At 39.8% G+C, this 72,089-nt stretch overlaps 2 protein-coding genes, 1 long non-coding RNA gene, 1 other non-coding gene and 1 pseudogene across 7 annotated transcripts; 1 reads left to right on the forward strand and 4 right to left on the reverse strand.

The window, feature by feature from the left end:
* Positions 1-298: 298 nt before the first annotated feature.
* Positions 299-16,655, reverse strand: MYNN (myoneurin). 4 transcript variants are annotated; one of them, XR_006222058.1, is made up of 9 exons: positions 16,466-16,653; positions 14,718-15,014; positions 9,757-10,550; positions 8,835-8,994; positions 6,630-6,808; positions 5,675-5,758; positions 4,573-4,659; positions 2,583-2,903; positions 300-957 (listed from the first exon to the last, which is right to left on the reverse strand). XR_006222058.1 is itself a non-coding variant. In XM_042998558.1 (8 exons), exons 1-8 carry the CDS (start codon positions 16,531-16,533, stop codon positions 2,641-2,643), a joined length of 1,932 nt encoding a protein of 643 aa, XP_042854492.1. In that variant the 5' UTR covers positions 16,534-16,652; the 3' UTR covers positions 2,488-2,640. The 4 variants fall into 4 exon arrangements, 1 of the variants encoding a protein (XP_042854492.1); XR_001509717.2 differs by lacking the exon at positions 16,466-16,653 and adding an exon at positions 15,845-15,932 and having other exon boundaries at positions 301-957; XR_006222059.1 differs by lacking the exon at positions 5,675-5,758 and having other exon boundaries at positions 299-957; positions 16,466-16,655.
* An 838-nt stretch (positions 16,656-17,493) lies between these two features.
* TRNAV-AAC lies at positions 17,494-17,566 on the reverse strand. Its single transcript has one exon. It is a non-coding gene; the product is annotated as a tRNA-Val (tRNA).
* Positions 17,567-18,773: 1,207 nt separating this feature from the next.
* On the reverse strand, positions 18,774-24,642 carry LOC107179150. The gene is made up of 3 exons (XR_006207651.1): positions 24,298-24,642; positions 23,544-23,607; positions 18,774-19,407 (listed from the first exon to the last, which is right to left on the reverse strand). It is a non-coding gene; the product is annotated as an uncharacterized LOC107179150 (long non-coding RNA).
* On the forward strand, positions 19,177-21,280 carry ACTRT3 (actin related protein T3). Its single transcript, XM_007077064.2, has 2 exons — positions 19,177-19,379; positions 20,172-21,280. The coding sequence occupies exons 1-2, from the start codon at positions 19,177-19,179 to the stop codon at positions 21,088-21,090; spliced, it is 1,122 nt and encodes a 373-aa protein (XP_007077126.1). The 3' UTR covers positions 21,091-21,280.
* A 31,239-nt stretch (positions 24,643-55,881) lies between the features above and the next one.
* Positions 55,882-56,148, reverse strand: LOC102969633 (annotated as a pseudogene).
* Positions 56,149-72,089: the final 15,941 nt, after the last annotated feature.

A 72,089-nucleotide genomic window follows, 5' to 3' on the forward strand; every position in this document is an offset into this window, starting at 1 on the left:
TGTTTCTGATGTGCATTAAATGTTAGAACTATTATTCTAGGATATTTTTAAAAACAAGTATATGTACATTGTTTTTATACATGTACATTTCAACTACTCTCACTCGTACAATTTCTGTAGAACTGAAACATACAGAAGTGCTAAACTACTTTTGCAACAGAACATCAGAACCATTAAAAAAATTTTTTTTCTAAAATTTGTCTATCAAAATTATCCTATGAAATTAAACATAAAACAAGTACCATTTAAAAACAGCAAAAAATCATTTATATATAATCTATGGTTTCTTTTTAAAAAGTCTAAAATCTAACAATACAGTAGGAATAATCTAATACATACAAAATTATTTTAGAAAATAATTTCTCAGTGAGAGCTTCAACATCCTAAACACTTTCAAAAACGTAATAATATTAAGAATAGACCTTTCCCAAAACTGCATTGTAACAAATATATTTAAAACCAGACTTATTTAAACGGTAATTGAGTGTTAAAATGACACCAGATACAACTAAAATATAAGCATATTATCATAAAAAATTGTATAGCATTATGAGAAGAATGACAAGACAGGGACCTCAGCCTTCAAGATTTCTCACATGTCACTCTGGAAGAGCATCGAGACATGTCAATTTTAAAAGAAAGTATTTTAGTTATGAAGCAGATAATGTGATGGAGAAAAAACACAGTAAATCAACCTTACCCATTCTAATCCAATAATATTAAAAATAATAAATCTGAGGACTAATCTATAAAAAATGCTAATTACCATTATTAGAAGAAATTTGGTAACTACAGCTCTCATAAAATTTTGACATCACTGTAGCCATTTTGAAATTTTATTCTTTAGATGCTTGGATTAATGAAGATGTGAATTAAATATAACCTCTCCATTTCAGCAGACTTCTTAAAGAGGCTGTCTTTTAATTTTCTTTAATTTCTTCACATTCCAATAAATTCCTATTGAATTTAAGCCAGAATAGATTAGTTGAACATTTTATAACTTTATAAATTGTATTTAAACCCAGCATATTAATACACAAGCATAATTAGATTTCTTAGATAAATAATTAAATCCTAAGTTTGATGTATATTACACAAAGGGAATATTTCAAACTGTGAAGTCAGTCCCACTGGTGGCAAGCTACTGCGAAAATGGTGAGTGTGCTGCGAAACGGTGGCCTCTCTACAGTGTACAAGAATTAAGTAGTCTCATTACATCCTCTTCTAGTTGGTTCTTCTGACTAGGATGCCAGAGAAAATTCAATTAAGGAAATCAGTATCAAAAAACCCCCAAACCCCACGTTAACTTTATTACAGAAAACAAATAAGCCACAACTAATGCATGGCAGAAATAAGAAATAATGTCACCATGGTGTTTGATCAGCAGCATAGGAACTGACTCTGTGGAACGGGTAATCTAATGTCCAAAGATCAGGCAGTAATATAAATGAATTATGTGGGAAAAGTGGGATGGGGAAGTAAATATCAGAATGATACTGAATTTTTTACATTCAGTAAGAAGAAGACAGACTACTATAGGCAGTCTGACAACAACCAAATGTTGTGGTTTGATTCATAAAATTTTAAACTCAAAACTTACAGAAAAATGTAAAATATTTAGCAAACTGGCTTTCTGGTAAGTCAAATGTTCACTGATAAATGAAGCTAATTTCTTAGTTCTTTATGTAATTACAATGTGTCAACTGAGAAGCCAAGTGATTTAGCGTACGCATTAGGTTTACATTTAAAAAATTCTTTTTGGAACTTAGTATTTTAAAAAGTGCGTAACAGGTGTAGCAAGGCTTATCAAAAATCTTCAAAATTCATATTTTCCTCATCTCCAGTAATCTAGAAACCTATTAAAACATAACCTGAATCAAATTTTGAAGCTGTCTTTATTACGATAAAGATACCAAATGATCTATTTAAAACTCATTTTGCAAATAAATGTAGTCTTGGATAACTCAAAAGTACTGATCACTGCTTTTCTCCAGAATTCTGAGGCCTAAATGAACAAAAATGTATATACAGTTTTCTAGCTTTTAAGAAAAACACTTCTTTTTGTGTCATTAGAAAAGTTACCTCCAAGGGAATATATTAATAGAGAAACAGCACAATTCTTATTCAGTACCTAAATTCTCTTAAGTAGAAGAATGAAAATTCACTTTCCCCCCATAGTTTATGTACTGGTCTATGGGGCTTGGTAACAGCAACACTATTGGCCTGATACTACCATAGATTTTGCTTAAATTTTGAGGGGAAAAAACTAAAAAATCCCGCAGGTCAAAACTGACTCATATAAATGGAAAGATTCCACTTAAATAAATGAAAAGCAATTTAAAATGCAAAATAAAAATGAATTAAGGCAGCTCTAAGAAAAAAAAAACTCATCCATTCAAAATAGTGCTACTACAGTATAATTCACTCCTTAACATGTCATGTTTATAATCTAGGCATAGAAGCCAAAAATCAAAACAAGCATTGCAGTTATGATGCAGCATCAGGTGTTTACTTCAGCTGAATGGAAAATAATGGTCACAACTCAAATGAATGCTAATTTAATATGAATATATGCACCTTACCAGAGATGTTTATGTTTACTACCAAAGACGTCTTAGCAATTCCATATTCCTCACAAAGTCAGTATAATTGCTGTAAAAAAATCAACTGTGGTTCTGAATACCCATTCACAGTTGATCTCAACAACGTATCTGATGTAGGAGACTGGTTATCTGTGACAGGCAGAAGGATGTGGTGGTCCTCAGTTCCAAGCGGAAGAGATAGTGGTAAAGTCATATCAGAAGGCTTCACATCCAGTGTTTCTGATAAAGGACTTTTTTGTATAGAATCTTGTTCATTCAACGGATGATCCTCTATACTAGAATCTAGAAGTTTATCTGCACCTGAAATAGAAGAGAAAGAAATTTATGCTATCTTTGGAAACAAAACAAAAACTCTTAGATAGACTAAATCTGCTTACCATTCCCAGAACTTACATTCCAACCTCCACAGCTTTACTCATGCTGTTTCTCTTATACTGACTTACCCTCATTATTTACACAAGTCCAATATGGGCCTCAAGCTTAGGTTTAAGCACCAAGTTGAACTTAAAAGGGATTTAACTGTTCTAGACAAGGGTGAGCTGTTACCTATTTTATCACTCACTTGTCAATTTTTTGTATACTACCTTGTGCCATCTGTCTCTTATTGCTACTGAACATTCTGCTTCATACTGGTATGGCCTCTCAGACTGTAAACTCCTCAAGGGTAAATGTCAAATTATACTTCTCTGATTCCTTTAAAGTACTTAATAATAGTGCTATACACATAACAGATTTGTTTCCTGAACGTATTAATGAGTAGTTCATACTATTCTCTGAGTTCAAGTTCAGAGATACAGCACTTTTGTGTATTTTTCAGAAGTGAGAAATTCTGCTCAAGGGCATAAATTATCACACTGATTATGATACACTTTTGCCTTCAAATTTTCCATGAGCTTTACCATGCTTCTGCCACCCCAAAGTTTTTACATGATTTCAATCTGTTTCATTAGATAAAACTGCATATTTGCTTTCATAAAACTAGAATTCTGTTCTTGCCTAACTACTCTTCAGTTCAACCAGCCAATACAACCTGAACTTCCTTATCCCGGTGACTCCCTTTACAATATTCTCTCTGCCTGGGAGGAACCCTCCTTTTCCCATCTCCATTCTCTGAACCCCTCTCTCTCCTTCAAGTTCCCTAGAATTAAGTTTTTCCAATACTCACCTCAGAAGGACTTAATCTCTTCTTTAGCACTTCTGTCTCTACTATACCCTACATTTTGTCTTGTAATCACAGTTATATATTTAGATTTCTGGTCTCCTACACCAGATTGTAAACTCTTTGAGGACTAAGACTGTGCGTTTTTCAACTTCGTATTATTCTGCAGTTATGTGTACTTTGGAGGCAGAGGCATTTAACATTTGTTGAATTACTCACATTGCAGTTTTCATATGTTACTTCTTAATCCTTATGATGTCGCTGTTTACTATCAAAGACTTGTTAACATCTCTATACACTGAAGAAGCCTAGTATTTTGTTTTTAATTATGACAAACATAGTGAAACGTTTTCAAGGATTCATTTTAAGCAACAGACTTAAATTTTATAGTCTGGCTTTTCATTTTTATGTAACAGTTTGGAGCTACCCATTTCCCTACTTCCTCTTACATGTTTCTGGATTCATGTGTTCATGATGCCCTTTTTGTCGCAGAACTAGTCCCCAGGTAACCCAGACTCTAGTCTGGAGAATAGTGATACACGTTTTGTTTATATATTCTTTCTTTCTTGTAACTTCATAAATCAGGTTTTTAAAAGAGGAAATATTTCAAGTACTGTTTATTAGACGGTCAATATGGAAAGAAATTTCTAGTGAACTTATCTACAAATTATAAAGCTACCTTCCTAATACGTATTTATCTAGTTTTTAAAAATATGTATCTAATTTAAACTGTTATAATGTGCATCTCAACATTTTAGGAGTAGCACCATTATGAGAGCCCTAAATTTTTAAAAAAACACAAACATTTACCGGAATGGACTTTTGTTTTGTGCTTCTTTAAATTTTTAATATCTGTGTAAGAATTTCCACATAATTCGCAGATAAATGGCCTTTCTCCTGAAAAGCAAGTTAAAAAGTTTAAACTTAGTATTTTTGAAGCTAAGACAAAAATATCAATGTTTTCGAATGCAGTGTAAACATTACTGTACTGTTTAAGTTTAGTTTCAAATTACCATTTAGTCACGTGGTTATAATATAGTCAAACAAAAACTTCCATACACATTAGGCGTTCTGTTATACTAAGCATCCTCATTTCAGGAAAAATTGAGCCCTTTTGTTAAGAGAAATTTAACTTACTCTTATTACTATTAGACATTTAGTGAGTGCCAGTTATATGCCAGATACTAAGAGGAACAGCTGGGGGAAAATGTTAAGTATTTCTGCTTTCTGGCAGCCTACAAATTAGAAAATCCTGTACAAACAGTGACAGAATAAAATGCTACAAAATTATAATTCCTTTGAATAAGAAGTGTTCAATGCTTTACAAACTATGAAGCCTAAGAGTAGAGAAGCCGCCAATAAATTCATTAAATGTCTACTAGGGGCTCATAGTATTCTAGATAGGAATAGCGAGAAATAATTTTTAAAATGACAAAGAAAATGAAAAGAGTCCATCTTCAAAGTGGCATTTTCCCTTGTTTTAATTTTTTTTTGTTCCATATTTTCTTCATATTATACAATACTCTTACAAGAAACATGTCAATTCTAACATTCATTCTAAAAACTTGCTTACTGAACACTACTTGATAAGAAAATCTAGTATTATCTTGGTATTATATATTCCTTTTCATTTCTTGGTACATCTTTGCAATTTAATCTAAGTCATCTAAAAACTATTATTATCTGGCATATTTTTTAGAAAATCTATACAATTCTAGACCCAACTTAATTAACACTACTCCAAATAACTAAAGAAACAAAGCAAATAGAAAGTTGATAGTTATACATTAAAATATTGCTATAGGTAGAGTACGACTAGAAACCATATAGTCCATAATGGTTTAAAAGTCAAGGTTTACATAAAAAGAAATTAGAGAGAACAAAAAATAATACGTTCTCCCTAAACACAGACCTGTATGGGATCGAAAGTGTTTGTTGAGCTCTCCTGAGGAAATAAAACTTTTCCCACAAATACCACATATGTATGGTTTTTCACCTAGATGGAAAATAAAAGATAGCGAAGTGGTGTACTATACCAATATAATATTTTATCAATTACAATAATCTAAAGTAACCTGTTCTAAAATACTGAATTAAAACCTCTTTATATTGTATTTTAGAGGTATCTTCAGTGTGATCCAACTTAGAAGATTAGTAATTACACTGTTCATGTAACCTGATGCTTTTCATATAATAAAACTTTCTGCAAACATCCTTCTAGTAGACTAGAGTTGGGCAAGAAGTTCAATTTTTATGATTACAAACGTGATTAAAAATTCATCAATCCAGGACTTTAGTTCTTGCTATCTACTATATTATTAAGAGGAATGAAATTATTTAGGAAAGATCTTTTTTAAGAGGTACTCTATCAAAACTGAAAATCTTTGAGTACAACGTGCTTCAAAACTGGTATTTTGCACTTGAAGTAGCTGTTTAATTTGTGAATCTCAGAATGTCTGCATAGGAAAAGTCCTAAAAAGTCATAAAAATCAATGTTCTACCTAAACCCACCTTCACCCCTTAATTTCACTCTACTGTTTTATCCAAGGGAAGTGAAACAAGAGGCTAAGGGGGTTTCTCTAAGGTCATAAAATACATTTCAACTCAAGTTTATATACCATCAAAATTACCTGATTTTTAATGTATATAGTTACATAATTAAAAAATTCCATCCACTGTGTACTATCTTAGAAAATAAGTCTGCTTTTATAGCTAATATTTATGTGAAAACCACAAACACAAAAGGCTTCAAGAAGCACACACACAACAGATATACAACAAAATCTATAATCTACTTTCTGTAAGGACTCAATTTCCCTTTCTTTTTACAACTTTCCTTATTTTAAACATCTCTGTCAAATTCTTACCTGTATGTTTTCGAGAATGAGTGATAAGAGAACTAGAGACAGCAAATGCCTTCCCACAAGTATCACACACATACGGCTTTTCTCCAGTATGCCTACGGACATGATAGGTCAATGTGCTGGCTTGAGCAAATCTCTGTCCACACCTATCACAGACATATGGCTTCTCTCCACTATGCTTCCTATTAGTAAATAAATAAAGTTATATAGTGGTAAGTAAAACAATTTGGATCCAATCTATATAATAAGCATTTTTTATACAATTTTTCATGTAGTATTTTATTTCATATTAACAGACCAAGAATATATATTTAAAATCAACAGTTTCAATGTATACAAATCAAAAATAAATGTTTTGGCATAATGTTACCAAAACATTAGTTCTAAGGTAAGTTAAAAAAATTTTGCCGTCATCTTTATATGGTTGTCAAGTGTGTCCCTAATACCGCAGGCAATTATTTTCACTTGTCCATTCACTCACTCTTTAAAACTCTTTCCTTAAACCTCCAGCAACTCCTCATCCATCCTTATCTTTAGCTGATGTCCTTGCTTCCTGTTTTACTGAGGAAAATTTAAGCAATCAGAAGAAAATTTCTACCATCCCAACCTTCCACCTATAGGCATCTGTACCTATGTATCTGTTATTCTTCTCATTAACTCTAACATGAGGGTGACAATTCATCTGAATCCAAACACTCCCATTTGCATACTTAAGATATTATCTCTTTCCTACTCATTGGTAACACTCCTATAATTTCCTCCACAGTTCCTTTTTCCCATACAAATATACTGCTGTCTCTGATCTTTAAAAAAAGACCCTTTGGGGCACCTAAGTGGCTCAGTCAGTCAAGCATCGGACTTTGGCTCAGGTCATGATCTAGTGGTTAGCGGGTTCAAGCCCTGCGTCGGGCTCTGTGCTGACAGCTCAGAGCCTGGAGCCAGCTTTCGATTCTGTGTCTCCCTCTCTCCCTGCCCGTCCCCTGCTCACACTCTGGCTCTCTCTCTGGCGCTCTCTCTCTCTCTTTCTCAAAAATAAACATAAAAACAAAACAAAACAAAAAAACCTTGACCTATCTTGCTCCTCCATTTCTTGGCTCCTCTTTATCAAAAATTTGAGTCTCCAATTGTTCTACTTTAATTTTTCTCTACTAGTCACAACTAAGATTGCTTTTGTTGAGAGCACTGCTGACCTCTCACTTTGGTAAATCCAACAGTTAAGTCTCAATCTTCACCTCTCTATCACCAAATTTGACAAAACTGATTGTTCTCTTCTGGAATAATTTCCTTCACTTGGATTCCAGGGCAGTCTACTGTTGGTTTTCCTCCTATATATTGGCTAGTCACCTCTGCTGGTTCTTGACTATCTCCCAGAATTTTTTAAGATTAGAGTGCCTCATGATTCAGTCCTTTTGATTGCTTCTCTATCCACATTCATTTTCTTGGTGACCTCATTCAGTATTATAGCTTTAAATATTATCTATATGCTGAAGACTCCCAAATTTGTATCTTCAGCTCAAACCAGCCCCCTGAATTACAGACTTACATAACCAACTGTCTATTGGTACATCTCCATTCAGATGACTAATAGGTCAAATTTAACATATTCAGATCTCTGCTCAAAATGTCTACACGCCCTCTTAAACTGCTCTATCCACAACTCTCTTCCATTTCAGTTCATGGTAATTCCATCTTTTCATGTGCTCAGGCTATAAATCTCAGAATCTTTGATTCTACCCTCTTTTCTATCATACCCCACATCCAATCTGCGGCAAATTCTTTAAAAATATGTCCAGAATCTGACCACTACTTATCTCTTCCATTGCCATCACTGTGGCCTAAATCATCACCACTCTCACTTGGATTTTATCTATAGCTTCCTGTTAATTCTGCTTCCATTCTTGCAATGTTACAATTGTTTTCCAATATAGCAGCCAGAGCCACCCCTTAAAATGTAAGCAAGATAAAAAAAAAAAAATGCAAGCAAGATCATATCACCTATTTCTCATTCTGATCTTACTTCTCTCCTTCACTTACTCCCCTCCAGCCACCATGGCTTCCTCTAGTTCCTTCACTATGCTAAGAAAATTTAATGGTAGAACCACAATTAGAACTCTACTGTCTTGAATACTAACACAGTAGTCTATTCATAAGACTAAGGTGAATGCCAGACTCAAAGATCAAACAACTTTTTTTTTTTTTTTTTTTTACCTTGCATGAATCTTGAGATTGCTAGAAGTTGCAAATTGTAAATTGCATACATCACATTTATAGGGTTTTTCCTCACCATGATGCATACGACTATGGAAGACTAGCTGGCATTTCTGAGCAAATCCTTTATCACACAATTCACATTTGTATGGCTTCTCACCTAAAAGAACAAGCAAATAAAATTTATATTTAAAAGGAGATATTGTTTTAGTTGCTTAAGCCACATAGGCTTTCAAAAGAGTTCATCAACAGTACTATTTTCAGTATTCGGAAATTGTTAACTGCTAGAAGTAATAAAGCAAACAGAACCTTTCTTCCAGATCAACTATCAAAACCTTGATAGAATTAAAAGAAATCAATGTTTCTCAATTCATAATAGTGAAAAGGTGGTCAATGAAAGAAATACATACTGCATCTTAAAAGGTACATATCTAAGTGTACCAAACGAAAGTAAATGCAGAGGCTGAAGAATGAAATGTGTATGTAATGCTAAGAAATGTGTTCAGAAGTTGACAAAGATTAGGAAGCAGGAGGTGAGATGTATTGGCAAAATCTGAGAACTGTACTGAGTTGTAATTACTTTTCCCCTTTATCAGTTCTCTTAATCTCTGTCTCTGTTAAATACTTAGCAAGCTAGAATCAAGTATATGTTCATTTTAACTATGACGGAAAATGGTATACACAGGTCATACATTAGGACTTCAGAGTATCAGCTGCAATAAAACAAAATAGCCATTAAATACTTGGTCACAATTACAAAGAAATTTTCAACAGTCTTAACATGCTAAACAAATATTTTTGTGAATACAAGTATATACCAAATGTTGGTCACAGTCAACACTGTATATTAATATGTACTGTACAAAAATATTATTTCAGTCACAGTATAAAAGCAATTATATCTCCCACAAACCAGTCTTACCTGTATGAGTTCTTACATGCGTTTTCAGCTGGTTACATTGCGTAAATGCCTTTCCACACAAGTGGCAGACATAAGGTTTAACTCCTTTATGTATTCTCATGTGCCTTCTCAAGCTGCTGGCTTCTGAAAACACTTTCCCACATGTGTTACACATTGGCTTGGCCTTGGAATACCTCTGATCCAGCTCTTCCCCAGAGCTCTCCAGCTCATAAGAATTCTTGACACTGGCTATATTAGACATAGAATGTTCTTTCAGAGCACAGTTTGGCTGTGATTTTCCACGTTTCCGTTTCACTGTAACAGTTTGCACAATATCTTGTGCTGGAAAAGTATTTTCCACAACTGATGTCAACTCGAGTTCTGAATTATCATTTCTTTGTGCAACTTGTTCAATTACAGGACTGGACAATTTATTTGCATCTAAGAATAATTCAACAGATGCATTCTCTAAAATGTCACTGGGATATTGCACTGTTTTATTCTGTCCTGTTTTCTGGGAGTTGAAGGCCTTCTTCTTCTTTTTCGTTTGAGATGACTTCTTTGCTAAAGCCCCTTGTTTAGGATTTGCCTGAACTAAATCTGTAGACACTTCTGATTTTTCCCGACTGTTATAATCCCGTAGAGTAAGGAGACAAGTCTGTTGATTCAATTCAATGTTTCCAGTAATACTAGATATCTCTGTAGAAGAGGGATTAGCAATAAAAGCAAAATCTTCCATCTTTATTTTACATTTAGTGACCACCTCTTCCACTTTGAGATAGTCAGCAGCCTGATGAATTTCTTTAACATTCCAACTGTAAGGAAACAAGGCTAAATGACAATATTCTGAACAAATAAAAACTATTTGTGAAACAGAGCTGCACATATATTTCAATGTCTTTTAAAGACCTAACGAAGCAGAATGATGAAAAAGGCATAACTAAAAGAGTAAATTTACAAAAATTCATTCACTCATTCAGAATAATCTTTAGGCAAAAATCTCCAGTTTTACAGAACTTCAAAAGATGAAAAATAATGGTTACTCATAACTACAAATGTACCACTATAAGAAAATGTTAAAATTTCTGTGTGTTTTAAGAAACACTTGGAACACAAAAGTAGCTGTTGGCAACTTATTGCCTCCTCCCATTCATTCTGAGGCCTATTCAGATAGCAACTACCTTTTCTGGGATTGGCAACAGCAAGAGTCTAAAAAATTGTTTCCTACCTTCCTCTGCTCCCCTGTGAGGGACTTTAACGGTGCTTCTCAAACTTTCCCGTGCATGTGAGTCACCCAGGTATCTTGTTAAATGAGGATTCAGGTTCAGTAGATCTGTGACGGGACCCAAGTGTCTGCATTTCTAACACAGTTGCTGGTGATGCCAGTGCTGCTGGTTTACTGATTACACTTCAATGGAACAAGGTTTCAGAAAGCTCTAACAACCCTCCCACCTGTGTGTGATACTCAACCCATGTTAGTTGGAGAGTCTGTCATTATTAGAACTATATAGAAAGACTTAAGTTCACCCTGTTCAACATTCTAGTCAGTATTTACTGAGCATATACCATGTGTGGTACACTAAGAGGGGTATTAAGAAATAAGAAATAGTCCCTGCACTCCAAAAGTTTACAATGTGGTGAAAAATTGTTTGATTACTCTAGCACTGGCTCTGGCATTACTAGGTGAGCTAATTAGGGTAAGTCAGCACCTGTTGGCACTCTGCTTTTCTTAGCTATAAAATCTGAGAGTTGAGTTGGTATTAACATGAAAATAGGACCCTTTTATAATTATCTGAGGATGGATGGATGGATGGATGGATGGATACATACATACATACATACATACACACACACACACACACACACACCCTTCAAGTAATCTTCCTGCTCTTTTCCCCAAATATTATTTAACTCTTCAGAAAAAATTTTAAAAAATCTTTTCCTTTTTCCCACATGATTATATGAGCCAGAAAAAAGTTTTAGTCATAGCTGATAATACAATTATAGTGCTATTAATATATCTTTATTTTTTTTAAGAAGAGTAAAATTTGAAATGAAATTAAACATTAACTAGCTCATGAACCACTCAGGTCTTTGAAGGTATACTACAGTATTTACAGATCTCTATCCATTTTCTCATCAACTGATGAAAACTTCTTTACCTCAAGTGGCACCTGAATGTTTCCTCTTTTTAAATTTAGTTTTCCACTGGCTTTTAAAAAATTGCCTTTTATTATACACAGAGTTATTTTCTCAGCTCATTATAAACAGACTTATAGGCCCGTTTGGAAACCTAATCACAAGTTTAGGGAACATTTTATTCTCTAGGAAAATATACCTAAAGTTCCTAAATATAGTATAAATAAACTCTAAGAATATAATCTATTTGCAAATGGAGTCTTTCACCTAAATAAGAAAATATTAAAGATTTCTTATGTCCCTTAGCTATAATTTTGGAATACATAACGGATGATCTTTGTAATGAAGTTAATTCTATATTTGCAAAGATATAACACAAATAGCCCAAATATAAACACAATCTTGTTCATCTTTTATACAAAATATTTTTAGCATGCATACGGTAACACTGTCACTTTCTAAAAACGTTACCTTTGTCCTTAAGCATTTTTATTAATTTTGTTACATAGTCTATTATTATTACAATAAATGAGAGACAGCACTAGAATGAAACCAAATTTATCACTCATTATACTTAGGTCTCAAATTATAATTGTGCTTAGTGATCCATACAGTGAACTACCAAACATATAACAAGGTCTGGTAGCCTTTAAGACCAATATAAACTAGCACTGAGATGCACACTAATTGTTCGGTACTGACACAGTATTTCATACCAATTATCCATCTATTTCATAAACAAACTATAATCTCAGTTACAGTTAAGAGAACCAATCAGCAGTTGCTTACACCAATGACTAATCTGCTTTTGTTTACAAGCATGAAGTTACAGTGCTTGCAAACCTGCTTTCATCTTTTGAACAGTCACTGAAAGTCATTTAATTACACACTACAAGGTATGTGGCTAAATGCTTTACATGAATGGTTTATTTAATCCTCAAGACAGGTCTCTGCAATCTGTAATAATCCCATTTTACGTACAAATGCTCAGATGTACAAAGACATTAAGTAATTCATCCAAGATCACAGAGGTTAGAATAAGATTTGACCAAGGTAATCTGGCTCCTGAGTCCACTTAATTCTCTATTATTTTGCTTTCTTCACTAAGTGTAATCAGTAAATTATACACTTTCTACTTTTGATGTAAGTCTTCTCACATTTGTGGTGGGGCTCAAACAACTAGTTCCCAGGAAAGGTATGTATCAAAAAAGACTGAACAAAAATCTGGCTCTTTTTCACACTGGTGCTTTGCAGGAAGGCTCAAAGTAAGCTGCTCTTCAGTGTGTTCGAATCAATTCAAGATTATTTGGAAAAGTTAATTGAGAAAGGGAAACTATTAAATTGAAGATCAAGCAAAATTCACTGGTTTTGTGGTTATTTTACATAATGTGCTCTAAATATTTAGATGAGGCACCTGTAGAGTCAACTATTCAGTAAATTTAAATAATTTGTCATGTAGATTAATCTGACACTCGTGTGTTCCTTTAATCAACCCACAGAGAACTGACTTGAAGATCTCATTAGGTTAAAATTTAAAAATAATTCAAAAATAGTGTGTCTCCTTTTCAAAAGAATTAAGGAACATTTTGATTCTAGCTTTTTAAAGAAGTATATTTCCACAATAAGTTGCAATGTAAAACAGAGAGAAGGATTCTGCTTAATATCTATGTGTATATATAGAGATCATCTGGAAAATCAAAGATTTTTATCAAAGTGTTAATAGTGATTATCAGTGGACGGCAAAATTTCAGGTGTTTCCTTTTTGTTTCTTTCCTATTTTTCTCCAAAAATTGTGGAGTTAAAGGGAGAGAGGAGAGTAGAAGAGAGAAAATAAATGAAACTAATGTTCAATGGGAAGCGGGCCTTCAAGTAAATCCTTGATCTTCACACTAATACCAAGGGAGTTACTACAATCTCATTTTTACAGATGGGGAAACTGAGGCCCTCAGAGGTTGCATGTTGCTCAAAGACATACAGTGACTGACCGGCTAGATCTAATTCTAAAGAGCATACCTGTTTATGTCAGATTATGACTTCCATAAGAGATGGAGGAAAGAAGACAAGAGTAATTTGATTGGTTTCTCTTTCCTTTTTTCCTCTCTACGTTTCCCTCCACAACTAGTAAATTCATCAGGATTAAATTAATTATACAGTCCACTATGCATGGGAGACACAAGTGACTGCATTATTAAATTCCTCAGAACCTACTTCCCGTTAGTGGAGTGACAGCATTAAGCATTTCAGAGAAGCATTCTAGCACCTTGGATCTGGTGTAAGCATTAGTACTAATAGCTTTACAGAGGTAACAGGAGTCACTGCCATTTACACTCCAAGGAAATTATTTTCTTGAATCAAGATCAGGAAGAGGTCCTGCACATTGCTATCTATGGTTAGAAATGGGAATACATGAAATGAACACAGAGGATCATCCTTCTTCATCCACACCCCCCTACTACCTCAAGCACGTTAAGAGGTAGGGGACAGAGTGAGGAAGAGAGAAGATCAGAGGAATATAAAGACCAAGGAAACTGGAATTCACTTAGAATTCATTATGTATGATCTTCAAGTTTCCATAACTGAAATTGCAGGTTTTGCTTCAGCATGTAAATCAAATGTGTCAGAAAAAAAGGCTTTAATCTAATTAGCATCTGTGCTTTTTGCGCTTAAGAAATGTAGTCTGTTCATCCCAAATCAGTAATACTGACATCTTTATTAAAAACAACAATAGCATTGTGCACAGCAATATATGAAGTTAAGGGACTGAATGGAAAAGCTACAAATATACTTTAGCTCTAAAGACCGTTGACTAGCTTTTAAAAATGAAAACGAAATGTGTACTTTACCTGTCAAGATTTAAAGTTCCTGTGTATATAAACTCCAACAGTTTCTGAAATCCATCAGCCTTCACTTGACTCTGATCAAGGAAGACATTGTTCTCAGAAGTGCTTCTGTAGATCGCACCAAAATACTCACTAAATGAGGCAAGGACATTTCTATGAGCTTTAAACTGGAATTCCCCAATCACTACGGTGCAGTCACAAAGAAAACCTGCTTCCCGCTGTTTGTTCAGTCTCTCTAAAAGGTGCTCACAGTGGTGCGAATACTGCATTTTGAGATCAGAATGGAATTTTACCCTTGTTCTAAAAGACAAAAAGAGACAGTAAGTCAGTAACCCTAAGTTTTCATCAAACGTTTCACCCAAGCAACTGGTAAGGGGAGAAGGGACATAGAACATGAACAAGAATAAAGTCAGTCCTCATTTGCCCCCACAGAAAATTCTTATCAAACAGATTAGTTAAAAATGCTGAAGGTTAAGTGCCTATCTTTGGCCAACTAACACAATCGTTTGGACACATCAATATACGGCGATGCGTGAAAACACTTCCACGAGCTGAAAAAAAAGCACCGCAAGATTTCACGCTTTGCAGCAGTTGAACCTCCAGACTTCCAAGCTCAGTACGCATGCATGTGTTGGGGAAAAAATTAACAAACCACTAAGAAATGACTCCTTTGGACAGATGAGGGAAAAAACACAGTATGAGTTCTTTAAAACCGCTCTCAAATCCCCACAACCTGTTAGTTTTCCGTGGTGCACACAGTTGCTTCAAAACGCGGGGCGGGTGCCCAGGAGGCGGAGAAGGAGCAGAGAGCCAGAGTTGTCAAGGTTCCGTCACTCGCCCGGAGGAGGCCACACCCCCTCTCATCCCCCTCCCGACGGCAACGGAGAGTGACAACCAAAGCCAGTCTCTCCCGGCTTCTGCCGCACTGCCCTTCGGCCAGCTCCCACGACTACCTCGGGTTCCCACAGCAGAGGTTGTGGCCAAAGCCAACACCGGGGCTGCCTCGCCCAAGCTTTCCATGTTAATATCTTCGCCTCGACCTGAATTCAAACTCCATGAAGCCTGCTCACTCCTGACGCCGCGTCCGGAGAAAGCAGGATTGACAAGCTGGGGCGTGAAGAAAGACTCACCTAGAGCAAATCAAGGGGCAACAGTTTCTTCACGCTCTCTCCGCCATCTTGGAAGAACGTCACCGCTCCCCGCTCCGCCTCTTCCTTCTTCCTCTACGGAGACATCATATCCGGCCCGGGCGTCCAGAGGAAACGCTGGAGGCTCTGGGACCGTGGAGGTCTGGTACCAGCGAGGACGGACCGGGCTAGCCCGCAGAGATTTCGCTCTCCTGCATACCAGGGTCTCCAGCGAGACTGCGAACGTCATGGATACGGGACTTAAGGGTTCATTCGCAGCGACCCGCTTGTCTTCCTCATTCTAAACATTCTGGTCTGCCGATAGTCAGCATCTCGCGTTCAGGGCCGAGGTCGGGCAGCACCGCCCGAAAGTCCTCTTTCCGGGAGCCAGATTGCACACTGCATGCTGGGGCTTGTAGTTTCTTGGTTTCTCCCATCATCCTCTCCTTCCTCGGGACCCCCGAGAGTGGGAACAGCTGCTTTGTGTACTTAGGCTCCTGGCCATAGAGGATTTTTGAACTGAGACTGGTCACTCCTTTTCAGTTTATGTACCCGAAAGCTCTTGAGAACCCTGAATTGTGTTTGCATCAGCCAACTGTAGCTTAGGCTTCAGGATATCCTTACCTGGTGTTAAAAGTCTGAGATGCAAGAAAGCGGGGCAAACCAGTAGGGCACCTGGGCACACGCAACATTGCAGGAAGGTGGGCTTTATACCGCAAAAGGTTCTGCGTCTGGGCCAGGAATATTTTAACGTAATAATTTACATCGAATTCAGATTTTGTACAGTGAAGGAAAAGGATGCCAGTTATCTGTGTAACATACAAGAGGCATAGAAACAGTAGGATAAGTCGTGTTGATATTTTAGGGTGAATTTTCCCCTAGTACTTACGGATATCATAGTTCTAAGAAAACCAGAACATTTATTCTTGTTAAAGATGTGTCAGGACCATAGACTATTTACTCATGACTTCATTTTAAAAGACAGTCTCAACTGGAATTTACCCAGTTCTTCTGAGATTTTTTTCAAGGACACTGTTTGCTCTTTAACTTCTTTTCTCTAGGCGGTGAGAAACATATTTGTGAATAAAGCCACTACCATAAAGTTTATAAGGGGAAAAGTTGAGGCTGGCTCTAGATTACACCTTTCTGATTCCACTTTTATATTTTGTTGAAACCCTTTTCGGTAGTTCATTCAGAAATGAGTCTCTACCAGGTGTTAAGCACGACACTAAGTATGTATAAAATAAGACTAAAACATGGTCTCCCGGCAATGAGGAATTTGCAGTCTGAAAGGGAAAACTAATGGAAAACCACATGACTTGTAACACAAAAGGTGCTTAGGAAGCAACAAGGCTAACAGTTTTACCGCTGTGTTTGAGCTCCTCTCTAGGCTGTATGTTACATTATTTTTAAGTAGTAGGTTGTGATTTGAATTTTTTTTTTTTTTGAAGCACTTCCACATGGCAAGCTGTCAATAAAAACATTTGCTGAATAACATAACCAGGGTGAAAGTTTAAATTCTCACTGTTCAGTAAGTTGCTATTAAGAATGCGTTTTAAAAGTCTGGAATAATTGGTGAGAACCACATGGCTCCGTTTCGGGGGAACCCTGTAGAGAAAGAAAAAAGAAAAAAAAAAAAAAAAAAAGCAAGCTGTTTCCGCCCGGTTTCGAACCGGGGACCTTTCGCGTGTTAGGCGAACGTGATAACCACTACACTACGGAAACTCAGCTAGGTGTTGAGGTCCAGAAAGTCCTTCATATGGAAGTAGTAATTTGGCGTTCACAGGCACGTAATATTGAGATAGCTTTTAACAGGAAAAATAAAACAAAACAATCAGAAAAGGAAAATAACAAAATGTTTAATTGTATAGTGCTGAAACTATTCTGAAAGTTGGAATTTGCATGCACTTTTTTTCAGACTCTTAGGTACCGCTGCAGAAACCAGGCACTCACTCCTTGCCCTTCCTTTGGGTAACACTTCTGTGGGAAAGAAATGTTTTATTTCGTATCCTTTCCTGGAGAGCCGTTGCTCAGAAGGCAGGGTGTAGTGCGGGGCTTCAGTGGCCTCCCTCCTCTTGCAGAGGCTTGCAGCACCAAGTGCCACCGCTGTTACTTAGGTGACCCTTTCAACCTCTGGTGGAGAGACAAGTAAATAGCTTTTGAATTTCCTCCCCTGCTTTCAGAGACCAGAGGTTCGAACTTGCTGAGGTGTTTTTAAATCCTCTACATAGTGTGTAAAATTGAGGGGGTAAAAAATCAGACACCAAAGATGCACTTTTTGGCACACAATGTACTTAAATTTTTCTAAACCTAAACTTCATAGGACCTAAGGAATATCACTTTTCTTGCAAAGAGGCAGACACGTCCTTATGCCTAAAAATCAAGTCTTTTTTTTTTTTTTAAGTTTTTATGTATTTTGAGAGAGAGACAGCAGAGTGGCGGAGAGGCAAGAGGCAGAGAGAGAAAGAGAGAGAGAGAGAATCCCAAGTAGACTGCACAGTCAGTGCAGAGCCGGATGCGGGGCTCCAACTCAGGAAACTGTGAGACCATTACCTGTATTTTTTAGGAAATAGGAATGACCTTCATATTACATGGGGGATAACCAGATGAGATTGCTAAAAATCAATCAATCCAAAAAAGTGAGCTTCTACCATTTTGGTTTTGACTACATTTTGCTTAGAAACTGCAGGAAAGAAGCTCAACAAAGTATTTGCCTGGTGTATAGAAACAATAATAAAAGTATATAAAGCCAACTTTAAATCCTAGCATTGTTTCCTTTGTGTTTTCAAAAGTTGACAAGGGTTTCCAGAAGCACAAACCAGGCGTCTTCTGTGGCAACTTTCTCTAGTCAAATCTCCCCACCTTTTCCTAGGTTCAAGGCCACATTCTAGAACTTTCAACATGCCCATGGACAGACACTTATTAACCAGAATTCAAAGGCTTTGGAAAAGAAAACTTTTTATGACTCATCGAGGTATTGGGGAAGGCCCCTTGTGAAGGGTTAGATTTATATCATTAGGGAAGAAAGTTGGGTTTTCCTGATATTGGTATCCCGGGATTCCAAGGGGTGGCAAGTGACCCAGCCCCTGTGAGATGCAGTGTGTGTGGGGGGGGGGGCAGTACTCTGGAGGGTCAATGGGCCTGGGCTCTCCAGGGCACGCTTGCCAGGCCCAGGCCCCGTGGTCAGGCCAGCGCTTCTGTGACGCGAGGTTCCAGGCCGTAGGCCTTCTGGTGCTGCCCAAGGGCCCGCGCTACGCACTTTCGCTCCCTAGCGCAGCCCGCAGTCAGGGCAGCCGGAGCAGCCAGGCGATAGGAGGCTAGGAGGCGGAGGCGGCATGAGCTACTACTACCAGCTACCAGTGGTGATCGACAACGGCTCAGGAGTGATTAAGGCGGGCCTGGCTGGGTCGCGGGAGCCCCAGTTCGTCTACCCCAACATTATCGGCCGGGCCAAAGGACAGGGCTGGGTAGCGGAGGGCGCGCTGGAAACGTGTGTAGGTGACCAAGCGCAGGAGCGGAGAAACTCGTTGTCCATCAGGTACCGTCTTCTCACAGCGGGCAGGACCCTAGTGGAGGGGAAAGAGGGAGGGTCTAGATGAGGGGCATAAGGGTGAGAGGACAAGGAAGACAGGAACAGGAAGTTTCAACCCGCTGGTGCAGGCCACAAATCTCTGAGGGTACCAGACATCTAAAGGGTTAGCATTACTTGCTCTTTGTATGTAAACAGATCTGTTCAAATGTATAAATGAAGTCACCGTTCATAATGTACAAGTTTATTTAAGGATGTCACTTTCTCCCTGTGGGTTATTTTCTTCAATTAATTGATATTAAAACTGTACTATTATGTAAAGATTTCCCAATTTTTAAACTTCGTTTAAAGTTTATTTATTTTGAGAGAGAGGGAGCAGGGGAGGGGCAGAAAGAGAGAGGGAGAAAGGGAATCCCAAGCAGGCTCTGCCTAGAGCTTGGGACTTGATCCCACCGACTGGGAATTCCTGACCTGAGCAAAGATCAAGAGTCAGATGCTTAACTGACTTAAGCCAGCCAGGTGCTCCAAAGGCTTCCCAATTTTTTTTTTTTTTTTTAAAGATTCTTTGTCTTCCAACGCGGGGACAAATGGAAAGCAACAAAAATTGCAGAGGAAGTCAGCTATGCAGACTTTTGCTGGCAGTTACCTTCTCTAACTGGCTGTGACAGTCACTGCCAACAAAGGGTACTGGTAATAAGTATAGGGATTAACCCAGGTTTGAAGAGAGTAGATGCTGAAAAAATTAAAAGCTGCCACTAAAAAAAAAAAAAGCTGTCACTTATCTTACTGCTTTTCCTACAGCTACCCAGTGGAACGTGGTCTCATTACTTCCTGGGGGGACATGGAGGTCATGTGGAAGCATATCTATGATCATAACCTGAAACTAAAGGCCTGTGATGGCCCAGTCTTGATTACGGAGCCAGCACTGAACCCACTGGCGAAACGGCAACAAATCACTGAAGTGTTTTTTGAGCATCTGGAGGTGCCTGCCTTTTATATGTCCATTCAGGGGGTGCTGGCTCTCTTTGCTGCTGGCTTCACAACTGGTTTTGTGCTGAACTCAGGTGCTGGGGTTACCCAGTGTGTGCCCATCTTTGAGGGTTACTGTCTGCCTCATGGTGTCCAGCAGCTAAATCTGGGAGGCCTTGACCTCACCAACTACCTCATGACACTGTTGAGGGAGCAGGGCATCATGCTGCTTAGTGCTGCAGACAGAAAGATTGTCGCAGACATTAAGGAAACTTCTTGTTATGTGGTAATGAACTACGAAGAGGAAATGGCCAAGAAACGTGATTCTATAGAGAAAGTTTACCAGCTACCTGATGGGACGATGATCAAGCTCTATGACCAACTCTTTCATTGTCCAGAGGCCCTCTTCTCTCCACGTCTTAGGAACCTTCAGACCCCTGGCATCGATAAGTTGTGTTTCAACAGCATAATGAAATGTGATACAGATCTGAGGAATTCGTTTTTCTCCAATATTATCCTTGCTGGGGGATCAACCTCTTTCCCCGGTTTAGACAAGCGGCTAGTTAAAGGTGTAGCAAATATGGTACCTGCCAATACACCTGTGCAAGTTACAGTTCCCCCAGAAAGGAAACTATCAGTGTGGATGGGAGGCTCTATTCTTGCATCCCTGTCTGCTTTCCAGGACATGTGGATCACTAAGGCAGAATTTAAAGAAGTTGGACCCAACATAGTACATCAAAGATGCTTCTGAATACAGATAAAATGGTTAGAAAAAAATGCTTTGAGTATATGTGACAGAAAACTTTGGATATTATATGTGTCTGAGAGAACAGAAAGTATTTCAGATGTTGGAATGTCCATGTCTCTTCCATTTCTGTGATGGGTGAAGCAAACAACCTGTTTCTGGAGTAGAACCAAATTAAATGCTAGAGGAAACATTATTCTTGACCTTGAAGTTCTCATCTTTCCCTTGGAAAAATTTGTAGTGCAACATGTGTGCCAACTGGGTGATACAGATTTAAGTTTGTTGAGGTTTACATAATGAACAAAGCATATTCAAGGCATGCTTAATAGACTGGTTTTATTGAAATAAAGAGCTCACATTGAGCAGACTAAGAGCAATGACTAGGAAAGTAAATGAAGGCCAAGGACTGGAAAGGGAGGCTTTGTGTTACACGTCCTATAGGCAAAGGAGAACAATTAAAGAATGAAAAGCAGGAAACCTAGGAAATTAAGATGAATGTGGCAGTGGTTTGGAGAATAAATTGGGCTGGGAAGGCCCTGGAGAGTTGGTGATCAGTTAACCAGTTATTATTCTAGATATAAAGTAGTCAAGTCATAAGACTCAAGATTATAGACAATAGGAATTCAGAAGAAGTAATTACAAAAAAACCTGACAAGTCTTGGTATCTAGTTAGATATGATGCGGGAAGAGTCTGAAATGACCTGGGTTCTTGATAATGATGGCAGTATTCATGTAACTCAAAGTATTTCATATCTGCTCTGTGCAAAGCACTATGTTAAGCACAATGACTGCTAAAGCAGGAGTGAGATCCTGTCCTTAAGAAGCCAGCAGTCTAGTATAAGAGGTGAGATTTATGCCTTAATTATAATAATACTAGGTAGAAAGTGATTTGGTGTCCTAAGAGAAGCATAAAATGGTCTGGGGGTTCATAAGGAGGAAAATACCTTGAGGTCTCGTGGAAGACTTTCTGGTAGATTTGGCTCTGGGGCTAGATTTGAAAGACAGCTGAAATTTAAACCTAATGTAATGCCCTTTCCTCAGAATTCAGGGGCAGCACATGTGGATTTAGGTCTAGGCTCTACCACCTACCAGCTGCACGAACATTTTGAAGATAAATTTTTCTTATCCATAAAGTGGGGCTGCTAATCCCTGTCTGTCTCACAGGGTCATTGTAAATTTCAAATAGGATAAACTCTGTAAAGGTACCTTTTAATTTTATTCTTTTTTGTTTAGTACATAAAACTATGTACTAAAATATAAAGAAAAGAGAGAGAGACAGAGTGCGAGTGGGAGAGGGGCAGAGGGAGAGAGGGAGACACAGAATTAGAATCAGGCTCCAAGCTGTCAGCACAGAGACTGATGCAGCTCGAACACACGAACTGGGAGATCATGACCTGAGCCAAAGTCAGACGCCCAACCCAACTGACTGAGCCATCCAGGCGCCCCTAGATACTTTTAGAATACAATGAAATCTGTTATCTTCTGTTGTAGAATTAGATGCTACTTCCTCCATGCAGTCAAAATTCATTGTGTCCTCCAACGCATTATTTGTTCTCCTATTGACCACTTAATTTATGCAGCCTTATCTTTTAGTTTGCTTGTCTTTCTCCCGCAATAGATATATTCTTAGAAGAAAGGGATTGTGGGATTTCCCTTTTCATCTCTATCCCCTTCCCTGATGCTCTCTATGGTGCACTCCCAGTAGGTATGTAGATATGGAGAATTGACCAAAAGAAAATTCTGGCCAGAGGTAACATTAGGGCAAAGATTCCAAGGTGTAATAATGATGGGCACATTGTACAAGGAGAAGTGGGCCTGAGTCAAGCATTTGTGAAGAGGTGCATTTCATTCCTAGGTACTTCTCTCCCACGTCAGTGATTATAAGGAAAACTAGATTGGATACCGTGTAAAAAATGATTATCTGAGAGCACTGTGAACAGTTGATGCTGCACTCACCAGATTCACAAGCACTGTAGAGAGCATGAACTTATTCTTCAGAATTCTGAAACGGTTTTCTAAAAGAAAATAGGGCTATCTACACATTTATCTAATTTAAACTTCAACATCTCAGGGGGGCCTGGGTGGCTCAGTGGGTTAAGCATCAGATTCTTGCCTTCAGCTCAGGTCATCAGCTCGTGGTTGATAGGTTCAAGCCCAGGATTGGGCTCCATGCTGACAGTGTAGAGTCTGCTTCGGATTCTGTCTCTCCCTCTCTGCCCCTCCTCCTCTTGCTCTCTCTGCCTCTCTCTCAGAAATAAACTTAAAACACAAAGCAAAACTTCAACATCCCAGAGAGATGAGCAAGACAAGCTTTACTCCCATTTTACAAATTAAAAAAATTGATATTTAAACAGGTTAAGAGATTTAAGTTTAAAGCGATCCCAAAGTAAATTGCTTGCTACATTAGTCAGGCAAACAATTCTGAACCATGGTCTCAGGTAGTTAACTCAACAACCTACCTGGAATATTCTGTACTGACTCCAGCCTCTAACATGGGCTCATAGATGATCCTTTTCAAGTAATCTAGGGATAGGGAATAAAATGGAATCACGTTTATATTTTCCCTGCCCTTAAAATCATTGGAAACCAACCCCTCTAATATTTTATCTTTCTTTCAGACAGAGGTGTCAATAGCGACAACTCCACAGAATTCACCCAACTGAACATGAATTCTACAATTAGGATCAGCCAGTTATATGTAAAACAATATTATTGTTATGCCCAGAATTCGTGATCCCCAAATACCGCCAGGGAGCCGAGTCCGATGTAAAAGCAAAAGAGCCTTTATTCGAGCTAGCTCGAGCTCAATCCCCTACCTGCACCGATGCAGCGGTGAGATACCAGGGAGAGAGAGCGAGTTTCAAAAGGACAAAGGTTTTATTGGGGCCTAGGGGCAGTTGGTGAGGTAATGGCTATGGCCTCAGCCGATTGGCTGGGGAAGGGTCCGAGTCCTGTTAGGCAGGTGAGGGGGGGGGGGTTACTCAAGGGGAGGAGGTGTGGTCAAGGTGAAGGACACAGAACAAGATGGAGTCGGAGGGAGTAGGCCCGCCCTTTCAATTATACCATTACAGAAACTTGGTACAATTTACGGTGGATTTTTAACCTAATCATGACACAACATTAAAGCAAAGTTAATGACTGAAAAGCTTTCATTTCCTAATAAAAGGTAAATTCAAATCTTGAATGTTAAGATTAAGAATGAAGTAGTTATACTTAATAAAACCCATCCTATGTTCAAGAAGACGTTGCAAAGAGGCCTTCTAAGGAGAAGGGAGCAGGGCAGGAACTCCAAGGCAATCCAACGAGTCCAGCCAACCTTCTGGTTTAGCCAAGGCTATCCGGGAATCTATTTTCTTAAAGATCTCTAACAAATGTGACTAGAGTTGAGAATCACTGTCATATTTCCCAGGCCCTAAAATTTTTCTGTGAACTTCATTTTCTTAAGGTGGTCAAGCGCCCCGAGGCCGGTCCTTAAGGCAGGTGCACCCGGTCCTTAAGGCATGGAAAACGGAGCCGTGCAGTAGGACAAGATCGTTTTTACTTTCCAAGTACGTCGGAAAATACCTAACGCTTTTCCCAGGAAATGTGGGGGGAGGGGCGCAACTGTCCTCACGGCCGGAAATAGAGCATTCCAAAAAAAAAAAGGGGGGGTGGGTGGGTGGGTGGGGACGGATCTCGCGAGAACCGCGATGGGAGGGCTTTAGCCAATCGGCGCGTACGGCGGCCGCTGTCTTTATAGGGAGCCGCGGCGTTGTGCACCTCGGGTTGTGGAGGGTGGGCCGGGGAGGGGAAGCGGTCAGTTTTTGTCTAACCCTAACTCAGAAGGGCGTAGGCGCCGCGCTTTTGTTTCCCGCACGCTGTTTTTTTCGCTGACTTTCAGCGGGCGGAAAAGCCTCGGCCTACCGCCGTCCACCGTACAGTTTGGAGCAAACAAAAAATGTCAGCTGCTGACTTGCTCGCCCCTCCCAGCACCCTGCGGTGGCTCGCCTCCTTAGCCCCCGCGTCCCGCCTAGAGGCCGCGGTCGGCCCGGGGCTTCTCCGGAGGCACCCATTGCCGTCGCGAAGAGTTGGGCTCTGTCAGCCGCGGGTCCCTTGGGGGGCCAAGGGCGAGGCTCTGACCGCAGGGAGAGAAACGGGAGCAGGTCCCCGCGCGCGGTGCGCTTCCCTGAGCTGTGGGACTTGCACCCGGGACTGGGCTCAGACACATGCCGCCTGCCGAGGTGCTGTTGGAGGCGCGCAGTCGGCTTTCCCAAGGGAAGGGGTGGGGGCGGGGGGGAACTCCTTTTGTGCGCGTCGGTCTCCCTTCGCCATCGGTGGTGGGCCTGTGGGGTCGCGATACCCGCGGATTGGACTAGGGTGCGTGCAGATTGGCAGAAGGATGCGTGGAGAGCATTTATGAAATTGGCCCAGATGAGTGGGCAGTGAGCCAAGCAGTCAGCGAGCCATTCTTTTGTAGGGTTTTTGTCCTAATCCCCTGCCTCTGGTTTTGTTGCCCATTCGTACCTCATGTATTAGCTGATCTGGGGGTTTTGTTGAGGTTTTGCCTTTACGAAAGTAGATCTGGACAGTAGATCATGCAGCCAGTCCCCTCGATGGGATTGTTAAACATTTCGTAAGTATTTGTTAACGAGAACCAGTGTGTTCTCAAAACAGTGAATATTGTTCCTTTAATGGTGCCAGCTTGTTAATTTTCTTTGCCTCTGCCGGTGGTTGCAAAGCATTAAGTGGCGACAAACGGAAAAGAAGGAAATATGTTACCACCCCCGCCCCCCATTTGGATCTGGTGGTCTTTCAGGAAAGAAAATAAACTGATGGCCTACTAGGTTAAAGGAAACAACCTACAGGCCCTTCTGCCCAGTTATCTCCAAAGACTAAATCCAAATTTACGTATGGATTCATCCCAAACGAGTGCCTTCACTTCCTTAAGACAGCTATTCAGGGAGTTGTTGCTGGGAGAGATGGTAGCCCGCGACCTGCATTTTAACATTTATTTTTTATTAAAAAAAAAATTAACATTTATTTTTGAGAGACTGGCAGAGCATGAGCAGGGGAGGGGGAGGGAGAGAGAGATACAGAATCTGAAGCAGGCTCCAGGCTCTGAGCTATCAGCACAGAGCCTGACCCGGGGCTGGAACTCACAAACGTAAGATCATGACCTGGGCCGAAGTGAGACGCCCCACCGACTGAGCCACCCAGGTGCCCCTGGGGCCTGCGTTATGAAGACAAATGACCAGGGTGATATTCTGCTCACGTCCCGACCTGACAACGGAAAGAACCAATCTGGAGGACCATGTCAGCAAATTTGTAAATGTGTAGGTCTGCAGTACCTCAGCCCATTACCTAAAATAGGTCCTTCAGTGTTGTCCAACACAATTCTTAGCCCAATTATAGACGTGTGAAAAAGCTGGAATTCGCTGTTGCTGGTAATGCTCTCTAAGAAGAAAAATAATTTTCCTCAATCAGCATGGTTTTCTGGAAAGCACACAGGGTGAGTAGGTTGAGATAACTCCGCTTCACCAAGCTTCCATGTACTCAGAAGGTGACCTTTTAAGACCTCTTGAAGACTGCCCGGGTTCCTTGAACTATAAATAAATGTCTTTTGTTCCTGCTCCACCTAGTGGTACTTTAGTTTCTCCGCATTTACAAGATTGGTGGTGGTATGGGGCCTGCGGCAAGGATGGCCATCTCCTGGGAATGTTTTTCTCTCATTTTTAAAAAGAAAATATTAATTGAATAAATACAATTTAAAAATAAGTCCACAGCTGTTTTTTAGTTCTTGTATTTGAAGTCCTCCCTCTGACTAATGTCTTATAAACATTCCAAAGGAAAGCTCTTCTTAGTATTATAAACATTTGATATATTTATTCTAGTTTGGCAAAGTAATTCTCTTAAGTGATACGGTTTTGGAGTAAAAAGGGACCATCAGGGTCATCCAGTGATATAATTTACATGGAAAGCTTTTGTGGATAATAATTATGGCAAATGTGAGTTATTGCTACAAGACTTAAATCCCTCTAGCAGATAAAGAAACATGCTTAAATGGGGTTAGATGACTTACCTAAGTTAATTACTTGCAGAGTTGGGACCAGCAACAAGGCCTCCCAACTTTAAGTTCAGTGCTCTGTTTACTATGTGGCATCTTAATGCTGCATTGGTTTATCTGGGAAGAATGACTAGCATTAATTGCACCATCATTTTCTGGTTTAAAACGAAATCGCATCCTTAATGGTTACTTGCCTGTGAGCTTAGGTTCCACCCCCAACCCCCACTCCCTCCACAGCCACCTTTGATGTGATTTTGTGCTGGAAAGTCCCATGTGTGCTTCACTATTTTACACGTACAGCTGATCCTTGTCATTTGTGGTAGTTCTATAAAGTTATAAACATTGAACTAGTGAATACTGAACCATTTCTCTTGGGGGAAATATGGAATTAGGTTTCTGTGAGCCTCTGGTCACAACATCTGCACCAACTGATTAAGGCATAATCTTGTTTTATGTGTGTTTCTGTCTAAAGAAATATATTAATATCTTAATATATGTTCAATATATGATTGACTTACTATTTTTAATACTATATTATTTAACATATAACATTGACATTTACATATATATTTAATATGCATATATCATTAATGTACTCAAGTTCATATAGCTCATGCCTGTACGAAGCATATCTAGCACGTGCATTTCCTATATGGGTCATATCGCAGCCTTCCTTTTTTTTTTTTTTTCTTTTTTTAAAAGTATTTATTTATTTATTTTGAGAGAGAGAGCGAGCAGGGGAGGGGCAGAGAGAAGGAGAGAGAGAATCCGAAGCAGGCTCTGCACTGTCAGCGTGAAGCCTGACGCGGGGCTCAAATTCACAAACCATGAGATCGTGAACTGAGCGGAAACCAAGAGTCGGACTGAGCCACCAAGATGCCCCCGTATCACAGCCTTCTTGCACTTAGGAACACCAGATAGCACTTCAACACTATGCTTGGGGGTCGTTTTAAATAACAAAATCAATAACAAAAAAGCACAAAAGTGCCAAAAAAGTGCCCCTAAATAGAACACAAAAAGGGCAGTTATTTACAGTGTTATTTTTGGAACGAGAATGTAAAGTGTCCCCTTGTTTGGCCTCTGCTGGGAACCTTCAAAATCAGTTGACTGAAATTTTTTACTGCTCTGCATGTGTTTGTGAATGACTGTAAAAACATTGCAGATATTGATTTTGGGTTTACAAATTTTAGTAGATAAATTCAAAATATGAAACCCACGAATACTGAAGATAAAACTCAAGGTCTCTGTGACACTTGTACCTAAGAGAGACTATAGGTATCCATCCACATGGCCACTGATGTACTTGGGGCTTGTTTCATGCCTCTTATATTCTTTAAACAAGTGATTTACAGAGTGGTATAGTGGGAGAAAGGGGTATGTGAATTTTGAAAATAATAGTATCTGCCCCACTTATTTTTTTCAGTTAATTATGCCGAATATCAAATAATAAAGGAGGATGTGAGAATTTTACGCTTATGAAGGAAGCTTTAAAGATAGCTTTAAAGATAGCTTTAAAGATATTGAGAAACATAGGTTTTGCTTTGTCTTTAGAATGAGAGGCTTCTTTTCTAAGGTCCTCCATTGGCTCTAGTTTTTGACTCTGAAGATGACATGAATTTTATTTCAGCTTGTCCTGGTTCTGCAGTCAAACCTTTCATATTAGCCTGGCTCAAGACCTTCTAAGAGACACCTGTACGGCACAGGCATGCGTATATGCACACATGCACCCAGACTCATATGAAGTGTAGAGGAAAAGTAGCTTGAAAGTAAGATAATGAAAGGGCAAAAGGTAATTGCCCTTCCTTCCCCACGTATTCCTTGAAGTTAATAATGTGAGATGGAGTAAAAACAGCCAAAACACCCAAGGCCTAGGCCAGGGTTTGTAAATTTAAATGTTTGCCATGGATGTGAAGGAAACAAAGGAGTGAATCACTCCAAGAGTAAGAAAGTAGAGACCAGGGAGATGGTGGGGAGACACGAGTGTCCCTTAGAAAGCAGGCAGCAGCTTTGTGGGAATGGAAGGCTAAGATTGCCAATACTTCAGGGGAGTACAAAACATTTAGATTTTTATGTGAACACAGTTTTAAATGTTGGTAGCTAATCTGAAATAACATTTAAATATCATGTGGGTGTATAAAGAATTTGGGCTGGTCTTTGTTTCTGAGTTTGGGGAAGTAGCTTCTATACCTTTGGAATTTCCCAGGTGGTAGGAGTGCCTTTCTTATTCATGGTGGGTCTCTCATACTTTGTGAGATGACTAATAGTTGATGAGATGACTCAGTATGGGGCTGGTCGTGCCAGAAAGAGCAAATGGGGGATTATCAACCCAACCTTCTGGGAAGGGGTTTGTGGGGAGGGGGGGGGGCAGAGACTGACACATGATTTACCAATCATACTGATATAATGAAGCCCTAGTAAGAACTCTGGACACACGGAAGCTTGGATGAACTTTCCTGGTTGGTAGTAATCCACCTTGTCGCATATCAGTGTATTGGGAAGATGATACATCCTTGAGGACGCAGGAGAGAACAGTGGAAGCTTCACATTTGAGACTTTCCCAGACCTTGCTCTCTGCATCTCTCCTTCCTGTCCTTTTGCTATAATAAAACTGTAATTATAAGTATTGCATTTTCCTGACTTCTGTGAGTCATTCTAGCAAATTACCAAACTTGAGGAAGCAGCAGAAACCCCTAAATTTGTAGCCAGCAGCTTAGAAGGGAGGGTGGCCTGGGACCCTTGAACCTGTGACTGGTATCTGGAGTAAGGGCAGTCTTGTGGAGGACTGTGCCGTTAGCCTGTGCAGTTTGGCCTGACTTAGGTGGTTGGTGGCAGAAGTCATTGCAGTGGGCCAACTGAAGAGCCTTTTGAGGTAAAATCTGGCTCATTATAGGCCACTAATTTATGACCTTTGGCCTAGGTAAATTCAATGATACCAGATGCCAGGAGGGCTTTCCCTAGAGATGTGGGAGTTTGGGCCATCCCACCAGTTCAAGGCCTACCCAGGATAATCATATTTGAGAAGACGCTATGCTGTTGGCATCTTTTACCGGCCCCTGGGTATATCATTGGAGGCAGGACTTTGAAAATTAAACTTTAATAATATTCTGAAATAGTAATGCCACTCCTTCTTCATAATATTTAGGGCCTAGGACATTTGTTCCTGGGGTTCTGCCTGAGGGAGGCCTATCGTTCATCAGTGTCCGTTCTGTCAGATCCTGGTGGAGCTGTGAGGAGGCTTCTACCATCACTTGGTAGAATTGAGGCCATTTTACCCCTACCTTTCCTTTGTCCTGGTTCAGATCTCCCCTCCTAGAGAGTTATCAAAGTGTACAGTGTCTTCCTTTGTGTTGCTTCAATTCTTCCTGGAGAGAAAAAGGAAAGAGGAAGGAATGGGAATGATGTTATCCTTGTGGTCAAGCATATTTAGCCTGTGTTCTGACCTAGCTGGGGGATCTAGTGTAAAGCACCCAGCTTCAAATTCCACATCTGTCGAGTGGATATAGTGAGACTTACCTGGAGAGGGGGTTCTTTAAGAGAGGAGAAGTAGGTGTTATTCTCTTACTTTGCAAAGAATGATTTTGCAGCACTCTACTGGGAGTGTTTTGGCTACTCCAGCAGGAAGAGTTTTGATTTGTGTTAGGCATATAGGTAAGAGAAGTGCGGATAAGAATGGTAGTGCTAATGGTCTGTTAGTTTTTCTAATATCATACTAATTATGAACGTGATGCACATCTGTAATAAGAAATGTCCTAGATGATGTTTCCTATCCTGTATTTTGTCTTGGGGTCTGTAGGTTTTTACTTTGGTGATATTTATGTGTGTACCATGGCTGTCTATGTAGGTCTTTCTTGACTCACGATGAGGTTATGTCCTGATAAACCCGTTGTAAGTTGAAGATCTCATAAGTCAAAAGTACACCTGGTATACCGAACATGATAGGTTTGCCTAGCCTACCACTGACATTAGCTTACCCTTGGGCAAAATCTCTAACACAAAGCTACGTTACAATAAAGTGTTGAATATCTTATGTAATTTGCTGGATATTCTTTTTTTTTTTAATTTTTTTTTTAACGTTTATTTATTTTTGAGACAGAGAGAGACAAAGCATGAACGGGGGAGGGTCAGAGAGAGGGAGACACAGAATCTGAAACAGGCTCCAGGCTCTGAGCTGTCAGCACAGAGCCCGACGCGGGGCTTGAACTCACGGACTGTGAGATCATGACCTGAGCCGAAGTCGGACGCTTAACCGACCAAGCCACCCAGGCGCCCCAATTTGCTGGATATTCTACCGAAAGTGAAAAACGGAATGGCTGGTCCGGGTACAGAAGGTTGTAAGTGTATTGGTTCACCCTCATGATGGCGTGGCTGACTGGGACCTGAGGCTCCCTGTTGTTGCCCAGCATCTCGAGAGAGCATCCCACCACATATTGCTAGCCTGGGAAAAAGTCAACATTCAACATTTCAAGTATGGCTCCTACTGAAAGCATACTTATCGCGTTTGTACTTTCCTAAAGTAAAGAAATTGTAAGTCAAACCGCTGTAAGTCAGGGACTGTCTGTGTTAGAAATGTTAAAATGTATAATTATAGCTATTAAAAGCAATTTTAGGGAAACCCATCAGAAAAAAAAAATACAACAGTGAAGAAATAAAAATACCGGATTGTTCATATCAATTTTCGAATGAGGATATTGTAGCTAAAATGAAAAACATTATTTATATCATTTGCAGAAAATAGTTGTATTCACCTCACAATCACTTTTTAGAGTGCAAGGAGCTTACTAAAGTGAACCAAATGACTTATTTTCAACCTTGGAAGAAAAACTCAATTAAAGCTGCAATTGAACTGTAATGGCACCAAGGAGCTGGACTTGACCTCACATGCCAGATGATAATCATCTTTCAAGTGTACAAACAAGGAAGCATAGTTATCAAAGAATGAGAAATACATTTGTTCAAAGACCATTTACTGCTTTAACAAGAGGTGAAAGCTTGCCAGAAATGTATAAACACCTAACACTGTGCTATTCATAGGCTTAACATGTTCAAAGACTTGGGGGGCAATTTAAAAATATCTTTGAAGTTGTGAGTATTCATCATCATATCTAATAATGCTTACTTTCTGGAGCCCCTTTCCAAGGAGGGCAAAGCAATTTATCTGACTTATTTTCATGACATCCTTGTGAGATAAAGCAACTACCATTATCTCCCTTTTGCAAATGGAGAAACTGAAACACTGGGAGGTAAAAATCACTTCAAGTAGGTCAGTGGCTGGCCCAAGAATTTAAGCACACACATTAAAGCTTTTAATTCCCATTTTAGTTTAACTACAGAAAACTAAATAAGAATTAAAAAAAAATAAGAATCTCATAGTTTTTCTTTCTCCCTTTTTTTTTTAATGTTTATTTACTTTCGAGAGACAGAGTGTGAGTGGGGGAGGGGCAGAGAGAGAGGGAGGCACAGAATCTGAAGCAGGCTCCAGGCTGTCAGCACAGAGCCTGATGCGGGGCTCGAACTCAGGAACCATGAGATCGTGACCTGAGCTGACGCTCAACCAACTGAGCCACCCAGGTGCCCCTTTCTCTTTTTTAGTTACCGGCCAATCAATGTTTTTCCTTGTCAGTCTTGGTAAGGGAAACTGTCTAAAATCGGGCTTTCCACAGCAACTAGAATCTTCTTACATTGGAATGAATGAAATATTTTCAAAGCTGTGAAGTTCGTTTAACAATTGCTCACTAAATGCCTACTCTGTCACATGTTGCACTGTTCAAGATGTTAAGATTTCAAAGGTGAAAAACGTGCTTTCCATGTTTAAAGGTCTTCCTGAAGAGAAAGATTATATACACACTCTATATGGCAGTTCGGTCTTATTTAAATTTAAAGTCTTCATCTTGTCCCCCAAATCTATTTCTTCCTGTTTTCCCCTCTCTCTCAGTGCCACTGCCACACACTCAGTTGCTCAAAGTATTAATCTGGACACCATCCTTGACTCACTTTTCCCTCACCCCACCGCATCCTCTGGTCCATATTGAAAACATACCCTGAAGTCTTCGAGTCTAATTCATTTCCATTGCTACTGCTCTAAGAAATACAATTGGCTGCAAAGATCTTCCAACTATCCTCTCTGCATCTTGTCCCCTACGCACCATCAAGTCATTTCCCACAATGCCATGAGTGATCTTATGAAGGTGCAGACGGAACCGTGTTTCTTCTCTGTACAACCCTTCAATGGCTCACATTGCATGCAGAGTAAAATCCAAAGTTCTTATCAAGGTTTTGCAAGATCTGGTCCCTGCTTACCCCTCTAACCTCATTTTAACCCCTTTTCTCCTCTTGCACTGTGCTGTAGCCATGCGGGTCTCCTGATTTCAGTCCCCCGGACTTGCCGAGCTCTTTTTCACCTTAGGCCCTCTGCTTCAATTGCCCTGCCCTGCACTTGGGGTTCTCAGCCACCTCCTCTTTCTCATTTCAACTAAGATACTACTTCCTTGGAAGCCTCTCTGACCTTTTAAAGCAGGTTCTCTCTCCTTTTATGACATTATTTGGTTACCTTCATCCCATGTTTTCCTCATTTGTAACAAATTGTTTGCTTATAGTCTGTCTTCTTCGCTAGGCTGTAAAGATAGGTACAGGGACCACGTCATTTACTCATTGATACATCCCTGGTGCATATGTAATAGTTGCTTAATAATTAGCTGTTGAATAAGTGAATGAGTGCTGTTGGGACAGAGACAGGCCACTTAAATGTGACTTCTGGGTTTTTTTTGCTTTTTGTTTTTATGTTTTATTTATTCTTGAGAGAGAGAGAGAGCACGAGCAGGGGAGGGGCAGAGCAAGAGAGGGACACAGAACCTGAAGCAGGCTCTAGACTCTGAGGTGTCAGCATAGAGCCGGATGCGGGGCTGGAATCACAAGCTGTGAGATCATGACCTGAGCCGAAGCCGGATGCTTAACCGACTGAGCCACCCGGGTGCCCCTGTTTTTTGTTTTTGTTTTTTTAAGTTATCTCTACACCCAGTGTGAGACTTGAACTCACAACGCTGAGATCAAGAGTCACACACTCCGGCCACTGAACCAGCTAGGTGCCCCTGTAATTGCTGTTTTACCAGCACAGACAGAGGCAAGCTGCTAAGTAGATATCTGCCAAGTATATTTTCTTTTTTCCAGTTACAAAATTAGTGTAACAGTGTTACAAAAAAAGCTGAGAAGTAGAAAACAATCACGTTTCAGTAAAACTCTAGTATTATTTGGTATATTTCTTTCCAGTCTCTTTCTTTAAAAAAAATTTTTTTTAATGTTTATTTATTTTTGAGAGAGAGAGAGAGAGAGAGACAGTGTGAACGGGGGTGGGGCAGAGAGAGAGGGAGACACAGAATCCAAAGCAGGCTCCAGGCTCTCAGCTGCCAGCGCAGAGCCCAATGTGGTTAGAATTCGTGAACCTCAAAATCATGACTTGAGATCGTATGTTTAACCGACTGAGCCACCCAGGTACCTTTCCCGTGACTTTCTACGTGTATATTTTACATGATTATATCTGATAAGTACATTTTACCTAATTATTTTCCAAGTTCTGCTTTTGTCAATACAGTAGTAAATCATAGGCTTTTTTTTGTGATACTACAAAAGACTTCAGATCCATTAACTAATACTGTTGCCTAATGTTCCATTCAATGGATACACCAGTTCTACATAACACTTTGCCTATTGATGGATATTTAAGTTGTGTTCAATTTTTTTCTTGCTATTGTGAATAATTATTATGTACAACATTTGCCATGTTTTTAGATTATTCTTTTACTTAGTTACTAAGCGTGCATGACTGGGGCGCCTGAATGGCTCAGTTGGTTAAGCAGTCCACTCTTGATCTCAGTCCAGGTGGTTTGTGAGATCAAGCCCTGCGTTGGGCTCTGTGTCTGCTTGGGATTCTCTCTCTCCCTCTCTCACTGTCCTTCCCCCGTGGCCCCACCCACCCACCCCCGCCCACACATGCACTCACTCTCTCTCTCAAAATAAATAAATAAACTTAAAAAAAATAAAAGAATGCATGATTAACACAAAGGTATTTGGTTTGAAGGAGAATTACTCAGACTTGTAGAGTGACTTTGGGTAATCTACCTATTTTGCTTTGTCTTCTAAAATTTTCAAAAAAAGAATTTTCCTTGATTACCATATATATCTACTTATATAGAGCATTAGATCTGGCCATAGCTGCAGGTAACTTGGGTAACTGAATATTGAATCATTGAATCTCTCCCAGAGTCTTTCTACTAAAATGGAGGATACGTTATATATTCCCTGTCTTATCTTTCCTCATTTTCTTCCTTCCTTACTTTCACTGCCAATCAATTTTAACAAAGCAGGAGTTAGAGATGACAGGGAGAACAAGAGGGGGTGGGGTACAGGAAGGGAGTGGGAGGGCAGAGAGGGGGAAGAGACAGAGCATGGTTAAAAACTCTGAGTCTATTTCTCAGCTTCATTTGTGCTTCTGTTACAGGGACGAAGGAAATCAATACATAGTCTGGATATGGACATGGTGGTGCCTCTTCTGCATTATACTTTTCCTCCTGCATTCAGTTGTAGTCATGCATTGTAGGTGGAATGGATTGATCCTTGCCTATATACAGATGGTTCTAATCCCATCTTCTTTGCCATTGTGAGCAGCTCTGGGATGGTCCAGTTGGAACAAGTTTAATGGTTGGAACAGTTTAATGGTTGAGTGAAATTAGAGTCTCTCTCCTTGAATGGCAATGAAGGAGCAAGAAATCAATGTTCTGCTATTAGAATTAGAAGGGAAGTCAGTCTGAGGACAGAGTCAACACATAAAGACAGGCAGAATCCAGAGACACACAGAGCAAGAGGGGGTGGGGCCCTTGATGCACTCTACTTAAAAGCTTGCTTTACTTCTGGACTTTCTAAATACATGAACTGATAAATTGCCTTGATTGTTTAAGCCATTTGGGAGTTGAGGTTTTTGTTGCTTTCACTCAAAAGAACCTTAACTAATGCAGAAGGACTGGCATGAAGGACTGCAATATGATTGCTGTCTTGCCAAGTAACCTTATTGTGGTCCAGTCCCAGAAGAGGGGTGACAGTGGCTTCTGTCCTAGAATGAAATGTTCTTTCCACCACAGGAGGCGTGCCTCAGGGACTTCTGGACCCCCTCTTCTCCCACTTCGTACTCCCAGGCCCTGGACACAATGATAGGTATCATTACCATTTCTAAAGACAGGACGTGAGACTTTCAGGTACTGTATTTGCAAGTAAATGTTTTCCTATTAGAAATGTTTTGTAATTACCAAGTGCCATGGATGTGGTTTGTGACTATTTATGACACATGATATTAATTTAATTTAATTTATATATATTTTATTTTATTTTTTTAATGTTTATTTTTGAGAGATAGAGACAGAGCATGACCAGAGGCAGGGGACAGAGAGAGAGGGAGACACAGAATCCAAAGCAGGCTCCAGGCTCCGAGCTGTCAGCACAGAATCTGACGTGGGGCTTGAACTCACAGACTGTGAGATCATGACCTGAGCTAAAGTCGGACGCTTAACCAACTGAGCCACCCAGGTGCCCTGTTATATATATTTTATTTTAAAATTGTGTAATATGATTTATAAATATAAAAGTAATATAATATAATATCAAATAGCAGAAGCACAAGGGCTGTAATTCTGAGGCAGAAGCAATCTGGACAACAGCCCTAGGCTAATCAGAGATAGAGGTCCAAAAGCTAGGAACTTGGAACCACAGAGTGTGCTTGAAATGTTTATTCATAGTGGTGAAAAAAAATTGTGTTTGTGTGTGTGGCACACAGCAGTGAAAATTCGCACTTCTCTTGCTCTTCTCCATCTTCCACTCCCATTCTGTCCTTTCCCCCCATGCTAGCTCTCACCTTATTCAGTGGCTTGTTTATGACAGAGGGATTCACATGAATGATGGTGTAACTGAAGTGACAATATCTATCTAGTTTATTTTGGTCTTAAAGTTAATGTTTTAAAAGAATTAACGCATGGAATTAGATGACTGTCCAAGATGTTATTCCTGGTATGGAGTAAGTCTTCCTTTGGTATTTACTGCAAGAAGCTGACTCTAGCAAAAAGTAACACTGCTGCTGATGATACTTCTGAGTGGTTGACTTCCATATTTATAGACTTCTCCTTTGCTCTCAGACAGAGTGGTGTTCCTCTGTTTTGACCTGCTCATTAATGTAATTTTCTCTGCTAGTGCAAGATACGGAATTAAAACAGAGTTATAGGGGCACCTGGGTGGCTCAGTTGGTTAAGTGGCAGACTTCAGCTCAGGTCATGATCTCACGGTTTGTGAGGTCAAGCCCCGCATGGAGCCCCACGTGCAGAGCTGGCCTCAGATCCTCTGTCTCCCTCTTTCTCTGCCTCTCCCCAACTTGTTCTCTCTTTCTCTCTCTCTCAAAAATAAATTTAAAAAAACATTAAAAATATGAAACAGTTATATTGAGAGCAGAGAGGAACAGAGGGGATGATTTGAATTCACCAGGTCTCTCTTACTTTTCTCCACTCCTGTCTTCATTTTGCCTTTTTCCAGCATTAACTCTGACCTTGGTTGTTTGGTCTTTGTCTCAGAGATTCAGATGCTGATTTTTTAATAGGGCACAAAGAGTCAGCTGTATTATTCTCAATTTCACACTACTTATACCAGTATTTCCCAGAGGTGTTCTGCACAATGTTTATTTTTTCTATTTGTTTATTCATGTATTCATTCATCCAGTAAACATTTACTGAGCACCTGCTATGTTTCAGCGTTATGTTAGGTGCTAGGAATGCCAGGCACTGGGTGATCAAACTGGGGTCCTGGCAGTAAACTAGAGAAGACATACAGTGACAAGTAAATTAACAAATATGTAATTTCAGAGTGTGAAGGAAATGAACAGGGTGATGGGCTAAGGTACAATGGGTGAAAGAGGAGGGTTTACATAGTGGATAGAAGAGAGAAGTGTATGTATTTGGATTATACTTTGTAGGTAGATCTATGATAGACATTTTATGAAATGGCCATAAGAGAATGGAAGAGGGAATTGGGCATGATTCCCAGGTTTCTGGCTTGAGAAAATGGGATAAGTATAGATGGGATTTAATAATATGAGGGAAACAAGTTTTTTAGAAAAAGCAATGATTCACTGTTTTCATGTTGAGGTGAGATGTGAAAGTCTAAGTTTGTATATAGGACAGGGCCCGTTTGTGTGTACATCCCAATGTAATTATTAGTAATGTTCCTTTTTAGTCTCAAAAATCCTGGATTGTGGGGGCGCCTGGGTGGCTCAGTCGGTTAAGCATCTGACTTTGGCTCAGGTCGTGATCTCATGGTCTGTGAGTTCGAGCCCCGCGTCGGACTCTGTGCTGACAGCTCAGAGCCTGGAGCCTGCTTTGGATTGTGTCTCCCTCTCTCTCTGACCCTCCCCCGTTCATGCTCTGTCTCTCTCTCTCTCTCAAAAATAAATAATAAAACATTAAAAAAAAATCCTGGATTGTGCAATACATTACAGGGTCATCCTGTGTGTTGGCGAGAGTAGTTTTGGTAAATTGGAGAGGTGTGATATTGTTATTTAGAATAAGAAATACATATTGGTCTTGTACTGCATTTCTGACACAGAGCTCCTAAAACTTTTGGAATTTCCTAAGTGACAAGAGTGATAATGATGTCTTGATATTCATGACAAACCCCTTTTAGGCATACCCGAGTTTATGCTCATAAGGTAACTTTTGGAAAGCACCTGAGGATGAATCTGGTTGCTAGAGGAATCAACCACATGGTTAGGAGGCTGGAACTTTTCAGTCCCCTTTCCCCACCCCACCATGTGAAGTTACAGCCTACGTCACATGCAAGGATTCCTTCATTCTTCTAATCCTCAAACAACTCTTTGTAGAATATGTGAAAATAATTACCAGTAGTACAAAAACATTGTACTATAGCTACTATTATCTGAATTTTATATAGGATTAAATCGAGGGTGAGCAAGGTCTGTGATACTCTCTCTTGAGTAGTGCTGTTTTTGTACTTCCAATTTCGCTATGCCCCATGTTACTTATTCAACCTTTCTTCTTTCCGCTCTTTCGTGGGGTGGGGGGTGGTGGAAGGAGATGAGAGATAGCCATCCTTTAATTGCACTGAAATTTACAGTATTAGCTTGAGTGTCTGACCTGGGAGTCCTCCCACAATTTGATCTTAGTGCTTACGTATTCTCTATTTTTTAGTGTTTAAGTCATCTCTGTACCCAGCATGGGGCTCGAACTCACATCCCCGAGATCAAGAGTTGTATGCTCTACCAACTGAGCCAGCCAGGAAGTCCCAGTGCTTGTGTCTTCTTAACTTGAAAACCAACTCTTATATTCCAACAATTATGAGTGTAGTAATGGGGAGACTATGGCTTCACATGTGAAATCTGACTAGCCAGAGAAATCAGACTTATTGTCCCTGAAAGTAGAAAGAACACTAAAATATGATATCTGGGCTTAAATCTCAATTTTGCCGTGTAGTTTCTCACTGACGTTGGGCATTTCACTTAAACTGTTTCCTCCTCTCTAAAAGGAGCTTATTAATACCTGTTCTTTCTAACTCACAAAGATTTATAAAGATTAGACAAGCCATGTGAAAGTACACTGCTGTGCAAATTTAAGTTATACAACTTCTTTCCTTAAAAGAAATATTTTGAGTCATCATTTCATGTCCTGAAAATGAGAATAAAGAAAATTAATCTACACCCATGAAAGTGGCCTGATTCTCATGTTAGAGAGGAATCTTAGGAAAAGTATAAAATACGAAGAATGATGTAAGGAAGAATTTCAATTAGTTAGAATTCAACTAACTAAAACCTTTAATTAATCAGGATTAGTTTTTAAATTTTCTGATTCTAGGGGCACCTGGCTGGCTCAGTCAGTTGAGCATCTGACTCTTGATTTCTGTTCAAGTCATAGTCTCATGGTCTATGGGATCAAACCTTGCATTGGGCTCTGCACGGACAGCAAGGAGCCTGCTTGGGATTCCCTCCCCTGGCCTCTCCCTGACTTGTGTGCATGTCCGCGTTCTCTCTCAAAATAAATAAACTTTAAAAATTTTTTGATTCTAAACCCCAAAAAACATTTCTTGAATTTATCCTGTGATTTACCCCATTGTCCATCTATGTACATTACCCTGCACTGGGAAAGTGTGAGGCAGATGGCAGAGGGAAGTGTGGGATAGACAGGGTTCTTGATGACACCGCTGCGTTGCTATTTTGACTGGCTCTGGAATCCCCTGCCCCTGGACTTTGTTCATGAGATCATAAGTTTCTTTATTATTTGAGGCTCCTTCAGTTGGGCTTACCTGTTATTTGCATCCAAAAGCATCTTAATACATTTGCCTCTACTAATTTTACATGAGGTAACCTAATCCTTTATTCTCCTCAAAGATAGGCTTTTATGATCTCTTTTTTGATCTCTTCCTGGCTCGAACTATCACCCAAAGGCGCAGGGCTTCACAGAAGCAGCACATAGCAGAAAATAGAAAAAAAGCAAAAGTTTGTTCTAGAATCAGAAATTCCACTCTTTCCCCCCTACTCCACCACTTGCTTCATCTAGTCTGTGGAACTCCTGATAATTGACTCTGGTTGCCTGGACTTGGGTATATCTCTGCCTTTTGGTGCCTTTGCCGGTGACTTGAACTTGGCCATATATTGTCTAAACCAGGATAGTCGCTGCCGATTTTAACCTCATCTTCTCCTACATTCTCAGTTCTAGTCAGCCTAGCTCCTCTTTTCCTTACTTGATGACTGCATAATTATACATTTCATCCTAGGAATCCTACCTATCCTTATTCATTCAAGCAAAGCAAGAAATTATCATTCTGGGGCTTTTCTGAAGCCACTAAAAGATTACAGAAATTTACACACGAAAGAAAATGGCGTATAAATATAGCAGGGTTGCGTAGTTTACCAAGTCTCACGGTGGATGGTGGCAGCGCCGGATTCAAGCCCAAGTCTATTTGTCTCGAAGTCTGTTTGGTTGCTATTCATCATGCTTTTCATTTCTTTCAAAACAGGAACAAAATCATACTTAATGTGCAAGGTAAGCCTTATTTAATTTCTTAAAACAAACAAACAAACAAACAAACAAACTAAACATATACTTACCATATGGCCCAGAAATTATACTCCCGGACATTTATCCCAGAGAAATGACACTTACGTTTTTACAAAGACCTGCACACTAGTGTGCATAGCAGCTTTATTTTCGACAGCCCTAAAGTGGAAATAACCAATATGTCCTTTAGTGGGTGATGGCTAACCAAGCTGGGACCTCTGTACTATGGGATGTTACTTAGCAATAAAAAGGAACAGACTAATGATACATACAACAACTTGGATAAATGTCAGGCATTATGCTGAGTGGAACAAGCCAGTCACCCAAGGTCATATACTGTATGATTCTGTTCACATGACATTCTCTAAGTGATAGAATTATAGAGGTGGAGAACAGATTAGTGGTTGCTGGGAATAGGAATGGTGGAGAAAGGGGAGGGTAGCTGTATCTATAAAGGGGTAGTAGCATGGAGGGGATCTTTGTGAAATAGTTTTATGTCTTGATTGTATTGTGGGCTACATGAGTCACATTTGATAAAATGACAAAGAATTGTACACATACATTGTACTAATGTCATTTTCCTAGTTTTGATAGTGTGCTATAGCTATGTAATTAGGGGAAAGTGGGTGAGAGGTATATGGGACTTCTCTGTTCTATATTTGCAACTTCTTGGGAATCAATAATTATTTCAAAATAGAAAGCTAAAAAAATAGCCTCATTGTCTCTCACTTCCCTCTCTACATCCTCTTCCTCAATCCAGCTTGTCACTCAGCCAGAGACCTAGCAATATTAGTGTAGGGTCCCAGGGCTAGCCACCTCAAAATGTATCCCAATGGCATATTGATTATCTTGAATTGTAGCTACTTGGGGAAGGTCTGATGCAGGCACACTCAGATCTCTTCTGTCCCCCTGAAATCAGGAAATAAAACTCCCATATGAAAGATACCCTCCCTGTACTAAGAAGTAAAACGATATCCTTATCATCAGTTAGGAACTTGAAAGCTGAGAAAGCTGTAGAAATAAATCTTATTATTTTTAAAAAACCTATTACCTCAGCCTAAATTCTGCTTAGAATTTCTTACTACTTAAAGCTCCCAAACATCTGTTTTCTTTATCCTGTTAACTCCTCACAAACTTATTGTCTCTTTGTCTACAGTGTATAAAAACTGCTTGCCCTGGTCATTTCTTTGGGTCTCAATTTCACTATTGGACCTCCATGCAGTATGTAATAAAACTTTGTTTCTTTTTCCTCCTGTTCATCTGTCTCATGTCAATTCCTAAACTAGTTAGAAGAACCTGGGAAGAAGAAAGGAAATATCTCCTTCTTCGGCATTAGACTCTGTTCTTTCCCTTCCCCCTAAATCTAACCAGTCTTAAAGCCCTATCTGTCCATTCTGTCGTTCATGTCCTGACATTCATGTCACTCCTGAGCGTGCAGCTCTCTGTCTCTGCCCCGAGTCACACCCTCCAGCCTGCCCTTCTACAGTATCTCCCTGGCTGGCTTCCTATCCGCCACCTATCTTTTCTAATGTCGGTGACTTCTTTAAAATGTGAATCAGATCCTTTTACTTCCCTGCCCAAGAACAGTTGGTGGCTCCCTGATGCCCATTGTTTCAAATCAACTTAGCTTGGTAAACAGGAGCCTTCAGTTCCTGTTCTCTCCTCCTCGTAGGAGGAATAAATCTGCATGTCCTGGAGTCGTGTCTCCTCTGCAGTTTTGGTAGGTTAGACAGCTGGGTTAGCAAGTCAGAGTAGACCAGAAAGACAAGCTGATACCAGTGCATGGGCTTCAAAGTTTCTCTCATTCTATCAAGGCTACAACTCTGACCAGGGGCCTCTGTGGTGCACTGATGTTTTCTATTCCCTAGAGTATTATGGAGCAGGACCTCTTTCTATTGGGATGTTAGCCCTGGGGCATGTGGACCATCTATGCAGGGCCTGAGCTGTGGGATAATGAGAGTTCAGGGGACTATGAACACTTCACTACTTCTCTGCTGGTAAGCTGTTCTCCTATAACCTCTATTTTATATCTTGCTGCATATATGACACTTAGGTGTATATGCCTGGAAGTACTCTGCGTGATGCTGTCTCACCAGATTCACCGGCTGATGCCCGCTGTGCATGTGGCATCCAACAATGACCCATAATTCTCAGGAAGTGTACCCCTCTGCTGGCTCATGTGCTGTTTGGCTTTCTATCACTTTCCTGATTCCTGCCATGTCCCCCAAACAGAAACAGGCCTACTAGCTTTCATTTTTACATAGGGCCCCTTCATTCTTCCGTCAGGGAACTGCTAACATTGTTTTATAAGCCCAGTGGTGAGGTTGCTTCCTTCTCGTCTCACCTAGACTATCAAACTCTTTGAAGGATGAGACGGTTTCATTTTTAGCTTTGTATTTCTGATGCTTGTGAGAGCCTTGCACATGGCTGGTGTTCGGTACACATTTGTTAAATGAGCAAATGACTTGTGACATGTGCAAGGGCCCTTTAAATAGTAAACACTATACCGATATTAGTTATGATGAAAACACCTTAATGAAGACAGCGAGATAAGCCATATGAACCAGAATTGCTGATATAGCCAAATCAGTTACCAGTACATTAATCCCTCCACAGACACATGTATACATACATGTCTGTAACATACATGGCGCATAGCATGCAATCAGTTTTCATACTGGGACTAACACGCTGCAAGACTGGGGTCTCTCTCCTTTCTCTTCGTAGAAGGGGCTTACTCCACACCATCCACACATCACGCTTCACATCCGCTTCTCTAGACTGTGAGATAGCGGGCATAGGATGTGGTGTGGCGCTCGGCTGCTGACGGAGTTAAATAAATACTCTTTAAAGGGGAAAATACTTTTTTATGTGCAAACCCAACTGAATTTCGGCCACCACATCATGTCCTCTGGCTCAACACCAGCCATCAGAATAAGGACAGGTCATTCTTCACATTGATAGATCTGGAGTCACAGAACTCTGTCTCCCCTTACTAGTAGGTGAGTTTTAATGTGCTAGATTGTCTGACTCAGATACATTGCTTTTGTAGTACCTTTTTGCCCTACAGGGGCTTTCTCTAAATTTGAACTTAAGTATGTACCGTTAGAAGCCTAAAGGAGGCTAAGTGTTAACTACCCTATTTTTCTAGAGAACATTTATTTATAGCTAAATCTAAAGTCGAAAACTGACTTTGTCTTATGCATTTCTAGTGGCTTTATGAAAAAACAAAGAAAATAAATTTTATCTTAAATTTTGAAATGATGTTAAGATAATTAAAAAGGGATAACTTATTATATTTCATTTTTAGTGTAGTATCTAAAATTGTGTACCACACGGAGACTGAAAAACCGATGATTCACTTTCAATTTGTAATCCAAGGTGAGAATAATCACACAGAGCAATTTTTCTGATGTTAGGGTTGAAATTTTTCTGGTTTGCTATATTTTCTATTCTCTTTAGTTTTCAAACTACTTTATGAATACTAAATAGTTGTACAAGTGAGGAGAAACTATTTTCATAAAGCCATTTTTTTTTCCATTTTAAATTTATGATCTGTCAAAACCTTAGTAAGGTTGAAAAGTTTTGGCTTAGCCATTTTATTTTTTCTCAACAGTAGATGGCAATATCTGTTCACCTGTAGCAAAAGCCTCAATCACAGTAATGACCAAAGACTTAACAGATTTTTATTCCCTCCACCCTGTAAAGTGGAATCAGTCTATTTAAAATTGTAAAATTGAAGACAGAAGCAGTTTGCATGTCAGTACAGTCTTTTAAAATTTTGGTTGAAGGGGTGCAAAAGTATATGAGTAGATGAAAACTATGCCTTCTTTCACTCCAGGATAGAGAGGCTGGCGGGTCTAGGAAAGGCTGCTGGATCTGGTGAACAAAGACAGCCTAGCAGTAGACAGTCTGAGGCAAGAACAAGAGGTTAAGCTAACAATTTTTAGCTAGTTCTGTTAAAATTTATGCTCAGATCTTGTTACATACCCATAGAGATTGTTTGCTTATTTTTTTAAGTTCCAACGTGTGGTTTTTTTGCCGAAAAAATTTTAAGCTTCACACGTTTTTATTTTTGAGAAATAAAATAAGAAATAAAGAAATAAAACAATGCCAGTTTTATACCCAATGCCTATGTTTATGCTTTGCTTCTCAAGGAGTAAGCGGTGGGGGGGCGGGTAAGACTAGGATTTGGGAGAGGTTTCCTTCATGTGACCCTCCTTCTGATCGCATCAACAGGGGCAGTTGCACATCTTTATAAAGTGGATTTCTAACACGTGTTTGAAGAAATGGCTCCCCAGTTTCAAAAATTTCAAAAATTACAGTTAATGGCCTAAAAAACTAGCTGTGCTACAGGTTATACAGCTTTACTTCTGTGAAAGAACAGTAAACAAATCTTAACATCTAACATCATCTATGCCTTTGAAAACTCTAAGTGTGGTATTGTGTACCATGATGAGAGAAATATATTGACATACTACAACTCCCTAGCTTTTACTTTAGGAATTTCCATAATGAATGCTATCTTCATTAAAATATATCTTTAATATGGAACATATAGTACTCATTGGATTGCTTATTGGCTATAATTTTCTATAACTATAACTTTTCTAGAACTTTCTGTTCTATATTTTATTTTTTAAAGTTTATTTATGTATTTTGAGCGAGAGAGAGCGCGAATGCAGAAGTGGCAGAAAGAGAGGAGGAGAGAGAGAAAATCCCAAGTAGGCTCTGCACTGTCAGCAGGGAGACTGATGTGGGCCTGGAATCCACAAACCGTGAGATCATGGCCTCAGCTGAAGTTGGACGCTTAACCCGATGGAGCCGCCCAGGCCCCTCTCTGTTCTGTGTCTTAAAATAAGTCATCCTTTTGCCAAAAGAGTTTCATTGATTGTACACCTGAAACTAACATAACACTGTATGTTGATTATCCTGGAATTTAAAAAAAACAAAAAAACAAAAAAACAACAGTCTCATTGATAGTTTGTTCTTTGGAGGACTGTGGATAGGAAAACAACTATTTTGAAGAGAACAGCTGGGAAGCGTGGCAAGAGACTGCTACTGCATCCCCAAGCGACAACCCCTATACAAAGTACAAAGAAAAAGAAAAAGTGGGGCATAGCTGATAGTATCAAATAGGTCTAGCTTCCTTGACATCATACTGGTCAAGACTTCACATGTTTTTATGGACCGCATTAACACTGGGCCAATTTTCATTGAAAAATGACTCTTCCCTTGTTTTTATAGTGATGATCATCCTCCTGGAATAAAAATATCCAATTGTAGTATATAAAAGGGTAATAGTCCTTTTGGGTTCTTTTTAAAAAGTGGTTCACTTTAAGTAGTCAGATTTTAAAAATAAATGTTTTGAGGAGCCAAGGAGGAATGAGATATAATCTATTTCTGGGTCAGTCTGTGTTGGTGACTGTTGATGTCAGTAGAAAATTCCTTAGGATTCTGGAGATTTTCACTGATACTTGAATTCCTATTAAAGAACAGGTCCAATGGCAGTCTGTCTGTCTCATTATTTAAGAAGTCTACGGCATGTGTGGTTAACTGAACACAGTTACTGCATAAATAAAGTAACCACATTCCATGAAGTTTTGATGGGTTTATGGTCAAATGAAGGAAATTATCTTGGCTATTTCATGGTGGATCTTTTCCATAGAGTACGGCTGTGTTTCTCTCATTATTTCCTGTGAAGTGATGGGTTTCACAGTAGAAGCTTAACTATTTTTAGGATCACCGGACATCGGGCCAGTTTTACTATTTATAACAAGTCTTCCTTAGGCAAAGATCCAAATCTCATCATTTCTTTTATCATATTAATATATCTGTAAACTAATGCATTATAGGGTCTATTATATTTAGCTGAGGAATATCTACAGTGTGTATGTACATCCATGTATATTTCATCACAGGAAGCAGCTTGAATTTCTTTATAACCCACGGAACTCTCATTTATCTTGTTTCCCAACAGCCTTTCGCTGTTCACCTGGTTTTATGGCCCCTACTATGTACAAAGAAAAGTGTGAACCTAAGAACAGGCCTTATGATTGTAAGATCCCCCACATCAGAATACATTAAAGGTTCAATTTAATATTATGCATCTGTGGGCAGCTTTGAACAAATAGAGCGTGATGGTTCTGAGTGTGAACTGGTAAAGCCTGCTAATTTCTCTTCCTTTCCATTCACTCTTATCTCAAATTCTCCAAGGTGGAACTTTTATCTGCATGTTTCCAAGAAGGAGTTCAATTAATAACAGAGAAGAATTAAGGCTGATATGATCATTTCGTGTCTTAATTTAACTCTTTTAAATAGACTGCTGGGAAGAAAATACCATTTTCATGTTTTTTTTTAATTTCAGGTGTTTTTTTTTTTTGGTCATGTTACAGGTTTAGTATTTCCTCTCAGTAACTTATCCTAGATAATATGGTATCTGATCACTTACCCACATAACATATACGAAATTTAGGTAAATAATATTTAAAATGTAATCAGTATATGGCTTGCTCAAGCCATGGGTGCTACTTTCTATTCAGAACAAACTCCTTTTAAGTTGTCCCCATTTGATGCCCCTATGTATCATCCCTCCCAGGCTTTCTCTTCTAACCCCACCGGTGTTACCCTTCTGTCAACCATGGCTTCATGCTCTGGGGTCTGCTTTAGCTTTCCCCCACTTTTGGAGAGCCAGGGTGAAGGACAGCTAGTGCAACCAACATGCAGCCAGATCACTCCATTTTGAGACTTCATCAAATTGACTCAGCCCCTCCTGAGTAGGCACGGAGGTAGTGGGGAAGGAGGTATCCCCGGCCCCTACCCTCATCCCCACTATGTCTGAAGGCTTTTGGAGGAGACTGTGTCCCAAACCAAGGCCCTTTGATCCTGCTTTTCTGTTTCTGGGAGTCTCTACTGTGTGTTTATCTTACTGTCTGTACTTCCTGCCTGCCTTTGCATGTGTCTTCTTCTTGGGCATCACTCAAATCCCTTCACTGCTCCAAATCCTGACAACTCAGGGTTACGTGGAGATCTTACGAAAGGGTTGGGGCCATGAAGCTGTGTAAATACAGCTGAATTTCAGATATTTCTGTTCTCAAAAGCTCTTGGCCAGTCCTGCCACTGGGCACTTGCTCTCTTCTGGACTGGGAGGAGGAATCAGCTCCCTTTCTTCTTCCTTCAAAGTCTTCCCTTTTACTCAGACCCGCATGTGTCCCTTAAGCCCACAGAGTCAGGTTCTCTTCTTCCACAGAACAGTTTTGCTCTCTTTGTCTTATTCCTGCCTCATTCAAGCTGTGCCCCAAGGATTCTACAACCAAAAGGGCACATCAGGATTCTGTATCTCACCAAACAGACTGTTGTCTGAGATGAATTCTGCTACTAGCTATTAAAGTAACATTGATTTAATGTACTATGCTAAATATTAATAGTTGCTGGATTAATATCTTTCTAGAAATATTTGCATGTTCACAGGGGATTTGCCTGAGGAATCAGGTGACTTCTCAAATAGTTTCTGGACTACTTGTGGCCCTTTTTGGTGAGATGTGTCTGACTAGGAGAGCCAAGGTTCATAATGAAAATAGAGTTTAAGTAGGTGCCTGTGCTAAGCCATTTATGTGCATTATTTTGTTTAATGAACAATTTTATGAGGAATCTATTGTGGGATAGGAAACTGTCGCCTGTGAAGTAACTCACCCAAGGTCACATAGGCGATGGATTCAATCTAGATGGGTCTTACTCCAAAATCCTGTGCCCTTCACCACTAGGCACTGTGGAACTTTTATCCATAGACCAGTTCATTACATTCAAGGGCAGAAGTCCACTGACTTCAACGTGTTATTTTTTCCCCTAATCAGTAAATAAGTCATTGTTTAAGCACACACTCTTTCTTTATATGTGAACAAGAATCCATTTGTTGTGGAATATGCTGGTTGTGTGACAAATTTAAACCAATGATAAGGTTTTGAGATAGTACAATATTGTCTAAAAATTAACTTCAGTTCCTTTATATTTTTGTGAATATAATATAATATAATATTTTCCCATTTATCTTCCTGCACCTGTCTCAATATTAAAATATTTGGAAATTTTTTGTTTGTTAAACAATGGCAATGTGATACATTTTATGTTAAAGTTAAATATGAGAAAGCAATTAATACTTCTAATTGAAATATAATTGCCTTTACCATGGTAAAAAACAGGATTTTCATGAACACAATTACAAAGTCATTTCATGGTGTAAAAAAAGATGATTTGCAAATAATTCATAACGAAAGAAATGTCCAGGGGCACCTAGGTGGTTCAGTTGGTTAAGATGCTGACTCTTGATCTCGGCTCAGGTCATGATCTCACAGTTTTGTGAGTCTGAGCCCCACATCGGGCTCTGTGCTGAGAGGGCAGAGCTTGCTTGGGATTCTCTCTCTCCTCTCTCTCTGCCCCTTCCCAACTCACGCTGTCTCTCTTTCTCTCAAAATAAATAAATAAACATTAAAAAAAGAAAAAAATGTCCAACTAAAATTTAGTTAAAATTTTTTCAGTAGGTGGTACATTCACACTGTTCAAAAATCCATAAGTTATGAAAAGGTAAATCATGAAAATTTCCCTTCTCTTGTATTTCCTGAAACCCAGACCCCTTTTTTCCAAGTCACTATTGTTGTATATATATATACACACACACACACACACACATATAACATATACATACATATATACACATATACATATACATACATATATACATATACATACATATATATACATATATATGTTTTATTTATGTTTGTTATGTTTGTTTTATATATATATACATATATGTTATATATATATTCTTATGTATTTGAATATGTATTTTTATTTCTCCCTCTTATACATAAATGTTAGGATATTTAAGCACTCTCATGTACTTTGCTTTCTTAATATCAGTACATAAAGAATTTTTTCCTTTTCTTTTTAACTGAATGATTTTTTTTAATGCTTATTTATTTTTGACACAGAGAGAGAGACTGAGCATGAGTGGGGGAGGGGCAGAGAGAGAGAGGGAGACACAATCAGAAACAGGATCCAGGCTCTGAGCTGTCAGCACAGAGCCCGATGCAGGGCTCGAACTCATGAGCTGTGAGATCATGACCTGAGCCGAAGTCAGATGCTCAACCAACTGAGCCACCCAGGTGCCCCTCAACTGAATGATATTTTTATACGGATGTACCATACTTTATTTAATCAGTCCCCAACCAAAGGATGTTCAGCATTTTTCAATCTTTTGCTATTTTAAACAGTGCTTCATCAATGAACTTTGTGTCATTTTGCATTTTGTGTCATTATGTGTGTGTATCTATAGGAACTGAAATTGTTGAATCAAAGAATACATGCATGTATAATTTTAATTTTTTTAATGTTGATTTTTGAGAGAGAATGAGAGACAGAGCGCCAGTGAGCATGAGTGGGGGAGGGTCAGAGAGAGACAGAGACACGGAAGTTGAAGCAGGCTCCAGGTTCTGAGCTGTCAGCACAGAGCCCAACAGGGGGCTCGAACTCACGAGCTGTGAGATCGTGACCTAAGCCTAAGTCAGACACTTAATGACTGAGCCACCCAGGTACCCCTATAATTTTAATTAATATTATGCAATTGCCCATCATAGAAATGTAACTAATTTATAACATACAAGAGATATAATAATATTCAACCAATGTATAAGAGTTTCTATTTCCCACAGCCATGTTAACAGGGTATTGTTTTACATTTCTCCTATTACAAATGAGGCTAAGCTTCTTTTCATGTATTTAAGGCCAAGTTGCATTTCCTCCTCTGTGACTTGTTTGTTCCTATCTTTTGTCCTTCCCCAGAAGAGCTCTGGGTCCTCCTCCTAGTGCAGAAGAGAGCCAGTGGCAGGAATGGCCAAGGGCTTTTGAGAACAGAAATATCTGAAATTCAATTGTTAGTGAAGTTTTTTCTATAGAATTATTATTATTATTTGTTTCTTAGCAATTGCTGTTTGGAAGATTTGTCTGTCATGTATGCATTGCAAACATTTCCCCCAGCCCCATTCCTCACAGGTAACCACTACTAACAGTTCGGGATTAGAATAAACAGATTAGTTTGGTATTGTTAAAATTTTTTTCAGAATCGCTGTCTCCTATCCAGGAATAAGATCTGTTTCAGACTTTTCTAACCTCATTTATTGTTTTTTTAAAAACATATATTTATTTTGAAAGAGGGAGTGAGAGTGTGCTGTCAGCATAGAGTCTGATGTGGGGCTTGATCCCACAAACCATAGATCATGACCTGAGCCGAAATTGAGTTCAGTGCTCAACCAACTGAACCATCCAGGTACCCCTGTTTTTGTTTGATTCATTATTGTGCTTATAGCGGTCTTGAACATTTCTTCTATATTAATTTCTAGTTATTCTGTGGATTTTTGTTCTCGCATTTTCTTTTTGGCTCAGAAATATCCTCTCATCTTTCTCTAGTTCAATGTCTTAGTGTTCTGGTATGTAGGTCTGTCACTCTGTAACTGTTCGGAACTTCTTGGGGGAGGAGTATCCAGATGCTTCACGTGGCCATTGGTGGTTGAAGAGCAAGAGAAAGCCCAGTGTGGCTTACTCATTACTGTCAGGTTGAAGAACTTCATTCCCTTTTGAATTCTGTGATTAGGAAGAAAAGGTTCCAATTCTAAAAGTATCATTCTGGGGGCACCTGGCTGGCTCAGTCAGTTGGGCGTCTGACTTCGGCTCGGGTCATAATCTCACAGTTCATGGGTTCCGGCCCCGTGTAGGGATCTGTGTTGACAGCTCAGAGCCTGGAGCCTGCTTCAGATTCTGTGTCTCCCTCTCTTTGCCCCTCCCCTGCTTACCCTCTGTCTCTCTCTCTCTCTCAAAAATAAAGAAACATTAAAAAAAATTTTTTTTAAAGTATCATTCCTTAATATGAAAGGACTAGATGCCTAAAATGAAAACACAGTACAAGTATTCCAGTTTAAGTGGGTTAAACAAGTATTCCAGTTTCAAGTGGGTTAAAACATAGACAGTGGGCTTGAAAGTTTTTCCTTGGATTGATATTTCCTTGGATTTCCTTGGATTGATTGAATTATTTTTGTGAAATCAAGATTTTGTTTCTAATGATCACATTTCTAAAAAGTCTACCTCTTATACAAAGAAATGTGAATCTTAATTTTACTCTAAGTACCAGTTGTTTTAGAGAGTAAAAACCCATATCAAGTTAGTTCTGTGCACTGGAACATTCTCCATTCTCAGAACTGGTAAAAAACTCATGACATTAAGACTTTTAATTGGTCAGATGATCAGCGTTAAGGCAATTGCTTATTCTGCGAGAATTCTGATGCACTAAAAACAAATAACAACAGCAGGAATACACCTTGGGGATATATCTCACCACCTCTGGATATGGCAAAATTTTATGCTTGTCAATACCTAGTCACCCTACTTTATCAACCCATAATATACATCATTTATGTTTATACGAGCAGCTATGAGTTTTCATGAATTATGCCATACCTTTTAGTTTATGTTAAATAGGGTCTCCAAAAAAAGTTTTATTTGTACTTAAAAAAACCCACCTGTGATAGTATGAATTCTGAATAAGTTGCCCTTTTATTCTTGCCTTCTCCTTCTTCTTTTGAAATTCTTCATCTGGGGTATTTGCCATCAACCCCAGCTTTTCACGTGGTCTGTTGGGCATGCCCCTTTGCTCACTACGTTGAGAACATGTTTTTCTGCGAGTGAATGATCATGTGGCAAGGATGTGGCTTCTGCGCATCAGAACATGGTAGCTGGTTTAGTGATTTATCTGATGGGAAATTTTCCCTGGAGGAGTAATGTTGATGATGTCCCTCTTATTCAGCTACCTCTGCTTCATTGAACACAACTAAACCAGATTTGAAAGCAAACGGGAGACAATGTGGTAAACCACAGGCAGAAAGACAGAGCTCTTGAGTATTCCTGACCAAATAAAGGCCTGACAAGGAAGAATATGTGTTGACAGCATTTCCTAGGACACGCTTCAAGGATCACATTAAAACATTTCCACAGGGTACAGGCTTCAATCAGCAGAAGGTGTTCTTGTATCCCAAGTACCACAGGGTCGAGTTTTCCAATGACCCCAGCATAACAGCCAATATAGGGGTTGCTGGAGCAATTAAACAGATTTCATTAAGTGTCAGCAAAAGCTCCTGGCCAGCTATTAGAAAAACTTTTATGCATTATTACAGTCAGGTCCTTCCAAAAACATCCAGGCTAATCTAATTGAATTGGGTATTGCAGTAAGGAAACATTTGTTAAAAGAGAAGATTTGTTCTTCTGCCTTATGTGACAACGTTTTAGGAGATTCTTCTGCTTCCTTCAATTTGTAAAATATATAAGTGGCTGGGTTAAACTCTTCCCAAGGACACTCTCCAGACAGAGGTATATACTCTCTTCTAGAAGTTTTACTGACCTTTGGATTCATATTTACCTAATGTTAATTATCTACTAAGTTAGGCATTGAATTCCGACAACTCTAGCATAGCTATTGTTCTCTCAATTTTATAATTGAGGAAAGGGGGACCCAGAGAGGTTAAACAAGTTATCCCAGATCACACAGCCAGTAAACGGGCATAAACCCAGGTTGAATCATACAAGCTAATTATATTCTCTCCTTACATTTTTATATGTTTTTAAAGAGCCATTGGTATTATGTTGGGTATGTATCATGGTCATCTCATTACTGAAGCCAAATTCTATTTGATGTGAAAAATCTTTGTGCTGATCACACTTACTGGGAATTTGTGTACGGAAAAATAAAACTATTTTTTTTTTAATCCTGGTTAGTCTGCTGTATATTTTCCCATTGACTTTACCAACGTGGAAGAAACGGGAGCAATCTGAATATGAAGCATTTCTGCGAAGACAACAAGCTGGGATATTTGCACTGTGGCCATTAGCTCACAGTACTTTTCAGAGATCATAGCTCTTATTTTCCTTTCAGAACTCACGGGGTGCTGGAGAGAAGCATGATAGGAGAAGAGACAGCATGACAGACAAGAGCCTATACACAATTTGGTTTCTCTTAGAGACGCTTTGGGTTGTTTGATGGTATCTCCTTGATATTTCAGTCTTGAGAGTTCACTGAACTCAGAACATTGAAAGGAGACTGTCTATTCCCTTCACCTTAAGCTATCCTCAAGTTAATAATACGGAATAGGCAAATAATTATCTTAAAAACTACAGAGAAATAAGTTCCCCAATTTCCCTGGTAATGTATGCATCCTAGTTTCAGTATTTATTTATTTTTAGCTAGTTATTTTTTTTCTATATTATTCATTTCATTAGTTCATTATAAACACATTAGCAATATCATCTTACTAGATAACATACCAGTAAAAGTCCAGTGGCTGAACTATCAAAAGAACATATAGATATCTGTAAGTAAATAGAGGCTATGGAAGATGCAAGAAAATTGTGTCAAATGTCTGTCCCTGAAAGTTGTTGATAATTATTCAAAAGAGTCACATTTCTTTGCTTAGCTAGTTATGTTTTTTAAAATAGTGTCTAGAACAGTATCTAGCACATGATAGGCACTTAAATACTTAGTGAATGGAAGAACAAAACATGAATCCATTTGTTATCCTCAGAGGAGATAGAATGACACGAAGCCTCCTTGTAAAAGTGAGATAAATTGAGACTAAAGGAAAATTGGATAACAATCAGTGTAAAGTGGTGAAAAATGCTCTTCATCTGTACGGGCTTTGCTGTCAGCTCGGAGCCTGCCTTGGGTCCTCTGTCCGTGCCCCCCCATCCCCTGCTCACACTCTCTCTCTCATAAAAATAAATACCCATTTAAAAACAAATAAACAGGGGCCCCTGGGTGGCTTATTCGGTTAAGCATCCAACTTTGGCTCAGGTCATGATCTTACCGGTTCCTGAGTTCAAGCCCTGTATCAGGCTCTGTGCTGACAGCTCAGAGCCTGGAGCCTGCTTTAGATTCTGTCTGTGTCTCTCTGCCCCTCCCCTGCTTGCGTTCTGTTTCTCTCACTCAAAAATTCGTAAACATGAAAAAACAAACAAACAAAAACCCCAAAATTTTGAAACAAAATTCTTTCAACAGTAGAAGAAAATAAATTTTAGTAGTTTTGTGATTCAAATAAAAATCACGATTAAGTATACATGGGAGGAGAATAACAACAATGGCATGAGAAGCAGTAATAAAAAAAAAACTTTAGAACACTATTATAACATCCATATCATTCTTAGACTTGATGAAAGAAAACGCCGTATTGGAATCTTATGTCTCAAACCTGAGCTTTGTATGCATAAAAATGATCCCTGGCTGTATAACAAAGACACTGAAGTGATCTATATCGTAATTTACTGCACGATTCAAAGACTAATCCCTAAGAAGCACATGTGTGGTATAGAAAAAAGCAGCAGAATAGAAGATTTGAAAACAGAACTGACACTGAAACTAACTGACCAAAGGAGACAGAACTTAGAGTCTGAAACTAACCATGTTAGTGGCTCGTTAGATTTTATTTATGTATTTGTTTATTTGTTTCTACGCGCCAGTCATCTTTTACTGGGTGTTACTTCTTAATTCGGACATGAAAGGATTCAAGGGTGCCCGGCAAAGGCTATGGTAAGGAACGTAGAATGTGCCTCCACACTGGGCCCTCTTCAGCAGTATTTGTGTAGCTGCTTATGTTTGAGTCCCTTGTTAAGAATGACAGTCGCTGAAAAGCACATAAGCTGCCAGCACCATAGAAATCCTAGAGACGCCCCCTTTCCTCACATTGACATACCTGCTGTAATACAGTAGCAACCTCTTTGAAACACTCCAACAGCGACGTTAGGGGTGAAATCCCTCATCAGTATACAGTCTGGCAACTCTGCTAGTTTACCATCCATGAGCTTTTTCATCTTCACTGGTGCAGATGATGCCATCGTGGAGTTCTGGGTGTCTGGCCAACTAAAAATGTAAAAAGTCACCATTGTACGGAGGACTTTAATAGGACCTGGAGTCTCATAATACAGTGTATATTCAAAATGTCCAGAATACAATCCAGAATTACTCAGCAGACAAAGGAGCAGGAAACTACGACCAATTCTCAGAACACAATCAACAGATGCCTACTCGGAGATGATCCAGATGTTGAAGTTACTAGGCTTTAAAACAACTATGATCGCCCTCCACAAAGTGGAATTGGACACATTTGAAGTGAAGGAAAGATAGCAATTCTGAGGAGCGAGATAGAAATCATAAACAAAGAGCCAAAAGGAGATTTTAGAAATGAAAAATGTAATGTGTGAAGTAAAAGTGAGGCCACTGGATGGCAGAATTTAAAGACTGATCAATAGAAATCATCCAAAATAAAGAACTGAAGAGAAAATACCTTTAAAAAGTGAACAGATCATCAGGTACCTATAGGATAATATTTTAAGATATAACATGTGTGTCATTTCAGTCCCTTAATGAAAAAGAGATTGGTTCAGAAAAAATATTTGAAGAAATAATTGCTGAAAACTTTCCAATATGGTGACACATATAAGGTTACAAAATAAACTCAAAGAAAACCATACCAGACACATTATAATCAGACTGCTGAAAACCAGAGGTAAAGAAAAAAAAAAATCTTGAAAGCAGCCAGAGAAAAATAACACATTACACAGAGCCTAGAAGACAGTGGAACAACATCTTTAAACTGCTTAAAGAAAAGATCTGAGAATTAACTGAGACTTTTACATCTAGTGAATATATCCTTTGGGAATTACAGTGACATAAAGATATCCCTAGACTAAGAAAACTAACAAAATTCATTGCTGGCAGACCTGCTCTAAAAAAATGATAAAAGGGAGTTTTTCAAGCTAAAGGCAAAAGGTTCGAGAGGGAAAGATGGAACGGCAGGAATGAAGGAGGAACAAACACATGTTTGGATACATGTAACAGAATATTTTTTTTCCTCAGAAGTTACTTCAAAGCTGTATGACTGTTAACAGCAAAAATGTAAGATTGGTGGGGGTTTCAATGCATGTAGATGCAGTAATATAAGCGGCAACTACAAGATAAAAGGGGGGAAGGTTAAAGAGAGACCTAGGTAATTGTAAGGCTTCTTCTACATTTTCCTTAAAGTGCTCATATTAGCTCTAAATAGATGGCTGAAAGTTCTGTAGGTATATCGTGCTCCCTAGGGACCGTACACATAAAGAGTGAATTTTACTGTAAGTAAATTACAGAAAACTTGATGGAAAAGGAGGAGAGGGGAAGTGAAAGCTTTATATCTGTATTTATCCTTTTAGTTAGTTTCGAATTTCATATCATGTAAATAGATTACCTAAGATAAAGTTAAAATAAGAAGAAAAAAAACCAACCCAACAACTGAGCACTGAAGAGTTTCTGAAGGCTGTTGATGCACACCATTCTGCTCTGCTCCCCCCTTGAGAGTCCTTTGGACGCTGCAGAACCTATCACACAGAACATCCTTTTGTGCCACAAAACAATTCCTCGTGAAGAGCAGGATGTACTGGCTGCCAGAGAAAGAGAGTGTGGAGGTGAGATCGTAGCATCCTTTTGAGGAATATACAAAAGGGGACGCAGAAGGATAGATTGTGCCATCGAGGATGCTTCTCCCTTCATCATTTCCCCTGTCCACCTGAAGAACAAGGTCCCTCTCAAAGAATTACATTCTTGCACTGTCAGAAATGCCTTTTGTGTGTTCTCATCAAAGACTACACTTTTGAAATAGTTTGGTAATATTTATTCAGCCAATACCAGTTACAAATATGGGAAATGGGGGAAGAAGGGAAAGGGAAATTGATACAACAAGGCCCCAAATGAAAATAAGGCATAGCCTCCCAATACAAATAAACCAGTTAAGAAATGGGCAGAAGTGGGGCGCGTGGGTGGCTCAGTCGGTTAAGCCTCCGACTCCAGCTCAGGTCGTGATCTCACGGTTCGTGGGCTCTGTGCTGACAGTGTGGAGCCTGGAGCCCACTTCCAGTTCTGTGTCTCTCTCTGCCCCTCCCCTGCTCACATTCTGTCTCTCTCTCTCTCTCTCTCTCTCTCTCAAAAATAAATAAACATTAAGAAATGGGCAGAAGACATGAATAGACATTTTTCCAAAGAAGACATCCAGGTAGCTAACAGACATATGAAAAGATGGTTGACATCACTCATCATCAGGGAAATACAAATCAAAACCATGATGAGATACCACCACACACCTGTCTGAATGGCTAACATTAATAACACAGGAAACAACAGATGTTGGAGAGGATGTGGAGAAAGGGGAACCTTCTTACACTGTTGGTGGGAATGCAAACTGGTGCAGCCAACCTGGAAAACAGTATGGAGGTTCCTCAAAAAGTTAAAATTCGAACTACCCTATGACCCAACAAATACACTACTAGGTATTTACCCAAAGGATACAAAAATACAGATTCAAAGGGGTACATGCACACCAATGTTTATAGCAGCATTATCAACAATAGCCAAACTACGGAAAGAGCCCAAATGTCCATCAACTGATGAATCGATAAAGAAGATGTGGTGTACATACACACAATGGAATAGTACTCGGTGATCAAAAAGAATGAAATCTTGCCATTTGCAATGACATGGATGGAGCTAGAGTATATTATGCTAAGCAAAATAAGACAGAGAAGGACAAATACATGATTTCACTCATAAGTGGAATTTAGGAAACAAAACATATAGGAAGGGTGGAAAAAGAGAAGGAAGCCATAATGAGACTCTTAACTATAGAGAACAAACTGAGATTTGGGAGGGGAGATGGGTGGGGGGTCGGCTAAATGGATGATGGGTATTAAGGAGGACACTTGTTATAAGCACTGGACGTTATATGTAAGTGATGAATCACTAAATTCTATTCCTGAAACCAATATTACTCTATATGTTAACTAGCTAGAATTTAAATAAAAAATCGAGGAAAAAAAAAAAAAAGAAAATAAGGCATAGCCGGAAGACAAAATACACAAACAAGAATGGTACCTCTGTCAGAAACAGATGAGAACAAGTCAAAAACAGGGAGAGATATTCACACATTTGGAGATTCAGAGGAGGTTATAGATCAGGACCCTTGGTTGCAAGTATAAGAGACATGTTTCCAACTGGCTAAAAGAAAAAAAAGAATTTATTGGATTATGGAATTGAAAAGTCCTGTGGTATGATGGCTTCAAGGTAGGTGGATCCAGGAGCTCTAGGATGCCACCAGGACCAGATATGTTTTCCTCCGGCTTTTTCTTAGGCAGGCTCTTCCCTTGAAGGGCAAGATGGAGTCTTACAGCACCAGGCTTTTTTCTTTACAGATTAGCAATCCCCAAAGAAAGTTTATAGCACCCCACCCCCTTCCCCCAAATAATTCTGACAAGGCTTTCATTGCTTTGGCTTGGTTCATAAGCCCATGCCTGATTTGTTTACTGTGCACTGGCCAGCCTGAGTCACATACCCAGCTTTGGAGATGGGAGCCAGTCCACTGGAGCTGCACAGACTGGAGGTGGAAGAGGGGCCATTCCTCCAAAGAAAATTGAGGTATAATGGATCTGAGTAGGTAAAAACAACAGATGTCAGCTGTCAGCTCTAAGGGGGAAGTTTAGGGGCTACAAACCTGATCAACATGAAAAGAAGGTCAACAATTCATCCTCAGGGTGTGAGGAGAAATTAAAAGGAAGGGATATTAGGAAACAAGGAGAGGAAAACATTTGGCATCAATGCAGTGGGAGTCTACAGAGATTAGTAAAATAATCACTGAGCAGCCCTGAGGGCCCAATTAAAGTTAGATAGCGTGGATTTGTCATTAAGTCATTAAACCCAGTTTTCAGTAGACTCATAGCAGGAGGGAAGGAAGGACATTTTACTGTAGCTTTCCCAGAGCTGGGGATTGGCCTAAGGGTGGAGAAATCAGGTGCTAGCAAAGTCATGGTTGAGATGGGGTCCAGGCTGAGGCATGACAAGGAAACTAGATGGTAGCTGGTGGACTAAGAATGGGGGAGGCACAAGGACTGAAGGTCAGGAGGCAAATAAAAAGCAGTTTTAGCAGGAGGAGTGGAATATAGAGGTTGAAGAACATGTTTTCTGGAGATGCAAGTTATGTGGGCAGTAATAGAAGTTGTAGGTAGAGTCACAGCTAGTTATCAGGGTACTGCTGCAGATTGGGCTCTTTGGGGAGCAGGTCCTGAAACGGAGTGAGGCTAAAGGCTTATTGAGACGTTAACACCAGTGAATGGAGAAGGGTGAGAAGTAGGATTGGCCAGGGGTAGCCATCAGACCACAATGCAGACTTGTGGCCAGGCTGAAAAGAACATGAACTCCCCTTGAAAGCTAGGCAGCCTCTGAAGGAGCGAACAGCTGGAGGCTGTCAGCTAATTGCACTCCTCACAGCTGGACAGCTAGTCCTTTCTTGACGGGGAATCTGAGCATGCCAACCACAGGTACCTCCGTGCAAATTAGAAAAAGGCGCCTCCTCTAGGAGTTTACAGCCCCGTGGCTACATGGCTTGGTGAACATAAGAGGAGACTCTGATTGTATTTGGAGGCAAGGGGAGGCAGACCAGGGCACATAGCTGGGTGAGCAATCAACCCTCGTTCATCTAGGCACCTTGGACAATGAAAAACAATGCAAAACTATACGCAGTGACCCTGATGGACACACTGCGAGAGCAATGGTTGTAGCAGCCATTTCCCTTCTCAGCGGACCCAGGATAGATGTCCTCCCTCTACCCGGGCAGGGCAAAGTGATTTCCTCTCAGGTTCTGAAAATCTAAACCAATCATGCTAATCCCATCCTCTTAGCCAAAGATTGGTTCAGGAATTTGGGTTTAAACCAATCACTTGGAGCCTTCCCTTGTTAGTGGAGTGGGCATATGACCTAAACTGGTCCACTCAGACGTGATGGGAAGAGAGTTCCCACCCCCACCCCTCACCTGAACTGGGACAACAGCAAGGGAGCATGTGGTGCCAGGCCTCCTAGCAGCCACTGTAAACTCTTGAGGGGGGCCAGCCTTTGGGTCAAGTTTACAGAGTGGGGAGAGCCTTGATCCTTGGATCCTTGATGGCATTGCCAAGTGCTCAATCATGTGATTCAACCTTATCCATTCCTATTATATAAGATCAATATCCTTATCAGTTAAGCCAGCCTAAATTGGAGTTTAGATTCTTACAGCCCAAAGTATCCTAACAGACACAGGGCATTAGGAGTTTTCAGAGCAGTTAAGGTGGGAGGAGCCCCAGAGGGATGGCAGAGAAACAGTGGAGGGGCAGCTTTTGGTTAATATCATGGAGCAAGGTGGCAAACTTTCCTTGAAGTTGGTAAATAATAGTGATCTGGGCAAGGGATAGTGTAAAGAGAGGGTGGGAAATTTTAAAAGAGGGGTGCTGCTAGGAGTTGGGAAGCGATATGCAGGGTGATTGAAAGCATGGGTTCTGGGCTTAGAATGCATAAGTTTATATTCTGGCTCTTCCATTTAATAGTTGTATCACCTTTGGCAACTAAATCCCTCTGGACCACAATTTCTTTGTCTGCAAAAGGATGGCTGTAAGGATCGAATATTATAAAACTTATCAGACACCCAGTACATAGTAAAGCTCAATAATAATTACTTTAAAAACTTCTATCAGACGAATGGAGACCGTTTCTCAACTAAAATCACACTCTTGAGCAAAACCTCTAAATGATCTGTTTTGTATCTAGGAAAAAGGCCGAGGGATTGGGATAAAAGAGCTGGAAATGTTGTTCCCGAAGAGATGACCACTGGGAAAGAGAGTGAATTTATGTGATTTGATTTTGTCCTGTCTGTGGACTGGAAGTTGAGAAACACGGGCTCAGAGCAGCTTGGGATGAGGGAGGAGCTGACCGGTGCGTGCCTTAGAGAACAGGCATGGGTGGAACAGAGGTATGCGGGTGTGAGAGCGTGGGGGGGCGGCTACTGCGGTATGAGGGAAGGGGTGACAGTTGCAGGAAGTGAGCTGGAGGGTCGTGCAAAAGGGAGGTACAGGTGGGGTGATAAACGAAGGGCCTGAGCATTGGAAGACTTTACAGCCTGACCACATCCAGACTTCTGGAGAGGTCAAAACGCCAGCCGGGGTCCTGGCTCACACGCTGGTGGGGAATACCACCAATAATCCAATAATCCTTGGTCATTCTGATGTTAGTGACCAGCAATAGCCCAGAAAGGAGGGGGATCACACCTCCCATTTCAAGGGAATGCATTTTGTTTTTCTCACTTTGTTCAGGCTGTGGAAGCTTGCACGGCACCAACATTCAGTGTCTGAAGGCAGCCCGCTATATAGGGCATCCATCTCTGCAGTTTTTGGGGCTGTGGAGCCAGCTACCAGGGAAGGAGGCTCTCTCTCCTTTTCTCCTCAAGGGGCCTGTGGTTAATGTGCTGCCAGGTCACTAGCAGTTTGTAATCCTGTTTGTGTCCACTGTGGTGAGTTCCCCAGGGAGATGCGGGGAATTCCGGAGACAGTGGTGCCGAAGAGCTGTGTGTGTCCAGAGGTCACTCAGTTGCTCTGCTTGGGGTCAGAGAAGCAGGGAGAAGAGTCAGGGGGACATGGAGTGCCGGCATGAGAGCGTTCGCCAAGATCAAAATGTTCCCCATTGCTGCGAGCAGATGAGATCTTGGAACCTGGAATCACACAGTTTCAGCTCCAGCAGGGCCTCTGGCAACAGCCCCAGTGTCTTCAGCTACAGACACCACCTCTGTGAGTGCCAAGAAAAGCAAACACAGGCCCCAGATCTCCTGTTGCACCAATTGGAAAGCAGCCCACAGCAGAGGAGTGAGCTGTGAGGACAGTCTTCCCATAGCTCTTGATTTTCCGCCATCCTTTCCCCATCCGAATCGAACAAACAAACAACACACTTGTAATAAAACTTGCAGGTGTGGCCGGTTTACATTCTGGGATTCTCTTTTGATCAAATTCCTATAGGACACTGGGATAAAATGGTGAATAAAACTGGATAATACTGTATGTCCCAGACGTTTGAGACTGAATAGGAGGGGAGGAATCCTGGAAAAGCAGAGATTTCATTCTGCTCCTGGGAGCTGGTGCTTTTTAATGGTCCAGGATGGTATCACCCAAATGCCTTCTAGCCAGCCCTTGGGAAACGGATTCCATGTTCTCTTCTTAGGGGTGGAGGTTGGGGGTAGGTGGAGCAAAAGGTTCTGTAAAACTTAAAGAGCAAGCCAATAAAGTGGCATCTTAAGATCCTGGCCATCTCCGATTGGCAGAAGAGCAGAAATCCATTTTGGGGGAAACCTTTCCTCAGCTTTAGGAGAAGAAAAGTAGAATTAATCATATCAAGAGTTACAACAGGAGAAGAAGCAGAGGAAGATGTCTGTAATTTGCCAAAGAGAAGTGTAAGCCTCTGGTGGCACACGGGTGAGTGAGGAATCTGCGATCAGAGGAGTTTGAAGTTCTAGAAAACAAACTAGGGACTGTTGGTGACTCAAGTTTTCAGATATTCCTAAAGCTTTAGTTTTCTGATTAAACAGAGTGTAGTCCTGTTTCCAGTCAATTACCATGTTTCTAGATCGAGATCAATCAACAAATGAACATTGCTCACATTTAATGTGTGAGGCACTGGGTTTTCTCTGGGTTATTCCTATGAGTTTGTTCTCCATCAGTGTTTCCATGAGCCCTGGATACGCTTCTTCCTCCAATTTTTATAATTAGGGAAAATTTCAAAGACACAAAAAATATAAAGAGAATATCCCAAAGGCCACCGTACCCATCTCTCAGCTTTAACAATTATGAATCTTCTTCACTTTACCCTTTTTAAAAAAGCAAATCCACACATTATATCTTTTTCACCCTTGAACATAATTTCTACTTTGTCATTTCTGTTCAAAAAACACGTTTTCCTGTTTGAAAATTTCATTGTAACATATACATACAAAAGAGTGTTTAAAATGCATCAGGATTGCTTAAAATAAGACAAACAAAAAAATAAACACTCATGTGTCTACCTCCCAGCTTAAGAAACAGAACATTGATCCTTTTTCAAAACCAAAGATGGAATTTAAGTTGCAGTTCCTACCGTGATGGTAAACTTGCATGGATTCTCTGGCTCCCTCCCCTAAAATCGACCTGGTGGAAAGTATAGACGTGAGGGCCTCACTGCTGTTGCCATCACCCCCAGAAACACTGGACTCTCAATTCTGCCACATTCACCCTGAAAAGTCAGGCCATATTTGCCTCTGTGGATTATCCCATCCATTCGGAATAATCCTTGGTGGGGCATCTGATTGGCCAAGCCTAGATCACATGACCGTGCCTTGGGGCTAAAGAGCAGGGAAAGGCAGTCGGCTTCGTTGCTTATTACTCTGATGGGAGGAGGGGCCCTGCCTCCCATGCATTTGGTATTTTCCCCAAATACGGAGGAGTTTCAGACAGTGAGCACAAACATGATAAAAGCTACTCTCCCTGGTATATATGTCCAGCTCGGGCCAGTCTTCCCACCCCCAGCTGGTATAGACACCATCCTACTTCTCAACTCCACTTGGCTGTTCCTCACGTGTCTCAGACTGAGCATATTCAGTTCTGAGCCTGTCATCTTCCCCCCAAATCCTCCTTCCCCTCCTTTGTCCCTCATCTTAGTGAACAGCATTGCCATTCCTTAGTTTTCCAAACGAGAAACCTGGAGGCCATCCTGGAATCCCCTGGTATTTTGCTTACTTAGCTTTAACATCTTTTGAATGCAACTCCAGCTTCCTTGGTCTCCAGCTCTGGGTTCCCTGCTTGAATCAGGCCCCTGTTATCCTTCACCTACAGTGGCCTTATCTTAGTTTGAGTTCCCCTAGAAGCAGATCCTGAAATAAATATTTGAGTACAAGTAACTTATTTGGGAAGTGAAGTATGCAGGATAGGGGAAGTGAGACAAGGAAGAGAAAGCCAGGAGGCCTGTTACCAAGCCTGCTTCTGCTGTGGGCAACTGGAGCTTAATCCCATGGATCATAGCACACACCCCAGAGCTGGGCGCTGACTGAGGGTGTGGCTGGAGCATGAATTCTCTGACACTTCAAGCCTGACACAGGCAACAAAGTGAGCTCAAGCAGCAAAAGAAAGCTCCCGTGTACCACAGTGCAAGTGCTGGGAGTTAGGGGATTGGTGTCGTACAGTAAAGTCCTGAGGGTGAGACACTGATGACAGGTGACACAGGCTTCCTAACTGTCTTCCTTGCATATATTGTACCCCTCCACTAACTCACTTTTCTATTTTTCAGCCACAGTGATGTTTTTTTTAGATTGCAATGTGATCGTGTCATGGCCCCACTGAAAATTCTTATAAGTCTTTCCGTAGCTTCTTATATAAGACCCAAATAATTTAACAAAGTGTCAAGACCTTTTCTTCATCATTTGTCTCTTGCTTACTTCCTCCAGCCTTATCTCTTACTACCTCCTCTCTCTATCCCCTCACAAATACAATACAATAAAACCTTGAATTGTGAGTAACTTGTTCTGCGAGGTTCCACAAGGTGAGCAAACATTTCTAATACATTTTAACTTGATAAACAAGTGATGTCTTGTAATATGAGTAGTGCCTGATGTCAAATGTCACATGATCCCAACTGAGCTAATCGTTCTTGAAATTCGCTTGATATACAAGTGCTTTGGATTACAAGCATGTTTCCAGAATGAATTATGCTTGTGAACCAGGTTTTACTGTATTCCATTCTTTTTTTAAAAATTTTAAAATGTTTATCTATTTTTGACGGGGGCGGGGGGGAGGGGCAGAGAGGGGGACAGAGGATCTGAAGCAGGCTCCGTGCTGATAGCAGAATGTCCAATGTGGGGCTCAAACCCACGAACTGTGAGATCATGACCTGAGCTGAAGTTGGAAGCTCAGCTAACCAGACACCCAGGCGCCCCTCCTGCATTTCATTCTTATTGGACCATTTGTAGTTCTCAGAATGTGCCATGTTCTTCATGCTTCTGTATCTCTGCATATGCCAGCTCCTCCTTGGACGGCTTCTTCTGGCTCCTCTGTCTGGCTCCTTCCAGACTATAGAGATGCTGAGCATGTGCGGCTCTGGGTATACTACCAGAGTTTCAGTCTGAACAGTGAGAGAGGAGCAGAGGTATCTATGTACCTATGTACCTATGTATGTGTTCCTTGCAAGACTTAATCCTGAAAATGTGCCCTACCGCTGACAAAACAAAAATAGAAATAAGAAATGACTGAATTGGACTATCATCATCCAGTGCTATCAAACATTTGAATCATAAAATAACTCCCTTGAAATTTCTCACTGCTCACCAAGCTACCTTCTGGTTATAATATGATTTAAATAGTAACTGCCTACAGGGAAAGTACAAGCTATGACAAAATGGGCATTCCTTTGTGTGAGATGGTCATATTTCTTATTTAAATGAATAAATTACATTATGATTTACATAGCCGTCTCCTGTGCGTTTGGTTGTCATGAAGTTGTGTCCCTGAGTCTGATAACTCTGGTGCACTATGAAGATAAAATTTTTGAATCTGTAAAGCCAAAGTCCATGCATATCTTTGACTCCTGTGATGTCACCAAGATAATGCCCGCCTGTCAGGTAACCAGCCAGCTGGTTTTCCTATGGCAACACCCTCTATTATCCTTCTTTTTAAGGTACAATGATTTAGGTCCAACTAATTGTTGCTGATTTATTGATTTTTACAGCCATGTTTTAAACACCACCTTCTGTATCCAAAGATGTTGCCAGGGACTGCCGGAAAGACATTTTTTAAAATTTGCTTTTCTGTGAGTGGTTACATGTGGAACTAAGCCATGAACATCTTCTCATTTACTTGCTCCTAAGACCCACATATTTTTGAGATTGTTGACTGGACAGGCTTCCCTGTTGAAAAGAATTTATCTTTGGGCAATATGCAAACTGGGTGATTCACACAGATTGACTCTGTGGCCTTATTCAACAAGTCAGCTTAGAGGAGATGATTGAATCCTCCATTTAAGAATAGAATGTTCTGGGGGCACCTGGGTGGCTCAGTCGGTTAAGCATCTGACTTCAGCTCAGGTCATGATCTCGTGGTTTGTGAGTTCAAGCCCCGCATCAGGCCCTGTGCTGACAGCTCAGAGCCTGGACCCTGCTTCAGATTCTGTGTCTCCCTCTCTCTCTGCCCCTCCCCTGCTCATGCTCTGTCACTTTCTGTCTCAAAAATAAATAAAACATTAAAAAAAAAAGAATAGAACGTTTTTGTTTTTTTTAAATCAGGAGATTTATTTATTTTTTAATCAGGAGAGAATATTGTAGGGGAAGATTAGCCTTCTATGATTATATGGTTCCACAGGGATATTAAACTAGTAAATATCAAAACTGCGAAACACTTTTTAATCCCCCAAAAGAAAACGAGCAGGCTAATTATTTTAGGTTAGTAAATATATGGCTCTATTTATTCATTTTGTGTAAGCTGAAGGGTATCTAAATAAAATGTCATCCACCCACAGTTCAATTATTTAATGAATTAGTCTCCAGCTATGTTAAGAGCTCTGAATATGTACCCTGAGAAGTTTTGTGTTCTTAAACACATTAACAAGTCCGCACTAAACTCAGTTTAGGAGGCGATTCTAGATAGATCATCACTTCTCCTGGTTAGATGTGGAACAGCAAACATAATGATGCAAACACTTGATTTGCAACAACCAATTTGGTGTTCTATATCTAAAAAAACCAAGAAGTTGATCTAAAATTTGATCTATGGAGTGTAGCCAGCTTTCAGAAGGGATATCATTGACCAGTAAAAACGTCCCATGCGTTCTCCTCCTTCTGTTTTCTTTTTCCTCAGGCTGGATGCAGATTAGGCACTAAAAAATGGCAGTAGAATTCCATGATATGGATGAAGCTTGGGTCTCTGAATTATCATGTGGAGGAGAGCTAATGCACTGGCCTAAGTTCCCCACCAAGACAGAGCAAGAACAAATATTCTATTGTTGGAGCCATTGTGGACTTTAGTCTGTCATGTTGATCAGTCTACTCTGACATATTATGAGCAATATAACGTGTGAAGTTAGTGAAATCAGGAGAACATGCAAAGTCATCAGAAGCCTGTGACAAAACAGAGAAACAGGGAGAAGGGAACTTCAGAATGCTTACAAAAATAAGAGTTTGACTAAACAGAGTTACGATTTTGGTAATAGCAAACTGTGCATGCATCATTACGGGTTATGCTGGTAACTGGTGCCCAGCTGATACTATTATAATGAGAACAATCCCATAAAAACAAAGTACACAGGTCTCTTAGGTCCCGCATGCACTTGTTACAGCTAGCTTTAACTGGAGAAAAAGTCTAGGGTGGAGTCTTGGTGGGAAGGGATTTGTGCTGAGACAGAAGATGGGTAAAACAGGAAAGAAGTTGGAGGATGTATGAAAAGGTGAAATTGAGCCTGCGTGTCTGAGGTCTTTTTAGGAGTGCCGAGAGCATGTTTTGGAACAGACTTTTTTGTTCAACATCAGTGAAGATAATAAACCATACAGTACCACGGCTACTCGGTTATCGTGATTGATGTCACTGCCAGGAATGAACCTTGGGCTAGAAGATGGTGGCTGTCCTGGTGATTTGTGTAATTTGGCTCAGTATTGTGGCATTTGTGGCAGCTACTGCTTAGACAGCAATCTATGCTAACAGGAGGTCGGGTCCACGGAGGGGTGGTAGAGTAGAACAGGGGGTTAACGGTATGTTTTACCGTAAACAGTTGCGCCACTCTCCTATTCAAGGACACTTATGTTTTCACTTTTTTGCTAGTACAAACACTCTTGCGGTGAACAACCCTGATTATTAATATATCTCTCCGCATGGGATGTGAGTGTTTATGAAGAATGCAAATTCCTAGACATAAATTGTGTTTTGCTGTTTTTTATCTTGTCACTTTCTTGCTCTTATTTTCTTTAACCTCTCAACATTTTAATAGTTTCATAGTTTTAATGGTTAAAAAAAAACAATAGGGGCCCCTGGCTCAGTCGGTTCGGTGTCTGACTTCGGCTCAGGTCATGATCTCGAGGTTCGTGAATTCAAGCCCCACATCAAGCTCGCTGCTGTTAACACAGAGCCCACTTCAAATCCTCTGTCCCCCTCTCTCCGCCCGTCCCCCACTTCACTCTCTCAAAAATAAATAAAACACTAAAAAAAAGTTAAAAAAAATATGTGTCAAGATCCTATGGCAGCTGGTAACAGAAAATCCACTTCACAATTGTTAAAAGGAAAAAAAAAGGAGATGTTATTATCTTACGTAAAAGTTCCTTAATACGATGACTTCAGAATTGATTTATTCAGTGGCTTAACATCACTGAGGACCCGGGTTCTTTCCATCTTTCTGCCAAGCCCCTCTCAGTATGTTCACTATCTTTAGGCTAGTTCACCTCCTGGTGGCAAGGTGATTATAAGAGATAATAGATGGTCTCTCTCGTGCCTCTTTTTACAGAGTGAGGAAATTCTTTCCAGTTGCTTCCCAGCAAACTTCCCCTGAAAACATATAAACATGTACCTGGGTCAGAGGAGATTGGGACCATGGTGATAGTCTTAGACCAATCAGGATTCATCCTCTGGACTGGGCCAGGGCCAACCTTCCCTGATGCAGAAGGCCTAGGAAGGGAAGCACATATCTGTAAGCAACCAAGGTTCTATAAGAAAAGAGAGAGGAAGAATGGTTGTTGACTAGACATCTAACAATGTTTTTAAAGATCATGTGTGTTATGTCTTCTTTTGTTATAATTTGTGTTGTTAACATGCATACAAAATTTAGTAACTTTGTATTAAATTTAATAAAATAAATAAATAATTGTAATAAATTTAATAAAACTTAATAACTTTGTATGGTGACAGGTGGTAATTACACTTATCTGGTGAGCATTGGGTAATGGATAGAGCTGTTGAATCACTATGTTGTACACATTAAACCAATGTAACATTGTATGTCAGCTATACTTTAATAAAAAAAAATGTGGAATTTCTTATTCATTTTGAGTAATATTTTTATCAGTATGTCATGGTAGTATTATTGAACTGCTGACAGCCACGTATACCTTCAGAGATGCATTCCGAATAAAGTTCTTTCCAGTTTAAAGGATTAATACAACTAATGTAATTTAAAAGGTATTAAAAAATTGTTTTTGTTCTTTTGAAACCAAATCACTAAATCTCTGTGGTAATGGTCATAGAAAAAAGAAAGAGCAAATTTGTGTATGAGAAATCTTGTTTAAAGTTTGTAAATCTTTATGTTGATTTAAAATAGAAATGCTATCTTAATCTGCTTGTATGCTAACTCATATGTATTGGCCAACTCATATTTTAAAATGCTAATTTGACCTTGAAGATTTATTCATACGCTTTCGGAGTAGACAAATGCTGCACATTAATTAAACTTGACTTAGGGACAGCTTATTGGCTTCATGTAGGTTCGAAAATTTAGATGTTGGTTTTCATTATAGCTGCAGGTTCCAATCATAGTTCATTTCAAACTATTGCAATTTAACCCCCGGTTTTGGTGTTTTGAAGACATTGATTATCTGAGAGAAAGAGGAAAGGAGACATTAAAGAAATAAAAGTATAATAGAGACAAGCTGTGCTGGATGTATTTGAAAAAATTTCAAAAGCAGAATTCTTTGCATATTATAATCAATACATTTTTAAATGTAAGCAAAGATAGGCCTGAAGATTTTAAATATCAGTATCTCCAATGCAATGATCTATTCTTTTTTTTTTTCTTCTTCAAATTTTTATTTAAATTCTAGTTAGTTAACATACAATGCAATGTTGGTTGCAGGAGTAGAATTCCGTGATTCATCACTTATGCACAACACCCGGTGCTCATCACAAGAGTCTCTTGCAGTGATCTGTTCTAAGTGTTAAATCTAAATATTTTCCTCCTCGTCTTATCAACAATAGCCAAACTATGGAAAGAGTCCAAACGTCCATTGACTGATGAATGGATAAAGAAGATGTGGTGCATATATGTAATGGAATGTTACTCAGCCATCAAAAAGAATGAAATCTGCAACAACGTGGATGGGTCTAGAGTGTATTATGCTAAGTGAAGTAAGTCAGGCAGAGAAAGACAAACACCATATGATTTCACTCATACAAGGAATTTAAGAATCAAAACAGATGAACATATGGGAGGGGAAAAAGAGAGGGAAACAAACTATATGAGACTCTCAACGATAGAGAGCAAACAGGGTTGATGGAGGGAGGTGGTTGGGGGGGATGGGCTAGATGGTTGTTAAGTACTAAGGAGGACACTTGTTGTGTTGAGCACTGGTTGTTATATGCAAATGATGAACCACTGAATTCTACTCCTGAAACCAATATTGCATTGTAAGTTAACTAACTAGAATTTAATACAAATTTGGAGAACATTAAAAAAAAATGTTTTCCTGCTCTCTGCTGTTTCCTTTCCCTTGGCTTGCCAGGGAGTGTACTTATTTATAATTACTATTGTAAACATAAACAAATAATGTTATATTATTAAATGCATAATATTATAAATAAATAATGAAATTATTGTTATCATTATTGACTGCCACCACTTCAGTCCCCCTCTCATCCCCAATCTGGATATCTGTGTATAGTGACCGGCTTGCTTAGTGCCAACATCATACCCAGATACCCAAAGCCTCAATTCCAGGGTCATTTCAGAATCTTCCCTGCCCCTCACCAAAAGCATCCCCCACAACTACGTGGATGGATGCTAGGTGAAATTAGTCAGAGAAAGACAAATATCCTATGACTTCACTCATATGAGGACTTTAAGAGACAAAACAGGTGAACATAAGGGAAGGGAAACAAAAATATAAAAACAGGGAGGGGGACAAAACAGAAGAGACTCATAAACATGGAGAACAAACTGAGGGTGGCTGGAGGGGTTGTAGGAGGGGGGA

Source organism: Panthera tigris, chromosome C2, assembly GCF_018350195.1.
Source record: "Panthera tigris isolate Pti1 chromosome C2, P.tigris_Pti1_mat1.1, whole genome shotgun sequence".
Lineage (NCBI taxonomy): Eukaryota > Metazoa > Chordata > Mammalia > Carnivora > Felidae > Panthera > Panthera tigris.

Coding starts and splice junctions, on each gene's coding strand:
- MYNN (XM_042998558.1), bottom strand. CDS start 16,533: ATGTTGCGTGTGCCCAGGTGCCCTACTGGTTTGCCCCGCTTTCTTGCA. Junction 10,551..14,717: donor GGAACTTTAAATCTTGACAG/GTAAAGTACACA, acceptor GTTTCCTTACAG/TTGGAATGTTAAAGAAATTC. Junction 8,995..9,756: donor GCATGTAAGAACTCATACAG/GTAAGACTGGTT, acceptor TTGTTCTTTTAG/GTGAGAAGCCATACAAATGT.
- ACTRT3 (XM_007077064.2), top strand. CDS start 19,177: ATGAGCTACTACTACCAGCTACCAGTGGTGATCGACAACGGCTCAGGA. Junction 19,380..20,171: donor AGAAACTCGTTGTCCATCAG/GTACCGTCTTCT, acceptor CTTTTCCTACAG/CTACCCAGTGGAACGTGGTC.